General features: G+C 39.7%; 3 protein-coding genes and 2 pseudogenes across 3 annotated transcripts; all 5 read left to right on the forward strand.

Annotated features, from left to right (window-relative positions):
• Positions 1–9,303: 9,303 nt before the first annotated feature.
• On the forward strand, positions 9,304–10,239 carry LOC129553918 (olfactory receptor 51B2-like). The gene has a single exon (XM_055422601.2). It carries the CDS (start codon positions 9,304–9,306, stop codon positions 10,237–10,239), a length of 936 nt encoding a protein of 311 aa, XP_055278576.1.
• Positions 10,240–25,647: 15,408 nt separating this feature from the next.
• Positions 25,648–26,584, forward strand: LOC129553612 (olfactory receptor 51B4-like; annotated as a pseudogene).
• Positions 26,585–51,119: 24,535 nt separating this feature from the next.
• HBE1 (hemoglobin subunit epsilon 1) lies at positions 51,120–52,828 on the forward strand. Its single transcript, XM_055422602.2, has 3 exons — positions 51,120–51,313; positions 51,431–51,653; positions 52,700–52,828. The coding sequence occupies exons 1-3, from the start codon at positions 51,222–51,224 to the stop codon at positions 52,826–52,828; spliced, it is 444 nt and encodes a 147-aa protein (XP_055278577.1). The 5' UTR covers positions 51,120–51,221.
• A 5,812-nt stretch (positions 52,829–58,640) lies between these two features.
• Positions 58,641–61,631, forward strand: LOC129553920 (hemoglobin subunit epsilon-4). Its single transcript, XM_055422603.2, has 4 exons — positions 58,641–58,787; positions 60,111–60,328; positions 60,454–60,676; positions 61,484–61,631. Exons 1-4 carry the CDS (start codon positions 58,641–58,643, stop codon positions 61,610–61,612), a joined length of 717 nt encoding a protein of 238 aa, XP_055278578.2. The 3' UTR covers positions 61,613–61,631.
• Positions 61,632–65,891: 4,260 nt separating this feature from the next.
• LOC129553613 (hemoglobin subunit beta pseudogene) lies at positions 65,892–67,070 on the forward strand (annotated as a pseudogene).
• The last annotated feature ends 5,019 nt before the right edge of the window (positions 67,071–72,089 follow it).

Here is a 72,089-nt window from a genome sequence, read left to right on the forward strand (position 1 = left end):
CTTTCACTTTCATGAAGAGGCTCTTTGGTTCTTCTTCACTTTCTGCCATAAGGGCGGTGTCATCTGCATATGCGAGGTTATTGATATTTCTCCCGAAAATCTTGATTCCTGATGGTGCTTCATCCATCCAAGCATTTCTTATGATGTACTCTGCGTATAAGTTAAATAAGCAGGGTGACAATATGCAGCCTTGACATACTCTACTTTATGCAATTTTATCATATGTATAGATTCATATAAATGACACCACAGTCAAAATACAAAATTGTATCTTGTATCAAATAAATGCCACCATATCAAGATACAAAATTCATCCATCTTAACAATGAAACCAATTGGTGTCATTTCAGGGAAGCTCTGAAGAGCTCAATATCATAGTCCTTTATGTCTCAGAGCAGAGAAGAATGCAGCAAGAGCAAAGTGGTAGATAAGAAATGATTTATTAGCATGGGATGCTTGTGAGATTTACAAGTGGGCAGGTGAGAAAAGCCACACCCTGCGAACTTAGTAGGCTACAGTTTTAAAATCAATGAAAAAGGGGGTAGGGGAAGAACTTTTTTTCTTTCTTGAGTAGAGGTCAATGTTTCCATCATCAATTCCTCCCCCAGAATGGGCAGGGAAGTTTATTTGTCCCTTCCTATATGATTAGGCCAGGGTGTCATAAAACTTTGGAAAAATATTTTCAGGTCTCAATACAATGATGGTCTTTCACTTTGAGAAGTCACCTTCCCATAAATGATTGCTTTATGTCTGCACACAGAGCCTATTTTGGAGGTCTTTAACTTATTGAGCTGACTGGACAAGATGTGGGTCTCACGCCACCATTGTTTTATAGTTTGGGGGCATGTCTCATGCTTTTGTTGCATGGTTTTGTTGCTAAGAAAGCTTGATGGTTTCGTGGTTAAGCAAACTGCTTTCTCCAGTAATCATTAATTTACAGGAGTTTCCCATATTTTTCTACTTATAATCCCCTCAGATTAACTATTTAATCATATTTTATCTCTTCGTTCTGTCCCTGTCAACAAAGCTTACTCCTGTTACACCTTTATAAACATATCCATCTTTCTTTCCACTTTTCCCTCATCTGTAACCTCTGGTGACTACTAATCTGTGCTCCTTATCTAAAAATCTAGACATTTTTCCCAAAGTAGACATACAAATGGTCAAGAGATATATTCAAGGGTCCTCAGCATCTCTAATCATCAGAGAAATATAAACTCAAACTACAGTAAGATATTGCCTCACACCTGTTAGGGTGTCGGCTATTTAAAAAAAGAAAAAGACAAGAGATAAGGAACATTGGCAGGGATATCGAGAAAAGAGAACCCGTGTGTACTTTTGGTGGGATGTAAATTGGAGCAGTTACCATGGAGGTTTAAAAAATAAAAAATCGTTATGCCTATCCTTCTACCAATAGCATACAGTCTTAACTACTGTAGCTCTGTTGCAGGGAATGGCAACGGTGTGCCTCAGAGAATCCTGCCCCTCTGCTTGACTGTTAAAGTGCCTTTGTTCAGGGCCCTGTCCTCCTGTGGATGGCTGGAGGAAGAAATGAACAGGTCCCCTCTCTGAGGCTTGCCATTCTAGGAGATACTTGCAAGATTAATGGCCTATTTACTTTGCTTCCTCCTTCCTCTCCCCTCCATCTCTGTCCTATAAAAGAATCTGGCACCGAGGCCCCAGTGAGATGGTTACTTTGAGACTGTAACCTAACATCTTTGTGAGCTGGCTTTCCAGTCACATCCCTTCCCTCAACACCGCATTTCCAGGATTTATTGGCCTGTCATGTGGCGAGCAGAACGAACTTGGACTCAGTAAGAGCTATATGCTGCTGCTGCTTAATTTGGAATAGTCGTATTCTTCCCATTTTATTTTTTTAAACTATTTTAACTATTTAGATCCTTTTTTTCCCCATACAAATTTTAGAAAAAGCTTGTCTATGTCACTAAAAAGTTTTGTTGGGATTTTGACAGAAATTGCACTAAACCATTCATTCAGTTTAAGGAAAATTGACATCTTTCTACACTGAGTCTTGTGATCCATGAACATAGGTTGTCTCGCCATTTATTTAGGTCTTCTTTGATATTGTTCATCATGGACTTTATAATTTTTAACATCTACTCCTGTACATTATTAAATTAAATTTATACCTAAATATACATTCAATATTAAAGAGATTATGTAACTTGCTCATGTTTACATTGCTAGAGTACTAGTTTTCCAGAGCTGCCATAACAGTATTAGAGATTACATGGCTTAAATCAACAGACACTTATTTTCTCACAGATCTGGAAGCTAAAAATTCAGGTTCAAGCTGACAATAGTGTTGGTTTCTTCTGAAGCCTCTATCCTTGGCTTGTAGATGGCCATCTTCTCCCTGTGTCTCCATGTTTTTTTCCCCTGTGTATAGTGGTGTGTTTCTGTGTGCCCAAATTTCCTCTTCTTATAAGGACACATGAGATTGGATTACATACAACCCATTCTCACAGCTTCACTTTAACTTGATGACCTTAAAGGTATTTCTCCAAGTACAGTCACATTCTGAGGTACTGAGGTGAAGGACTCTAGTATATAATTTTTTTGCGGGGAGAGAGGGGTGGCACACTTTAGCCCTTAACAGTTACTAAAGAGTTGATGAATCTAGCAGAATTCATCTGCTCCTCTGATTTGCAATGCGTGTGTGTGTGTTAGTCATTCAGTCACATCACCTCTATGTGACCCCATGGACTGTAGCCCACCAGGCTCCTCTGTTCATGGGATTCTCCAGACAAGGATACTGGCGTGGGTTGCCATTCCCTTCTCCAGGGGATCTTCTTAACATTACTTTAATCTTAACAAAGCATGACAAGTTCCAAAACATTTCTTCAGGGTTGGGAAAATTTGTTCTTCTGGTAATATATATGTTTATTTTCTGCTAATGGTAAGAGGCAGGATGGTTTCTATAAGAGTTGGAGAAGAGAGAGTTCCTGATGGCCTGTGTGTCTGTGCGTGTGTGTGCTAAGTCACTTCAGTCATGTCGGACTCTTTGCAACCCTGTGAGCTGTAGCCTGCCAGGTTCCTCTAACCATGGAATTCTTCAGGCAAGAATAGTGGAGTGGGTTGCCATGCCTTTCTCCAGGGGTCTTCCCAATCCAGGGATAGAACCCATGTCTCTTACGTCTCTGCATTAGCAGGTTTCTTTATCACTAGCACCACCTGGTAAGCCCTGGTGGCACTAGTGGTTAGGATTCTGAGTTTTTACCTCCATGACCTGGGTTCAATCCCTGATGGGGGAACTGAGATCCTGCAAGCCACGTGGTGTGGCCGGAAGAGTTGAAAAGGAAACAACAGATTTTATCATGCTTAGAACTAAAGTGATAGAGTATGCTTTTCTGAGATACTGTGTTGTAATTATGCCCACTGAAGTTCTAGGAAAAGAAAAAAATTCCTGTGTAATAAATAAGAAAGGAATCCTGAGGACTGCTGATTCTGGGTTCACCATAGGTTCTAGGAGAAGCTGCTTGGCTTGTACCATATTGACTTTAGTCCACCTAACTTTCTACTCTCAAGCTATCTCTGAGATAAACCAATCAGAAAATATAATTAGCATTCAAAAGACAGGCCAAGAAGATGCTTCAATTTCCTCCTTAGAACAACTGGGAAAGTTGACTTTTAAAGTAGATGTGAAGGATAAATGGCCTCCCATTGGTGATGCCAGGGTCTCCTGGGGTCATAAAGACAACCTTTTGACTCCTCTCACATCAAACTGTCACCTGAGGCTGTATTAGCTTCATATTTGGAGAAAATACTTTGAGACCTTAATTATGTGTTCCATCTCCTTCACAAAGAGGTTAAGATAGAGGGGATATTTCTTAAGATCCTGATTGGCTGGAAAAGGAAGAACTCTAGGGAGATGCTTCCTTTATTAATAACCTCCCTGACTGGCTCATTTAATAGCCTTTGAGAAGCAGTCACAAAACTGAGTCTTCAGGCTGGAACCCCAAACCTTGCTCTTCATTCCTAAGAAGCTATGCACATGTGAGTAGGGAAATACCCAGGATATGCAAAAAGAGAGATCCCTCTCCAAACTTTCTAGAGAGATGACAAGGGGAGGAAGGGGAGGATAAATAGAGCCCAGAGTTCTCAAACAGTGCACAGATCTTAGATTGAAGTTGGTAACACTTGGGAAGAGCAGTGGGCATGAGTATCTTAAGACCTACCATGTCCAGTGATATAAATATGGTTGACCCTCCCATATGTCTCTATTCTTTCTAGGTGATGAATACAGTGGTACCTCTTATTCTACCAGACTTTTCAATGATACAGAGAAGGTTTATGGCTGTGAATGGCATTGCATGTGTGCTAAGTTGGTTCAGTCATGTCCAACTCTATGAGACCCCACTATAGCCCAATCAGCATCCCCTGTCCTTGGGATTCTCCAGGCAGGAATACTGGAGTAGGTTGCCATGCTCTCCTCCAGAGGATATTCCTGACCCAGGGATCAAACCAGCGTCTCTTACATCTCCTGCATTGTCAGGCAGTTTCTTTACAACTTAGCACCACCTGGAAAGCCCTATGAATGGTATTAGGTTACGTACATTTTGGGACACTCAACTAGAAATTCTTCCTGATTTTATCCTCAACTTTTGGATCCTCTTTCCCTTCTCTATGCTGTTTCCTCAGCTTTTATCTTTTCACTCAAGGTCCTTCTCACAAACCTAGAGAAGCTCCCAGACTAAGACATGTGAATTTACTACAGCATGAAGTACAATATGTATCTGCATGAAATTCTTGGGAATGGAGAAGAGGGAACTGAGTTGAAAGCTATTGGCAAAATAGAATTGATCCCTTCTACTTTGTGTATTCTTTTTTTTTTTTTATTTTTCTGCAGTGATACACTACTTGTGCTATACAGTCTTTAATAAGAGGGGTTTCTGAACAAAATTTCAGTGAGAGATGGGGTTAAAGAATATCACTGTGGAAGGGTCAGAGAAACGGAATGAAGCTGCATCGAGAACACAGATCAGCCATGTGGGATGATATTTGCATCCAGTGATTGAAGAATAAACATCACTTATTATATTTTAAATAAGCATTAAATTTTGGTTTGTCTCTCACTTCTGGGGACAGAATAGGGAGAATGAGAAGTGATTCTGTCAGTTTTCCATTCCTCAGGGTCAATCCAAAAGGGCTGAACCATACTCTTATTCCCAGTTGTCTGGCAACTCTTTACTGCTAGAAATTTGCAGCATGATCTCATCTATACGTGTAGAAGATAAGAAGATAGTTTTCTTTAGGAGCATCTTATGGGCGGTGGCTTACATTGGTAAAATAACTTCAAAAAAGCATGTTTGAATGAGACCATCTTTTTAATTTGAAAGGAAAAAAAAGCTTAAAAAAAAAACATTGTAGTATGTGACAGGCAAAAATGTAGAAAATGCATTTGCTCAAATTCAGTCATATTTACTGATGACACTTGACCTTTTCACAAGTAACTGTATACCTCCCTCAGACTATCCCTTTTGAGTGTAAAATTTCTACCAGTCTTCCATTAGCTCAAGTTAGAAATCTGGAGTATTCTCATTTCATTTTCCCGTCATTCTCATTTCCAAAAGGCATCTTGGTACTTTCTCAAAAGTTCATGCTTATCTAATTTTTTTTCCATTACCACTGCTGCTCTCCTCGTCAGTCATTACCTCTCATTTAAATTATTTCAATAGCTTTCTCCTTCCTTTTATCTTTCCTGATAGTCCATTCTGCACTTAGCAGCCCAAGTGATCATTCAAATGCAGACCATAATATGTCATTGATTCTCCTCCACTGAGATTTTTAAAACTCTTCACTGTCTTCTAATTGCATTTGTAGTTAAAATTCCTAATAGTGTCTCGAGGACCTATGAAACCTGACCACTGCCTGGGCTTCTGATATTCCCCATTATGCCTCTTCTGTTTGCTCACCAAACTCCAGGCATGCTAATTTTCCTATTTTCCTCTATCAATGAAGCGGTCTTCCTCTAAGATCTTCATACGTCCAGCTCTTCCTTGTCATGCAGGTCTCAGCTCAATGTTAGCTCCTCAGAGATGCAGTCTCAGGTCACACAAACTACTAGACTAACCTGGAACCTGGATGCAATACAATTTCAAACAATCTATTGAATAATACTGTTTTATTCTAAAATTGCTCTTATATGTATCTAAATTTTTCTCATTTAGTTTTTGAATTTATTTTTAATTAAAGATAACTGCTTTACAATATGGTGGTTTTTGCCATATACCAGCATGAATCAGCCATAGATATACATGTGTCCCCTCTGTCTTGAACCTCCCTTCCACATCCCGTCTCACTTAGTTTTAAGTTTTATTATTTATAAAATCAGGTCCTTTATCTTGTTACCATTTGTTTTCAGTGCTTAAAATGCCATGTCTATCATAATTGGGTGTTTAAAAACTGCTGGGTGTATAATGTATATAAATACATGTGTATACATATATATGCATGCATGTAGATATGCACATTTATATATGTATTATTGATGTATATGTACACATATACACATATATCTCACATGTTATGTACTTTGCTAGGTATTGAGCATGGCAAATAAAACGAGAAGCCCATAGGCTAGTGGCAGTAGAAATGTCAAAGACTTCTTAAAGGACATGCATCTTCCTCCATTAACAGGAAATGTTCTCCTTAAGCAACAATGAGTCTCATTTAATATTGGGTAAAATGCATTCAGAAGCCTATGGTTAGATATGAAAAGAAGAAAATCAAGATTTTTTTCATTTTAATACAAATGGAGAATTTGCAAGGAGAGAAATCAAGTCCTGGGGAGTTATTTTAGAGGGCTGACAGAAAAATAATGGGGATAGAGAAAAAAGCTACATGAAAATAAGAGAATATAAAAAATTTCAAATACAAGGAGAAACTCTATCATGAGTCAGATCCATCCCTGGCCTAAGCATTTATTCCAGTCTGAGGATCTATCTTCACCTAAATTTGAATCAGTTTGGGCCACAATAGTGGTAGTGAGTATCCTGTACTGTCTGGGTGAGGCTGATAATTACTTAAGGTAATTCTTTTTGTTCTCCAAAAACTAATGCATGAAATGGGAGGAAAAGTGTCTCTTCTCCACATCAACCTGCTCTTTAGCAAACATGGTGGTGGCACAGTTTCTTTTCTTATACATTTTTCTCTTAGACTCTTGATACTTTTACTGAGAAATCATACATATACAGGACAGTGTGGGTTAAGGAAGCCCTACCGCGGAGAGTCGGACACGACTGAGCGACTGAACTGAACTGAACTGAACTGTGAAGATAATTGAATTTTAAGTAGTGGATTGTAATGACATTAGAGGTGAGTTCCTTGAAATTCCTCAAGGATATATTATTCTGGGAAAGTAGCATAATTAATAAAAATGGGTATAAGTTATAGTATGCATGAGAAATTCCCTGGGGAGCTTGTGGACATGCAGATGACCAGGTTAGGTTCTAAGGATCTGATTACTTAGGTAAGTGATGGTTCCTGGAATATGCAGTTAAGAACTCAAAAAATATAGATTGTCTTACGAATATATTCTCAAAAACAATGGCTTATATTGATGTCATTTTTACCTTTAAGAAAGAATTCTGAGAAGATACCTTTGGAGTGATACCTTGAAAGCAGAGCTGCATTTCTATGGCAATAACTGAGGGAAAAAAAGAACATTTCCCCTGGAGAAACCCCACATGTGGCCCAATAGCAGCTTCAATTCCTTCCTGTTGACTGGTTTTCCAGACTTGGAGGCAGCTCACCACTGGATTTCTACACCCTTCCTTTTTTTCTACCTCTCTGTCCTTTTTGGTGATGGCATCCTCCTCCTTTTCATTAAGGAAGATCATAATCTTTACGAGCCTATGTATTACTTTTTGGCCATGCTGGCAGCCACAGATCTGGAGCTGACCTTGACTCGTTGCTGGGAGTCCTCTGGCTGGATCACAGGGAGATTGGAAACGTAGCCTGCTTTCCTCAGGCCTACTTGATCCACTCACTTTCCTTTGTGAAATCCGGAGTTTTGCTTGCTATGGCCTAATGATCATTTTATTGCCATCCATAACCCCTTTAGATATACCTCTATACTCACTAATAGTCTAATGGTGAAGATTGGGCTGGGAGTTCTGATGAGGCAGTTTGTCTGCAAAGTGGGGCATCCACTACCCTGGATGGTCAACAACTACAGCACAGATTTTTTTATTAAGACAAATATGTCAAGGTGAGTTTGAAGTTTCTAATGGGGTGTCCATGGACATGCTTTAGAAAAACTTAATTCCTTTAGTCTAAAGGTGACATGTCTGCTCTCGTCCATTTACTGCATAGACTGCTTATGGCTTTTGTTTAGAATTCCATAAACCAATAACACTCAATTTCAAAATGAAACAAACATTTTCTAACAAAAACTGTCACTATCATTATTGTGATAGAGACTTTATGTTTCTATCACAAGCTTAAATGTGCTTTAAGCTTAAATGTATTGAAAAGTCAAGCTTAAAAGTATTAAAAAATTTACAATCAGGCAAAAAGAAAATCTAATGAAATAATATTATTATCCATTTTTATATATCTATCTTTGTTTTTTGTTTGCTTTTGGGTGGCCCATGCTGCATGGCATGTGGGACTTCGGTTCTTCAATCAAGGATTGAACTGCACCCTCACAACGTGGATTCTTAACCACTGGGCCACCAGGAAAGTACTCTATCTTCCTTTGTGTTGCTGTTATTCCTTCAAACATTTTCCAGCATATACATAAGAGTGGGGCCTTGTGCTTTTTTGTTTGCTTGTTTGTTTCAATTATGAACATTTTAGCCATTAACCTAATATTATACATTACTTAAGAAAAGGCCATTATTTCTTTCCTTGGTACAGTCTATGCATCTCTATTATTCTTCTAAAAGAAGAAGAAGTGAAGTGAAGTCGCTCAGTTGTGTCCGACTCTTTGCAGCCCCATGGACTGTAGCCCACCAGGTTCCTCTATCCATGAAATTTTCTAGGCAAGAGTACTGGAGTGTGTTGCCATTTCCTTCTCCAGGGGATCTTCCCAACCCAGGGATCGAATCCGGGTCTCCCACACTGCGGGCAAACGCTTTACTGTCTGAGTCACCAGGGAATCCCCTTCTAAAAGAAAATAGTTGCAAAACCACACATATACAAATTAATTCTCTTAACTACAAAGGGTATAATTGAAGCTGTTGTGATATATTCCCACAAGGAGATATTGCAAATTGAAAACTTTGGATTTCTGCATAAAAGGTTTCCAGAAGGCAGCTCTACACCCGTGAACATGCCATGTGGCCCAACACTAGTGCTGTCCCCTTCTTGCTGACTGGCTTCCCAGGTCTGGAGGCAGCTCATCACTGGATCTCCATCCCCTTCTTCGCAGTCTATATCTCTGTGGTTCTTGGCAATGGCACTCTCCTTTATTTCATTAAAGATGACCGGAGTCTCCATGAACCCATGTACTATTTCCTTGCCATGCTGGCAGCCACAGATCTGATGGTGACATTAACCACAATGCCAACTGTAATGGGTCTCTTATGGGGCAATCACAGAGAAATAAGCCCTGGAGCCTGCTTTCTGCAGGCCTACTTCATTCACTCCCTTTCCATTGTAGAGTCTGGTATCTTGCTTGCCATGGCCTATGACCGTTTTATTGCCATCTGTACCCCTCTGAGGTACAGCTCTATCCTTACCGATAATCAAGTGATGAAGATAGGTCTTGGAGTACTAATGAGAGGCTTTTTATCCCTTTTGCCTCCAATTCTGCCACTCTGTTGGTTCCCATATTGCCATTCCCATGTTCTTTCCCATGCCTTTTGCCTCCACCAAGATGTCATGAAACTTGCCTGTGCTGATATTACATTTAATCGTGTGTACCCAATTATTCTGGTTGCTTTGACTTTCTTCCTAGATGCTCTAATGATCTTTATCTCTTATATCCTAATTCTTAAGACAGTGATGGGCATTGCCTCTGGGGAGGAGCAAGCTAAGGCTCTCAACACCTGTGTATCCCATATCAGCTGTGTCCTAGTCTTTTATATCACTGTTATTGGTCTGACTTTCATCCACAGGTTTGGGACACATGCACCACAAGTGGTACATGTTACCATGAGCTATATCTACTTTCTCTTTCCTCCATTCATGAACCCCCTTATATACAGCATCAAGACCAAGCAGATTCAGAGAAACATTTTTCGCCTGTTTTCTGTGCACAGTAGGGCTTGAACTTTTATTTCAGAATTTTGAAACCTCCAGGATGTCTAGGCCTTTTATCAGAGTAAGATAGGCTTCAATTATTACATAAAGATACCAGCTAAGTTGAGCAGGAGTGCAATATAGATAGGTAATTTCTGCATGTGTGCCCAGTCGTGTCTGACTCTGCAAGCCCATGGACTGTAGCCCACCAGGCTCCTCTGTTCATGAGATTTCCCAGGCAAAAATACTGGAATGGGTTGCTATTTACTACTCCAAGGGATCTTCCCAACCCAGAGATCGAATCCTTGTCTCCTATATTGGCAGGTGGATTCTTTACTACTGAGCCACCTGGGAATCCATATATAATTTCTAGGTAGGTAGAATTTGGAGATAGGTAAATATCAATAACCTCAGATATGCAGATGACACCACTCTTATGGCAGAAAGTGAAGAGGAACTCAAAGGCCTCTTGATGAAAGTGAAAGAGGAGAGTGAAAAGTTTGGCCTGAAGCTCAACATTCAGAAAACGAAGATCATGGCATCTGGTCCCATCACTTCATGGGAAATAGATGGGGAAACAGTGGAAACAGTGTCAGACTTTATTTTTTTGGGCTCCAAAATCACTTCGGATGCTGATTGCAGCCATGAAATTAAAAGACGCTTGCTCTTTGGAAGGAAAGTTATGACCAGCCTAGATAGCATATTAAAAAGCAGAGACATTACTTTGCCAACAAAGGTCCGTCTAGTCAAGGCTATGGTTTTTCCCGTGGTCATGTATGGATGTGAGAGTTGGACTGTGAAGAAAGCTGATTGCCGAAGAATCGATGCTTTTGAACTGTGGTGTTGGAGAAGACTCTTGAGAGTCCCTTATACTGCAAGGAGATCCAACCAGTCCATTCTAAAAGAGATCAATCCTGGGTGTTCATTGGAAGGACTTATGCTAAAGCTGAAACTCCAATACTTTGGCCACCTCATGCGACGAGTTGACTCACTGGAAAAGACTCTGATGCTGGGAGGGATTGGGGGTAGGAGGAGATGGGGACGGCAGAGAATGAGATGGCTGGATGGCATCACCGACTCGATGGACATGAGTTTGAGTGAACTCCGGGAGTTGGTGATGGACAGGGAGGCCTGGCGTGCTGTGGTTCATGGGGTCGCAAAGAGTCGGACACGATGAGCGACTGAACTGAACTGAACTGAATATATCTAAATGTAACAAATACTTTAATAACCAGGAAATATAGGGAAATTCAGATTCCATATTCTTAACAAGTGTTAAGTAACAGTTTAGAAAAAGTTAAGCTAGATGCCCAGTCCGGGACAACCACAGCCTACTATAAAGAAAGCTGGACGTCACAGTTTCATTTGAGGGCTATACAAAGATGAATTAGAGCATGTGGATTGAGAACGATGAAACTCTATCTCAAAAGTACTATATTTCAATGAAGGATTTGCTTTCCAAGTGATAGAGTGTCATTTACAAAGCTTTATGCCAGAGTATCTCTGAACTCATGAATTAGTTCATTTCATGAATGGTTTCTTTTTTCTGGTGTTCTCTCTAAATGTGGAATATATGAGAGAAACATTTATGATATGTCTGATATATGAATTCTAGTTTGATATAGTTTTGTCTATTCAATTTACTCTTTATTGCTATAAATCACAAACAATTTTAATTTTCTGCAACCATTTGCACCTCTCACTTTAATCTTGTCTGATAGTATTCTTTTTTGCTGAACTTTATTATTTTCTGATTGATTCGTAAGAGTCCATTTTATATTATCTGTAATGTTTTATGTATAAGTATTTTTACAGTTTTTTGTTTGCCTTCTATATAAATATTTTAAAAATTGATATACAAATAATTTTATTATTTGCTTTATCTATTGAAATAATTGAGGCCACACTGACAAAGTCCTATTTTCAGATTTATTTGTATCTTTTCTTATATCCTTGCATAACTTTTTTTCACATATTTTGTTTTATAATATATTTTTGTTTGGAGGAAGATAAGGGATTTAAATCAGTCCTTTTCCTGTGCCTGTTTTCATGGAAGTAGCAATAATATTCAATCATTTATTTGGCTGATTTTTAAGGTGCTAGTATGGGACAAGCACTTTGCTAAGCAAAAATGACATGATGGCAACAAACAGACAAAAACCTTTCCCTCTTTGAATTTTTAAACAGAGACTCAAAAATTTAAATAAAATCAAATTTAAATTCAAGCTAAATTAATAACAAATTTAATATATTAATAACTATTATTCAAAATTAATAATAAAATAAATAGGAGAACCTGATTTCAGGTTGCTAGTCTCAAAACATTCTGGCTTGAGATAAAGGTAAGTTACCTTGAGAAAAGAGTCCCATTAGCTGAGATCTGAAAAAATTACAAACTAGCTGGTGGAAATAAGAGTAAGGATATTCTAAGAAGAGAATTAGTACATGTGTAGACCTCCAGTCTATCTATTACAGAACCACCTATATAGAAAAAATGGCCACCTGGGGAGAGGGATTACCTTGAGGAGAAGCTGAAGACAGAAGAGGAGACCAGATCACAAAGACCCTTCTGGCCATGGCAGAGGGTTCAATTTCGACCCAAAGATTCATGGAAAGCTATTGAAGGAAGTAATATGACTTCACTGAGGTGTTTAAAAATCTTCATTTCAACATTATTGATGAAATAAGTTTGATGGAGATGGAGACAAACAGAAGAAACAATCAGAGGATGTTAAGAGTAGTTTTTAAAGAGGTAATAGCAGCTCAGTTTAAGAAAATAGAGATGGGAGGTAATGGATTAACATGAGATAAATATAGGCTCTAAATTGAATGAAATTTATAGGCTTTTAAAATTTTTTTTAGGAAAACAGAGGGAAAAAGGTTAGGAAGGAAGCAAAGATAACCCTGAGTTTCTGTTTTACACTATTTGAAGAATGGAAGTAGCAACTGAAAAGCAATTATTGGTTATTATTTTTGTTAATTTATAAATAAGAAAAATAGTACTATAATATTTGTACAGTATATATATGACTATATTTAATACTTTCTCTCAAGAAAGAAGAATACATATATATAATATATGTGCATTTGTGTGTGTTTGCACACATGTAAAACAGTGATAAACATTTTAATGTCTTATCCTATAAATAATTTCTGATCTCAAAACTTTCACAACTTTCACAATAAATTTAATGAAATAGAACGAATGTAATGAATTATTTTTATTGTGGTTTATATATATTTTGCATGTTCTATTATGCATATTATGGAAAATTTGCCATTTTAAGTGTACAATTCCATGAAATTAATTCACAATATTCAACTATCATCCTTATTTCCAAAACGTTTTCATTATCCCAAGCAGACACGCTGTACGCATTAATCCATAAGCCCCTATTCTACCCTTCTTCCAAGGTCTTTGTTACTTCTAATCTAATTTATATCTCTATGACTGCCTATTGTACATATTTTATAAAGTGAAATCTTACAATAGACTTCTGTATCTGGCTTATTTCACTTAGCATAACATTTTCAAGTTTCCTATCACAACATCTTTTCTTATGTGGCTGAATAATATTCTGCTGTATGTATACATTACATTAAAAATCTATACACATTATTTTATTTCCAGGATTTTTATTTATTTTTGGCAGCTGGTTAGCCAGATCACCTACCCTCTACCTCAATGTGGCTTGGTGCACCAAACTCCCTAGTTGTCAGTACAGTTCCCAGATGCATGCCCAGAGTTCCCGGCCACTTGGGAAGAGTACAGGCCTCTCTGCCACTCCCTGGCTAGAAAAACACTCATGGCCCTCTATCTCCCAGAACACAGGCCTCAGTTTCTGTTTTTCCCATGTGGTGACAAAGCTGACATCAAGAGAAAGAAAATAAATTTAACTTGTAGTATAGTATCCTCTGGGTAGAGACTTTATTGAAACGGAAACCCTCTTCCAAGTATTAGTCTAAGCAATCAGTAGTCTGGGTACATTATAGAATCAGGTGGACTTATTGTAATTAAACATCAATAACACTTTTCAAAGTAGTCTATCAATCAAGATAGAGAAGTATAAGCTTTATAATAGGTGGTTGAAAAAATCTTTTCTTAATCCTCACAAATCAATAAAAGAATTCAAGGAAAATAGACACATCTCTCTTCTGTAACACAATGGTGTCATGTTACACATTTCTTTCTGCAACGTGGTTGAAATAAAAGTGGGAGATACACAAGTGATAAACAAGAACAGGACATATAATTCGACATACTTGAGTGAGGGACTGAATCTAAAATAATTAATCTTCTTATAAATAAAAGTAAAAGATGCACGACTACAAACCCAGTTGCTTGATAGCATGATTCTGCATTCATTCACTCAGCTAGAACTTAATGAGCACCAACCACAGCTAAGCTTTTTGCTATGAAATGAAAATGCAATTCCTTTAAAAGTCTTTCAGAAGTTTTATTATGAGTGCAATGTGAATTAACTTGATAACAAAGTTATTAAAAAGCTACAATCCCTTAACTATAATTCTGAAATCAAAGGTTCTGCAAAACTATTTGTGAAGTATAATTTTACTGACAAAAATCTGACACTGTCTAAGATCACACTGTAGCAAAATCTGATCTGAACATATAAGTTAGTCTTTCTTCATTACCTTAATATAAACAGATGATAGTTTATAAGGTATTACAGGTTGCAACCTGCTAGGGGTGTCATGCTGGAGAAGGCAATGACAAGCCACTCCAGTACTCTTGCCTAGAAAATCCCATGGATGGAGGAGCCTGGTAGGCTGCAGTCTGTGGGGTCGCTAAGGGTCGGACACGACCGAGCAACTTCACTTTCACTTTTCACTTTCACACACTGGAGAAGGAAATGGCAACCCACTCCAGTGTTCTTGCCTGGAGAATCCCAGGGACGGGGGAGCCTGGTGGGCTTCCGTCTATGGGGTCACACAGAGTCGGACACCACTGAAGTGACTTAGCAGCAGCAGCAGCAGCAGGGGTGTCATGCATAATATAGAATGCACATTTGATGACTATTTTGCTTTAATTTGGGGCCACGCTGTGCAGCATGTGGGATTTTAGTTCTCTTACCAGGGACTAAACTCACGCCTCCTGCAGTGGAAGCAAGGAGTCTTAGCCACTGGACCACCAGGGAAGTCACTTTATGACTTTTTTTAAATCTGAAAGACTGGATTCTGGAATGCAGCTTGAGACAAGGGTTTTGAATATGTATTTGCAGACCTGCACAATCATTGTCTGCTAAAACATAAATTAAGCATATGGTTCAGTGGGTATGTGCAGAATGAGGCTGATCTGATAACATCCAGATTATTATGGAGCAGGACAATAATAAAAGAATCAGAACTGGGAAACATTATATGAAAAAAATTAGCATAGTACTGGATGTTCAGCTATCAAGAAAGATGTCTCGGAAATATTAATGCAGATGTTTTTACAAGATTTAGAGGTGGGAAATGAATGTGATTGTTTAAATTTGATCATTTGACTTCAGAAATCAGGACTAGGGATAAGAGAGATCGTTCAGAGAAGTAGATTTATATTTCAAAGTATAATTATATCACATATATAATAGAGTCAAAAATGGAAGGAATTACTTCAGGAGGTAGGGAGTTTTCAATCCATAGAAACAACAAATAGATGTCTGATGAAATTTTATTAATAGATTTGGTGGTCTTCCCTTGTGGCTCAGCTGGTAAAGAATTTGCCTGCAATGTGGGAGACCTGGATTCAATCCCTGGGTTGGGAAGATCCCCTGAGAAGGGAAAGGCTACCTACTCCAGTATTCTGGCCTGGAAAATTCCACGGACTGTATAGTCTATGGGGTTGCAAAGAGTCGGACACAACTGAGTGACTTTCACTTTCCCTTTGAAAATTTGGTAAAGAGTTGGATCTGATGGTCTCTTCATATTGCTGTTCCTAAAAATATTGTGGTGTGTCAAAATATAATTCAAGAACAGTTAAAAAAAAAAGGAAATTGAATAGTTTTTTCCAAGGTCAACAGTTTTGAAGAATCCGTGACTTATCTTCCTGTTCTATGACACATGGAACTCTTGAGAGTGACTTGGATAGGCTTGCTTCATCTGATGGTAAAGACACTGCTTCACTTAGAGATTCTCCATACAGAGAAGAAAAGGAGGGCACAGGGGGCAACTTCAGCAGGCCAGATCCTTTTCAGATGGGAGAGGGAAGAAAGGATCATTTGGTATTCCCAAATGGCCTATGTTGGAATTGAACTAGAATAACTCCCTTGGGAGTTGTTTTTTAACAAATAAATGCATCAGGACTCTGAACACATGGTAAGGATTCAGGAACAAACCAATCTGCAGATCATGCTCAGGAACCACAAAGAAATAGCTGTGGCCTGGGTAAGGAAATGGATACAGATGCACCAAAAATGCGTTAAGAGTAACTCCTCGGCATGGCTGTTAAGGAGGAGAAAGCATTTTAATCTTATTTTTTTAGCAAAATGAATAATTTAGGAAATAGGATACTATATGGGAAGGCAAACTTGAGCAGGAGAATTAGCATTTATATTCAGTGGATATTGGTTTAGATCATGAGTTCAGGGGTCAGATAAACCTGAGTTTGAGTTCTTAAATACCACCTATTAATTGTGAGATTGTTGACAAATTGTGTAACCTACTGAAGGCTCAATTTTCTCATCTGTAGAATATAAATATATTTTCACTCTCTCATTAAGTATTCATCTTTCATTTTGCAATCATTCTGAATGTATTTCTAACATTTTATTGAACATGTCAAGATCACCAAAGCCTATTGCCCCCCAAATGGATATTTTCCATTTTTATCCTACTTGGAAATTCTATGACATTTTTCATTATTAAACTATCAGTTCAGTTCAGTTCAGTCGCTCAGTCGTGTCCGACTCTCCGCGACCCCATGAATCACAGCACGCCAGGCCTCCCTGTCCATCACCAACTCCCGAGTTCACTCAAACTCATGTCCACAGAGTCGGCGATGCCTTCAAGCCATCTCATTCTCGGTCTTCCCCCTCTCCTCCCGCCCCCAACCTTTCCCAGCATCAGAGTCTTTTCCAGTGAGTCAACTCGTCGCATGAGGTGGCCAAAGTATTGCAGTTTCAGCTGTAGCATCAATCCCTCCAATGAACATCCAGGATTGATCTCCTTTAGAATGGACTGGTTGGATCTCCTTGCAGTATAAGGGACTCTCAAGAGTCTTCTCCAACACCACAGTTCAAAAGCATCGATTCTTTGGCGATCAGCCTTCTTCACAGTCCAACTCTCACATCCATACATGACCACGGGAAAAACCATTGCCTTGACTAGACGGACCTTGGTTGGCAAAGTAATGTCTCTGCTTTTTAATATACTATCAAGGTTGGTCATAACTTTCCTTCCAAGGAGCAAGCGTCTTTTAATTTCATGGCTGCAATCAGCATCTGCAGTGATTTTGGAGCCCCCAAAAATAAAGTCTGACACTGTTTCCCCATCTATTTCCCATGAAGTGATGGGACCAGATGCCATGATCTTTGTTTTCTGAATGTTGAGCTTCAAGCCAACCTTTTCACTCTCCTCTTTCACTTTCATCAAGAGGCTTTTGAGTTCCTCTTCACTTTCTGCCATAAGGGTGGTGTTATCTGCATATCTGAGGTTATTGATATTTCTCCCAGCAATCTTAATTCCAGCCTGTGCTTCTTCCAGCCCAGCGTTCCTCATGATGTACTCTGCATATAAGTTAAATAAGCAAGGTGACAATATACAACCTTGACGGACACCTTTTCCTATTTGGAACCAGTCTGTTGTTCCATGTCCAGTTCTAACTGTTGCTTCCTGACCTGCATACAGGTTTCTCAAGAGGCAGGTCAGGTGGTCTGGGATTCCCATCTCTTTCAGAATGTTCCACAGTTTATTGTGATCCACACAGTCAAAGGCTTTGGCATAGTCAATGGAGCAGAAATAGATGTTTTTCTGGAACTCTCTTGCTTTCTCCATGATCCAGCGGATGTTGGCAATTTGATCTCTGGTGCCTCTGCCTTTTCTAAAACCTGCTTGAACATCTGGGAGTTCATGGTTTACATACTGCTGAAGCCTGGCTTGAAGAATTTTGAGCATGAGTTTACTAGCGTGTGAGATGAGTGCAATTGTCCGGTAGTTTGAGCATTCTTTGGCATTGCCTTTCTTTGGGATTGGAATGAAGACTGACCTCTTCCAGTCCTGTGGCCACTGCTGAGTTCTCCAAATCTGCTGGCATATTGAGTGCAACACTTTCACAGCATCATCTTTCAAGACTTGAAATAGCTCAACTGGAATTCCATCACCTCCACTAGCTTTGTTCGTAGTGATGCTTTCTAAGGCCCACTTGACTTCACATTCCAAGATGTCTGGCTCTAGGTCAGTGATCATGTTATCGTGACTATCTTGGTCGTGAAGATCTTTTTTGTACAGTTCTTCTGTGTATTCCTGCCACCTCTTCTTAATATCTTCTGCTTCTGTTAGGTCCATACCATTTCTGTCCTTTATCGAGCCCATCTTTGCATGAAATGTTCCCTTGGAATCTCTAATTTTCTTGAAGAGGTCTCTTGTTTTTCCTATTCTGTTGTTTTCCTCTATTTCTTTGCATTGATCACTGAGGAAGTCTTTCTTATCTCTCCTTGCTATTCTTTGGAACTCTGCATTCAGATGCTTATATCTTTCCTTTTCTCCTTTGCTTTTCGCTTCTCTTCTTTTCACAGCTATTTGTAAGGCCTCCTCAGACAGCCATTTCGCTCTTTTGCATTTCTTTTCCATGGGGATGGTCTTGGTCCCTGTCTCCTGTACAATGTCACGAACCTCCGTCCAGAGTTCATCAGGCACTCTATCAATCAGATCTAGTCCCTTAAATCTATTTCTCACTTCCACTGTATAATCATAAGGAATTTGATTGAGGTCATATCTGAATGGTCTAGTGGTTTTCCCTACTTTCTTCAATTTAAGTCTGAATTTCGCAATAAGGAGTTCATGATCTGAGCCACAGTCAGCTCCGGGTCTTGTTTTCGCTAACTGTACACAGCTTCTCCATCTTTGGTTGCAAAGAATATAATCAATCTGATTTCGGTGTTGACCATCTGGTGATGTCCATGTGTAGAGTTTTCTCTTGTGTTGTTGGAAGAGGGTGTTAAACTATAGCACTGCCTAATTCTATAAAATTTATTTTCCATTTGCTTTTTAAGTTACAGATCATCTTTACTATCCTCTTATATTTCTGCCTATTTCTTTGTCCATTTTCTTTAAGATATGTCCTTCTATCCTAAAATGAATGTTTCCCTGGGTTCACAAATTTTCTCTACATCTATTTTCCATCATAATTTATACCTAAGACAAAATTTAAACTTTCACTTAAAAGCTGAGATCTTTCAGATAGTTGCCTCCAACCCATCTTCTCATTATTAGTTGAGATTATCTATCTAAATATATAGATATCTAGATATAACTTTTTTTAAACAAAGGAGTATAGATTCTTAGGCACTATCTAAGTGTGAAGGAAATGGAGTCAGGAGATGCTGACTATATGGGGTGCTTTCAGATTACACAGAAGTAAAGAGAAGATTTTTCCATTTCTTCAGCATAATTCTAATGCGCTCTCTTCTTTCTCTTCATTTTTCAACTTCTTATGTCTGTACTACAGGTTTCTAGAACAGTTCTCTAGTCTCAAGCCAGCACAGCAAGCTGAGTAAACTCTAAATGATTTATCTGAGTTACTCTTAGAAACTACTAAGGACTCAGGGGTAGCTATTTTCAGAGAATCAGACCAATGAAGACTCTGAGGAGGCAGTGCACGCATGCCAGGTTGCTTCAGTCATGTCTGACTCTTTGTGACCCTATGGGCTCTGTCTGTGGGATTCTTCAGGCAAGAATACTGGACTGGGTTGCCATGCCCTTCTCCAAGGGATCTTCCCAACCCAGGGATCAAACCTGAGTCTCTTATGTCTCCTGCAGTGGCAGTGGATTATTTACCATTAGAGCCACTGAGAAGGGAGAGGAGATAGTAAATTCTAGTCATCTCTGCATTTTTGATGGACCCTCAAGCTTGCCTGATGGTGATGGCACAGTCCACTGAAGTTACTACTATTCTCACACATTGCAAATAAGAGACACCCTAAACTGGGCAGCTATTCCCTCTGGCATATTGGGAATATGAGGACAGTTTCTGGAAGTGCCATTTGCCATAATTAAATGCCAGTGTGGCTGCTGCTAAAGACTGCAGGTAATGAACAGAGTACAATTTTAATTTAGTCTATCAAAGATAATACATTTTATTGGTTATTCCCAAAGCAATCCCCATTCAGTTTGCATACCTGAATCACTTCAAATTCCAAAATCCAAAACCTTCAGTTCAGATATTACAAGTCTGTGTCATTTAAACAAATTTGGATTTTTCTCCTGCTTCCTTTCTCTGGACCATTTACTGGGTGACAATCGGTCCTAATAGGTCATCTGTACATATCCCAAACAGCAAACTTTTGCATTTATCCATTCTCTTTTTTTTTCATTTCATGAGTTTTATTATTTTAGAAATACAATGTTGAAAGATTAAGGGGTTGGTGTAGGTAGGAATGATGATTTATGATGATTTACAAATCAGGTAAAAAGGCATTGACAAGGGAGCCCCACATGGGTCATAGTTCAGTAGATCAACTTAGTGGCAATCTCATCAGCATCCACATCAACAAAGTACATGCCACTTCAGTGTCCAGACTGATCTTTTTGTCATTGACAGTATTCCCTGAAGCAATGGTCATTTCCACAGAACAATCACATTTCCTCTGTCCATCTCCACTCACCATCCACTGCTCTTTATTAGATACATCCAGTTCAGTTCAGTTCAGTTCAGTCACTCAGTCGTGTCCAATTCTCCACGACCCCATGAATCACAGCACGCCAGGGCATCCTGTCCATCACCAACTCCCGGAGTTCACTCAAACTCATGTCCACAGAGTCAGTGATGCCATCCAGCCATCTCATTCTCTGTCATCCCCTTCTCCTCCTGCCCCGAACCATTCCCAGCATCAGAGTCTTTTCCAGTGAGTCAACTCGTCGCACGAGGTGGCCGAAGTATTGCAGTTTCAGCTTTAGCATCAGTCCTTCCAATGAACACCCAGGAATGATCTCCTTTAGAACGGACTGGTTGGATCTCCTTGCAGTACAAGGGACTCTCAAGAGTCTTTTCCAACACCACAGCTCAAAAGCATCAATTCTTCGGCGATCAGCTTTCTTCACAGTCCAACTCTCACCTCCATACATGACCACAGGAAAAACCATAGCCTTGACTAGATGGACCTTTGTTGGCAAAGTAATGTCTCTGCTTTTTAATATACTATCAAGGTTGGTCATAACTTTCCTTCCAAGGAGTAAGTGTCTTTTAATTTCATGGCTGCAATCAGCATCTGCAGTGATTTTGGAGCCCCAAAAATAAAGTCTGACACTGTTTCCACTGTTTTTCCATCTATTTCCCATGAAGTGATGGGACCAGATGCCATGATCTTCGTTTTCTGAATGTTGAGCTTCAAGCCAACCTTTTCACTCTCCTCTTTCACTTTCATCAAGAGGCTTTTGAGTTCCTCTTCACTTTCTGCCATAAGAGTAGTGTCATCTGCATATCTGAGGTTATTGATATTTCTCCCAGCAATCTTGATTCCAGCCTGTGCTTCTTCCAGCCCAGCATTCCTCATGATGTACTCTGCATATAAGGTAAATAAGCAAGGTGACAATATACAGCCTTGACGTACTCCTTTTCCTATTTGGAACCAGTCTGTTGTTCCATGTCCAGTTCTGACTGTTGCTTCCTGACCTGCATACAGGTTTCTCAAGAGGCAGGTCAGGTGGTCTGGTATTCCCACCTGGAATGGGTGAATTTAACTCAGATGACCATTATATCTACTGTGGGCAGGAATGGAGTAGCCATCATGGTCAACAAAAGAGTCCGAAATGCAGTACTTGCATGCAAAACGACAGGATGATTTCTGTTCGTTTCCAAGGCAAACCATTCAATATTACAGTAATCCAGGCCTATGCCCCAACCAGTAAAGCTGAAGAAACCGAAGTTGAATGGTTCTATGAAGACCTACAAGACCTTTTAGAACTAACACCCAAAAAGATGTCCTTTTCATTATAGGGGACTGGAATGCAAAAGGAGGAAGTCAAGAAACACCTGGAGTAACAGGCAAATTTGGCCTTGGATCATGGAATGAAGCAGGGCAAAGGCTAATAGAGTTTTGCCAAGAGAACACACTGGTCATAGCAAACACCCTCTTCCAACAACACAAGAGAAGACTCTACACACGGACATCACCAGATGGTCAACACCAAAATCAGATTGATTACATTCTTTGCAGCCAAAGATGGAGAAGCTCTATACAATTAGCAAAAACAAGACCAGGAGCTGACTGTGGCTCAGATCATGAACTCCTTATTGCCAAATTCAGACTTAAATTGAAGAAAGTAGGGAAAACCACTAGACCATTCAGATATGACCTATATCAAATCCCTTATGATTATACAGTGGAAGTGAAAATAGATTTAAGGGACTAGATCTGATAGATAGAGTGCCTGATGAACTCTGGACGGAGGTTCGTAACATTGTACAGGAGACAGGGACCAAGACCATCCCCATGGAAAAGAAATGCAAAAAAACAAAATTAGATACATTACTATATGCAGAATCCTCAAAAATCTATTCTTATTTTTATATTTTTATGAAATGGAAGTGGTACAAAGATTGTTGTCATTTTATTCTTTCTGAATTCCTCTTCAGAGATATCAGTAGTGATGTTTATAAGAGAAAACAATAATTAACAAGACTCTGGGTAGGTTAGGTGAAAGAGGAGAGTGAAAAAGTTGGCTTAAAGCTCAACATTCAGAAAACGAAGATCATGGCATCCGGTTTCATCACTTCATGGCAAATAGATGGGGAAACAGCGGAAACAGTGTCTGACTTTACTTTTCTGGGCTCCAAAATCACTGCAGATGGTGATTGCAGCCATGAAATTAAAAGACGTTTACTTCTTGGAAGGAAAGTTGTGACCAACCTAGACAGCATATTAAAAAGCAGAGACATTACTTTGGCAACAAAGGTCTGTCTAGTCAAGGCTATGATTTTTCCAATGGTCATGTATGGATGTGAGAGTTGGACTATAAAGAAAGCTGAGCACAGAAGAATTGATGCTTTTGAACTGTGGTGTTGTAGAAGACTCTTGAGAGTCCCTTGTACTGCAAGGAGATCCAACCAGTCCATCTTAAAGGAGATCAGTCCTGGGTGTTCATTGGAAGGACTGATGTTGAAGCTGAAACTCCAATACTTTGGCCACCTGATGTGAGTAGCTGACTCATTGGAAAAGACCCTGATGCTGGGAAAGATTGAAAGCAGGAGGAGAAGGGGACGACAGAGAATGAGATGGTTGGATGGCATCACCAACTCAATGGACATGGGTTTGGCTGGACTCTGGGAGTTGGTGATGGACAGGGAGGCCTGGCGTGCTGCGGTTCATGGGGTCACAAAGTCAGACACGACTGAGTGACTGAACTGAACTGAACTGGGTAGGTAACCAGGAGGAAGTGATACTTAGGGATTTTGGGAAGGTCATGTACGCACTGAGATATTTAAAATGGATAACCAACAAAGACCTATTGTACATCTGCTCAATGTTTATGTGCCAGCCTGGATTGGAGGAGGGCTTGGGGGAGAATGAACACACATATATTTATGGCTGATTCCATTCTCTGTTTGCCTGAAACTGCTACAACATTGTGCTAATCAGCTATAATCTAATACAAAGTGCTTTTGGTGTTAAAAAAAAAAAGACTCTGGGTACATATAGATTCAATTGAATTTGGAAGAAACTAATGTTTCTCTTATGTTAAGTGTTACTTGCTCAATCATATCTGACTCTTTGCAACTCCATGGACTACAGCCCACCAGGCTCCTCTGTCCATGGAGTTTTCCATGCAAGAGTACTGGAATGGGTTTCCATTCTATTCTCTAGACTATCTTCCCGACTCAGGGATCAAACCCAGGTCTCCTGCGTTGCAGACAAATTCTTTACCCATTTGAGCCACTAGGTTATTGCAATCAGCTTCCTGTGAAATTCCTTGGTTATAGACAAACAAAGCTAACTTGATTTGATAAGAGTGTAATTATAAATATGTCCTATTTCAAAATTTCTATGGAAGCCTATTCTTAATTTTTTCTGGTTATGAGCTTTCTAGATTCATAAATACAAGAAGTTCTATATGATGCCTCTGTTAGCAATATAGCAGCCATCTTTTTCACTCTGGGAGCCTTATCTTTTACATAGAGATGGCTGTGTACAATTTATGCATTTGGTAAGAATTTCTGATATTGCTTTTGTCATTCAGATACTCATGCCTTTTTAAGCTCTATGACTCAGTATAAGTATTAGGCTTCCGGCTTCTGAAAATTTGTTCCAGGAGTTGTCTTCCTCAAAATGTTTCCTGTGAGAGCTCTCAACTACCATCTCTTTTCCTGTTTTAAAATTTGTGTCTTGGTGTTTCAGGCCTCAGGTTTTCTGCAGTACAGAAAATGTCCTGAGCCCCGTGTCTATGGAGTGGGGCTCCATATACCTTGTTAAAATGAGTTTACCAACTCTTCCAATGGGGGCTCAAGTGGTAAAGAACCCACCTGCCAATGCAGAAGAGGAGATGTGGGTTCAATTCCCAGCTGGGGAAGATCCCCTGGAGAAGGGAATGGCAATAAGCTCCAGTATTCTTGCCTGGAGAATCCCATGGACAGAGAAGTTTGGGAGGCTACAGTCCATAGGGTGCCAAGGAGTTGGACACGACTGAAGTGACTTAACATGCATGCCTGCATGCCCACTTATTCTGACTTCTTTAGACTTTCACAAGTCATCTCCTTATTCAAATTCCTCTTGAGATATCACTATTGATATTTCTCAAATATTTCTTGGTGATGGACTCAATTCTATGGATTAATCATTTTCTTCAGTGATTAATCCGTGACACAAATATCTGACTGGTTTCAACAGAGAAAATCTTAATGGGCTCATATTGGAAAAATACCTAGATGTGAAAGGTTATATGAAGAGGAATAAAGGAGTGAAGGCTATGGAATAGAGCCACAGATTCATTTGGGTAAGTAGGCATAAAGGCTAGAAACATAGATGTGTGATTGATAGACTAAAAGTTGGATGTTGCAGAGTAAATTGTTGAGATTATTAACTTGGTTAGTATTATGCTTGTTTAATATTCCAGGAAAAGGCTTTGTAGATAGAGATTTATAATTAAGACTGAGACAATACACAAATCCTTGTACATTTAAGGAAAAAAATGGCTTGATAATATGCTGTAGGAAGATGGAGAGAAAGAACAAATACTGCATAATAAGATTGCCTTGAAAAAGGCACTTCACCTGCAAAACCTACCATGTGGTCCAACAACAGCGCAGCTCCCTTCTTGCTGACTGGTTTCCTGGGCTTAAAAGCAGTTCACCACTGGATCTCTCTTCCTTTTTTTATCATATACCTCTCCATCCTTTCTGGCAATGACACGCTGCTTTCCTTATTTGGAATGAACACAGTCTTCATGAGCCCATGTACTACTTCCTGACTATGCTGGCAGGTACAGATCTTGGGACGATGCTAACTACAGTGCCCACAGTCCTGGGTGTCCTGTTGCTGGATCAGAAGGAAATTGCCCAGAGTGCTTGTTTCACTCAATCCGACTTCATTCACACACTGGCTACTATAGAATCAGGTATCTTGCCTGCCAGGGCCTATGACTGTTTCATTGCCTTCCGTAGCTCTCTGAGGTACAGCTCCATTCTTACCATTTCCTGGGTGATGAAAATAAGACTGAGGGTATTAATTAGAGACTTTGTGTCCATTATACCCCCAATTCTGCCACTCTATTGGTTCCCATAGTGCCATTCCCATGTTCTTTCTCATGCCATTTGCCTCCACCAAGATGTTATGAAACTCGCCTGTGCTGATGTTACATTTAATCCTGTGTACCCAGTTATTCTGGTTTCTTTGACTTTCTTCCTAGATGCTCTGATGATTCTCATCTCTTATATCCTAGTCTTTAAGACAGTGATGGGCATGCCTCTGAAGAGGAGCGAGCTAAGTCTTTCAAAACATGTGTCTCCCATATCGGCTGTGTCCTGGTCTTTTACATCACTGTGATTGGCCTGACTTTCATCCACACGTTTGGGATGCATGTGCCACATGTGGTCCACGTTACCATGAGCTATATCTACTTTCTCTTTCCTCCATTCATGAATCCCCTTATATACAGCACCAAGACCAAACAGATTCAGAGAAGCATTGTTCATCTGTTTTCTGTGATCTGTAGGCTTGCTTGAGCCTTGTTTCAGGACCTCGAGCTCTCTAGGATACTTTGGCTTTTCTCATTATTGGAAGAGAAACTTGGTTTTATGCTCACTTGTTCTTTTCCAAGATAGATGAGATTTAAATTATTACATACAGCTGTATGCTGACTTGAGCAGGTTATATATACTACTTATTTAGTGTTTGACTATAGAGTCTATATTAGAATAAATATATAAAATATTCTACTAATGAATATAATGTCAGTAATCTTGGGGAAAGGGATATAGGAAATAGTGAGATGGGACATTCTAGATTATGTATGTAAAAGAATAATAAGTATCAAGATAAATTGATGAAGAGGGAGACAGAGGATGAGATGGTTGGATAGCATCAATAATTCAATGAACATGAACTTGGGCAAATTGCAAGAGATGGTGAGGGACAGGGAAGCTTGGTCTTCTGCAGTCCATGGTGTAATGAGAGTTGGGCACAGCCTGGTGACTGAACAACAGCATAGCCTGGTTCAGACTTGGTTGGTCTGAAAAATATATGTGCAATTGGAGGTACATTTTGTGTGCTCTATAAAATAGAATTATAATGATATCATCTTCTCTTATCTATGTTTTGATCCTTTCTTAGAAATGAGGTTTTATAAGTAAGGAAAACAAGCAAATGCATACAGCTCTAGAAACGTACTCCTGAAACTACAGTTTCCCTTAGCAAATCCATATGCTTTATTTTATTAAAGGGAAATTGATACAATTAAAAATTCAATAGCAACCAGCCAATTTCCTATCAGCTAGTTTTGAAGTCAGATCCCCTAGCACACCTTTCCTTTTTCCCAGTAAACATCAATATACTAATTATCTTCTTTCCAGTTTTCTAACTTGCTTCCTGATATTTCACCTCCTGTTTCCATCTCTCCTCACTTCCTTCTGACAGAGAAGAACTCAGACCACTTTTACTTTATGAAATTTTTCTGCTAATGAAGACAGAAAACCTGGCACTAGTAATGCTCTGCACTGATTGAATAGGTTTTTCCTTCAACTTTCTTCAAAATCTTTGTCTTTATGCTGTTCCTTTTGGTTGAAATAGTCAACAAAAATACTAAATCTTTCATCAAGTTGGAAAGAAACATGTAAAGTGGGCGAGGGATAAATGAGGAGTTGGGATTAAAACATACACAGTACTATATATAAAATAGGTAACCAATAAGGACCTACTATATAGCACAGGGAACTATACTCAGTATCTTGTAATAACCTATTATAGAAAAAAATCTAAAAAATATATATCTGGATTACCTTGCTATACACCTGAAACTAACACAACATTGTAAATCAACTATACTTCAATAAAAATTAAACAAAGAAATAGAACCTATAGTCTGTTGCTAATGTTATGTTATGCTAATTAACATTCATCTGCTGTTGTTTCTGTGCTAGTATATGGATCTAGGCAAGTCCTGAGCATGCAATCTGAAAAGTTAGTGCGCATTGCTCTCTGAGGATTGTCGTTATTTGTATTTCTAAGTTGGTTCTTCTACTTGGACCTCCTCCCCACATCCTATTTTCTGATGAGATCTTATATACAAAGCCCAGGATATACCAAGTCCAGTGTAGGTTCTCTCTGCCTCACCTCAGAGACTCTCCATACTGATGGCCTATCCAGGCAGTGAGCTCTCTAAGAGTATTCCAGCAACTTCAACATGGAGAAACTTCATCTGTCATTTTCTCTCAGCCTGAAATCTCCCAGATCCAAATCTTAAGTGTTAGGTCCTCCTATCTTGGTACCTTTCTTACTCACACACCTTATGGAAATCACAAGTACCTTGGTGTCTCTATATTACATGAATAATTTTCTTCCTTTCTTATTTTCTGTCCATCTTATATATACTCCTCCATGAGCATCTTCCCCAACCACTTCCTTTATCTGACTTCTTACTGATTTCCCTTATAGACTTCAGTAGCATTGACTCCTCTGATAGCCCATCCAAGCCTCTTAGCATGATTATCAAATGTTATCACTGTTGAACAGCTGGATTCAAAAATATTGTTAACAGATAGGGAAGGGAAAAAAACTAGCAAAGTGAATTGTAATAGGGATAAGCATAGGTACTGCATTTAAGATTAAGATTCACATCTGTAACTTATAAGTGGAAAATACAGGTATTTTTAAGGTTGTTTGAAAAGGTTAGGTATAAATCTAAATACTAACATGATATCAGGATGTACTGGTATTAATAGGATAAAGTCAATTATGTGGTCAGATCTTCCTGTTGCTATTTAATGTCCTGAGAGCTTCAAACTTTTATCTAATTAAGCAGCATGAAAATTGAATTACTTTTCTTTATAATTCCCAATACACAGATGAAGAGAAGGAGACTTAGGTGGGCTACTTAAGTTGTTGTTTTTCAGTTGCTAAGTTATATCCAACTCTTTGCAACCCCATGGACTGCAGCACACCAGGCTTCCCTGTCCTTCACTATCTCCCAGAGTTTGCTCAGATTCACGTTCACTGAATCAATGATGCCATCCAGCCACCTCATCCTCTGTCATCCCCTTCTCCTCCTGCCTTCAATCTTTCCCACCATCAGGGCCTTTTCCAATGAATCAGTTGTTAGCAACAGGTGGCCAACCAACTATTGGAGCTTCAGCTTCAGCATCAGTCTTTCCAATAAATATTCGTGGTTGATTCCCTTAGGTTAAGTATTTTATCCCAAATCATACATGGTGAAACTTAATAAGACACAAATATACAAAGAGAGTTTGTGGTGCAAGTGAAGGGAGTGTTTCTATCTCTGGGGTTCTGGGCAGATGACACTAAGTAGAATATTCAATCCATTTATCACACTTTAAAAAGGACCTTACATATCTGCTGAAGTCTTGGGTGAGGGTTGCATGACTCAAGGTTCAGTTCAGTCCAGTCCAGTTCAGTCGCTCAGTCGTGTCCGACTCTCCGCGACCCCATGAATCACAACATGCCAGGCCTCCCTGTCCATCACCAACTCCCGGAGTTCACTCAAACTCATGTCCACAGAGTCGGTGATGCCATCCAGCCATCTCATTCTCCGTCGTCCCCTTCTCCTCCCGCCCCCAACCTTTCCCAGCATCAGAGTCTTTTCCAGTGAGTCAACTGGTCGTATCATATCCTAAATATGTATGAGAGGGTGAACCTATAAAGGAGAAGAAGCTTGGTAAGGCAAAGTTTGTGAGAGTATATGTAGGACTCACATGATGCTTGTCTGTGTGAAGAGGCTATATTTATGAATAGTGTGTTTGTGAAAGTGTGCCTGTTCGCTCCTAAATCTCCTGGTGTGCCTAGAGGTTATCAACTACTTTCAGCACACAGATGTCTATTCCTCTGTAATATCTTTATGCCTGGGTATCTCTCCTTCCCTGAGTCTCAGTGGAAAGTTTGTATCATAGTGTATATCTAATAAATGCCTGAGGGATCATTTAAAATTTATCCATTCACCAAAACTCATTAAGTGTCTAAACCGCCTCAGATCCTGCAGTATGTACTGGGTTAACAAAGGTGAATAAAATACAATCCCTAATTGAAAGGGCTGTGTAGCCGAATTAGGGAGAAATACATGAAATACAGAATCAAAATATGTTGAATGAGAATATAAGAAATGCAGCCTATTTATCAAAACTTCTGGGATCACAGAAAAGAGGGTTAGCTCACAATGCTAGGGGTAGATAAGAAAGAGTTAATTAATATGAAGCAACTTTAAAAGAGAAAATGTATCAGAAATTCCCTTTCTATATCTCCTCATCATGTTGTCATAATGGAACAGATGAATACAACAAATACATTTTAAAAGGCAATATTTATACTGGTTAGACGTTTTAGCCTAAACCTGTTTTTGAGCACTGAAAATGTACCCATTAACCTGATAGTAAATATAAATTGAAGTTGACATTCTATACATATGAAAGAATTGTAGAGGGGAAAGCAAAATAAGAGTGACGAAGAGCTAATCATAGATAGAAACAGAAGATTAGAACTGAAATTTATGTAAAGAAAATAAGATGGGTAGTAACATATCTGTAGAGTGGCATTTTGAGCAAAACTATATTCCATATTCTGAGTTTCTTTATAAAAAAATAATTAAAATTTATTGTGGGAAGATACAAGAAGGCACATATATAGGAAAGATGTTTCAATAATCAGAGCTGTACACAAATGGAATAGACTATCTCAAAGATTGCCCAGTGCTATAAATATCTGAAAAAAGGAACACATTTATTTGCTAGCATGTTAAATATCCAGGTAAAATGTAGATGACTGTACAAAGCCTCTAAATGTTCTTTGAACTTTGAGATTCTGTAATTGTTCATTACTTAACTTGCAGCATTTTTATATATTAGCATATGGTGTACCCCAATCAGAAATCTCTGTACATTACTGGGAATTTCTCTTTAGTGACTTTGTTCTTTCTGGAACAAAGAAGATTTTGAGATAATGCTAAATGCTAGTGACCAGTACTGCAGAGACAGTGCAGGGTCCTGAAATCTATGTTCTTTCTATCTGATCCATCAGCCCTTGTGATTAAGCTGGCTGTGTGAGGGGTTTGGATAAAGGAATATGAAGGTAATAGTGTGTTCCTGGAAAAATCGGGGGTGTCATCACATTACTTTTCCCCATACTTCTCTCCTCCCGTTGGGAGGAATAAAAAGATTCTGAGGTAGAGAGTTCAAATGCTGTGCCTCTGCTTGGAGGTGAGCACCCAGGAGAACTACCTAATAATCAGTATCTGCCCATGACATAAGCAATAAATAAACACGGATTTATGAGAAACTGCCCAAAATTAGTGAGGCAAATCATGTGTTGAATATTGTGCATTTGTATTTGTTTCTGCCTTATTTCTTTGCTTTTACTCCAATCCTACTTTTTATTACAATGCCATTTAAAGTTCTCACTTAGGATAAAGTGACCATCACTTCCAGACCTCCAAAAATGAAGAAGATTTTCTTAGTTTCTTAGTTTTTCCCCACATTTGTCCATTTTCTCAAGTTCAACTAAATTGATCATCATTCATGGAATGTAAGGGACCATGGAGCTTTATCTAAATCCATTGTTGCATTCTTATGCATCTGAGATTTCAACTAGGCCCAGATTTCTGAGTGACTTTAAGGCAAAGGCCTGTGTGGTTCCTTCACCAGTCACACCCACAGTGATGAACACAAGAAGTTCCTATTTCAGTCTCACAGGCATACCTAGCCCTCTCTGCCAGCATCTCTGTCACACTCTGTTAGCTCTGCATGTCCCAGTGGGCGGTGCTGCGGTTCTGGCCAACATCAGGAAAGAACCCTTTTTTGGTGAGCCTATGTTCCTCTCCTTGTGAGATAAATGAATCTGGTCATTATCGTCACCTGAGAAAACTTTATCTGGATCAAGAAGCTGGAATCAAGATTACTTGGAGAAAGATCAGCAATATGCAGACAATACCACTCTAATGGCAGAAAATGATGAACTAAAGAGGATGAAAGAGGAGAGTGAAAAAGCTAGCTTAAAACTCAACATTCAAAAAGCTAATATCAGGGCATGCAGTCCCATCACTTCATGGCAAATAGAAGTGGGAAAAGTAGAAGCGGTGACAGATTTTATTTTCTCCAAAATTATTGTGGATGGTGACTGCAGCCATGAGGTTAAAAGATTCTTGCCCCTTGAGAGGAAAGTTATGATACACCTAGACAGTGTATTAAAAAGCAGAGACATCTATGCCAACAAAGGTCCATATAGTCAAAGCTATGATTTTTCCAGTGGTCATGCAGGGATGTGAGAGTTGGACCGTAAAGAATGTTGAACGTTGAAGAATTGATGCTTTTGAGTCTGATGCTGGAGAAGACTCCTGAGAGTCCCTGGTACTGCAAGGAGATCAAACTAGTCAGTCCTAAAGGAAATCAGCCCTGAATATTCACTGGAAGGATTGATGCTGAAGCTGAAGCTCCAATACTTTGGCCACTTGATGAGAAGAGTCAACTCATTGGAAAAGACCCTGATTCTGGAAAAGATTGAAAGCAAAAGCATAAGAGGGTTGAAGAAGATGAGAGGGTTGGATAGTATCACCAATTCAATGGACACGAATTTGAGCAAACTCTGGGAGATAGTGAAGGACAGGTAAGCCTGGTGTGCTTTAGTCCATGGGGTCATAAAGAGTAGGACATGCCTTAGTGACTGAAAAACAACTTAGCCTTCACCATCCTCCCCACAATGTGTTTTAATGCCTCAGAGTTTATCTTCTAAGCCTAAGTCTAATATTTCTCCATCCTTAGATTACTCTTTATGGGATCGTTTTACTACCTTTTACAAGTCCTTTGACTATCACGTGGTTGTCTGCTACTCCCTGCCTTATGCCTCCATCTCCTTACCAAGGTCTTTTGCACTGTTAGCATCACAATCAGCTGTTGTTATGCTCTTTTCCACTATCCTAGATCAAATGGCTTTTTGTTTCTTGCTCCCATCAATTCTCACCTCTTGGTTGCGTGACATGATCTACATAGCCTGTCTTTGTGCCTGGACTAAAAATTGGTGCAGATTTATGCTAGAGTTGCTCATCGTAATATGGGGTCCATTGTCAACTATTCTTCTCTATGCACTAATTTGGAGAAGACTCATTTCACACTTTCTGGAAAATATTTGTAAGCTTTCTAGTTCACTCTGCTTAACTGTTTCAGCTTAAACCTGTAAGCATGAGGTTACCGTTTCTCCGATTTAATGTTTCACAGCCGATGACCATCAGTGTAACCAGAGTGATCACATGAAAGACTGAGAATGTCAGTGGTAATCATAATGATAAAAAAGACAGACTATATATTTTTATCTTATCAGGGTGTTAGTATTCTCTGATACATATCTGAGAGATTTGTTTAGAAGAGTAGGCTGCTGCTGTTGCTATGGACATCAGAGGGAAGGACACACTGATGTAGTTACCAGCTTACGATGGGTGGAGCCTCCTATGAAGGGAGTGTTGCAGAGGTCTCTTGAATGAAGGTAGGTGCCCCACCTTGCAGAGACAAGGTATTTGAGTGCCTCTTTCAGCTTCCTTTTCCCCAGTAATGTCCCCTGAGGAAATGGCTACACCCTCTTTCCCATTTCTAATAGTAAAGCAAAGGATAGTAAAATATCAACTTACATTTTCAGAATGTCATAGACCTTCAAATGATTTTAGATATTAATCTGTGTTTATTTAATCCCAGATTTCAAAAAGAAAGTATTACCTTCAATTTAACATAATAGGAAGAACTTTCAAGAGTAAATCTCTTTCCTCACCCCTCTATTCCTCTTTCTCTGTCTCTCTCCCTCTCTCCTACCCCCATCCCCATGAATCAGAAATACATTCTGGAAGGATTCACACCAGACTGCTAAGGCTAGTTTCCTGTAGGAAGAGGAATGAGATTAGGACTGTAGGATAAGAACTATCAATTTTCAGTTTATGAGAGTTTGTATTGTTGGACTATTCTATAAATAAAATTATTTTCTAGCTATATAATGCTTAAATATTTTCTTACATATTCTGATTTATAATTTACTCACTTGGAAAAGGGGGATAAATGATTTCTGCGTAGTGTATTAATGAGTGAGAGAAATATTTCATGTAAAACTCAAATCATTAAAATAATATACTCAGTTATGTCTGACTCTTTGCAATCTCGTGGACTGTAGCCTGCCAGGCTCCTTTGTCCATGGAATTCTCCAGGCAAGAATACTAGAGTGTGTAGCCATGCCCTTCTCAAGGGGATCCTCTTGACCCAGGGAACAAACCTTTGTCTTCCACATTGTATGCAGGTTCTTTACCATTTTAGCCTCTAGTGAAACCCAAATAATATGCTAAAGGTGCTTAAAATATATATATTAAAAAATAAAATTCATAAGGGTCTTACTTTATGCTTAGGAACTATAGTAAGTATACAGATACATTAGAAATTAAGATCTAATTTGTATAATAGGGTCTCCCAAATAGACCCTATTATAGTCTATTTGGGAGACCCTATTATACAAATTTCATACTGAAGATTTCTGGACTTATACAAGTTAATTACATTTCTCAGTGCCATATATATGTTTCAAAGGCTGAACTCAAACTGTGGTTTGTCTAATTTTCAAAAATGACGTCCTACATATGACACAATTATTCTCTTTTGAAAATTATCCAGAGGAAATTAAAACACAAAGACCCGGTTTACACAACATCTTAAATAAGCAACTGACAGAGACTTGCAGGTTAGTCTGGAGACCACGTGGGGGCAGCAGAGTGGTACTTCCACTTAAGTTCAACCCAGACACACACACACACACACACACACACACACACACACACACACACACACACACACACACACACACACACACACACACACGGACCTGAGCATTTTCATACTATCTGCAAGCTTTTTGCTTAGATTTATGAATGAATGAATATTATAGATAGATAGGTGGTGAATAGATGAACAGATAGATGAATTAAATCTTCCCTTCATGATTGTCTCTTTACCCTTTTTGAAAAAGCCAGGTCTCATATTTACCCGACCAGAGAGATATCATGATATGATCCCTAAGGTGGTTTTCCAAGGGCAAGTCTTATCCATTGCACTCTGGATGCAATGTGGGAAACTCAACTGCATAATTTGTGGTACTGGGGACAGGGATGAGGGGAGGGACAGAAAGACTAGGTCTCAGATCTGAGATATCTGGCCTTGCTTAATTCATTAGTGCCTAGGTTTAATTCTAATGTCAAAGGAAGCCTAAATATATATATATATATTAATTTGATTTGCTGTATGACTCAGGGAACTCAAACAAGGGCTCTGTGACAGACTGAAGGGTGGGATGGGGAGGGAGATGGGAGGAAGCTCTGGGTTGATTCTTGTTGATGTATGACAGAAAAACCACAATATTCTGCAAAGCAATTACCCTTCAATTAAAAAAAAAATTCTGACTGACAACACATTTCAGCAGCATGTTAATAATGTTAATAGGGAAGGAATGACTGGTATGAGATCACTTATATGTGAAATATAAAAAATAATACAAATGAGTGCATATGCAAGAAAGAAGCAGACTCACAGATACAGAAAGCAAACCTGTGGTTACCAAAGGGAAGAGGGAAGGGAGGGACGAATTAAGGAAATGGGATTATGAGATAACCATGTTAGCAAAAACTTCCTTTGGGTTTTTCCGTTAGAGGTTATAGACAAGCAACAAGGTACATATAGTACAGCATAGGGAAATACAGCCATTCTCTTGTAATAATTTTGAATAGAATATAACCTGTAACAATACTGAATCACTATGCAGTACACCTGAAAGTGATATAATACTGCAAATCAATTAGAGTTCAATAAAAAAGAGAAAATAAGGAATGAGCACTAATATCTCCTCTTTCCCTGCATCTGAGACCCCAGGTTCTCAGCACTTTCAGTCTCACCTACTGTGTCAGCTGCGGAAATAGACAGGAGTGTCATGCTAGGTGGACAAAGATTGTGAACCCCCAAAGTCACCATCTCAGAATCCTCAAGCCTCCCCTCACCGAGAAGGTAGGCCAGAGTCATTCTCTGCTGACTTCAGGGAACAGAACAAGGACTTGCTTGGACTTTTTGCATGAGAAAAAAGTATTATCTCAGGGCACTGGTTTAGGGGACCACTAATTCTTTGCAGAGATTTCTACCTGAGGGCAGTTACATAGAAACTACAGGGGCTCAGATTACTCATTCTAGTCCAGTGCCACCTGTCAGAAAACTCAAAGTCTTATTCTTTAAGTCTTTTCGATTTGTTGTTATTATTCAGCCACTCTGTCATGTTTGACTCTTTGTGACCCCATGGACTGGCAGCATGCCAGGCTTCTCTGTTCCTCACAATCTCCCAGAGCTTGCTCAAACTCATGTCCATTGAGTTGGTGATGCCTTCCAACCATCTGATCCTCTGTCATCCTCTTCTCCTGCCTTCAATCTTTCCTACTATCAATATCTTTTCTAATGGTTTGGCTCTTTGCATCAGGTGGCCAAAGTATTGGAGTTTCAGGTTCAGCATCAGTCCTTCCAATGAATATTCAGGACTGATTTCCTCTAGGATTGACTGGTTTGATCTCCTTGCTGTCCAGGGGACTCTCAAGAGTCTTCTCCAACACCACAATTCAAAAGGATCAATACTTCAGTGCTCATCCTTCTTTATGGTCCAAATCTCACAGCCATACATGACTACTGGAAAAACCATAGCCTTGACTAGACGGACCTTTGTTTGCAAAGTAATGTCTCTGCTTTTTAATATGCTGTCTAGGTTTGTCATAGCTGTTCTTCCAAGAAGCAAGCCTCTTTAAATTTCATGACTGCAGTCACTTTCGGCAGTGACTTTGGAGACCAAGAAAATAAAATCTGTCTTTTTCATTATTAAAAATTAAATTCTGACCTTCATCCTAACTCTGCCCTAGTCACTTTTGTTGGGTTGTAAAGTGTTAGTTGCATCTGACTCTTTGTGACCTCATGGTCTGTAGCCTGCCAGGCTCCTCTGTCCATGGACTGTTCCAGGCAAGAATACTGGAGAGGTAGCCATTCCCTTCTCCAGGGGATCTTCCCAACCCAGGGATCAAACATGGGTCTCCTGCATTGAAGGCAGATTCTTTACCATCTGAGTCACCAGGGAAAATTAACTATGCATTGTCTGTATTTACTCTCCTACAGTCAGGATCAGCATGTTGTCATTGAAATACCCTGCAATGCCTTTCCTGGATTTTCTATGATGTGTCAGGCATACAACTAGATGTTATATATTAATTATCACATAAATGTGTTAGTTTAATAATATTTATATTATTGATAAAACCTGAGGCCTAGTTTTTATTTTCACACTTTGTATGGCATTCTCTTTGGTTTACCACAATGTATTGTAACATTTTTCTGAGAATAACAAATTAAAGCTATTGTGAATATATACAAGCACAAGAAAGTTGTTGTGAAATTAAATCTATTGTCAATTTATAGGGGAAAAATGTATGCACTTTTCCCATTAAGTCATTGAAGAAAGAGAAGCGAGAAAAAAAAAATTGAAAAAGTAAATTTTTCAATGATGTCTTTACTATTATGCAAAGACAAGCATGTGGGCCTGGGAAGAGAGATATGGTCCGTGTCAGGTGTGGGCTGAGACAAGGGTTTGTATGGGGTTGCATATAGTGCAAAGACCTCTCTGTCATTTGAGAGCAGAGAGCTCTTTACGGCTGAAGCACACAAAAAGGGATGCAGGCTATACACAGACCTCTAAGCATCCTTCCTTTTCTTAGAGAGAGAAGTGCCATAACTGAGTTTGTGGACTATAAGCCCTTTCTCCTCTCTACCCCTCAGCATCCAGGTCTGAATGATAGGCTTGTCCTGTCCCAGACTAGGCTGACTCATGTCAAGGCCCAGTCATGGGAGGGGCCCTGCCAGGGCTAAGATAACATTATCTGTAGGACCAGGACCCAGGAGGCAGCCTTTCCCTCCCAGCCCCTGAGCAGGGTTTGCCTATTTCTGTATTCAAATGACATATTTATTTTTAAAGAACTAACCAGGATCCCACCCAGCCTGGCTGTAACTGTGGAAACTACCCTAAGGTATTTTAAGGTGAAGTCGCTCAGTCATGTCCCACTCTTTGCAACCCCACAGGCTGTAGCCTACCAGGCTCTTCCATCCATGGGATTTTCCAGGCAAGAGTACTGGAGTGGGTTGCCATTTCCTTCTCCAGAGGATCTTCCCGACCCAGGGATTGAACCCAGGTCTCCCGCATTGTAGGCAGACACTTTACCGTCTGAGCCACCAGGGAAGTCTAAGATATTTTAGGTTCCATCTATTCCTTCTCTCAGAAAGAGCACAGTTTAAGGCCAAAGGGCTCAGGGAAAGTGCCCTGGAGAGCAAGTCAGGAGATTTGAGTCTTATGCTGGGTGTTTTCATGACAAATTACATCACATTGAGAAAGTCCTCATCTTTCCCTGAGCTTCAGATTTCTCTTTTGGATGTGACTGAAGTGACTTAGTGCACAGTGCAGATAAAATGGTTGTTCTACCAACAGAGAATTTCTGCTGGTTAAATTCGTAAGTTCCCTCAACACTTTAACCAGGAGTGTTATTGAACCCTGTACTTCTCAACCAGCAAGACTTCCTGAGGTCCTCTCATTCAGCAGGAAGTTCTCCTAGCAGGTCCACTGGTACTACTGTGTGTGTGCTGGCTCCTGAGTGGAGAAGAGAGCCTGCTCTTCTCCCCTCTCTGCTCACACCTCTAGGAAAGAGCTTGACATCCTCCCCACTCAGCTGCCTCCACTACCTCACTTCAGAGATTGAACCTTTTACTTCAAGGAAGTCTTAGGGGGTACAGAGCCATGGTTAAGAGCACGGACTATGGAGTCAGATAGTCTGAGTGGCTGAACTCAGCACCAGTTACTGGTTGTGTGACCCAATGCTCTCACCTGTAAAATGAGATTTTAACATCCTCATAAGATTGTTCTGACATTGAGAGAGTAAATATGTGCAAAGTTTGTGGCTTATATATGCTAAGTGCTCTAGAGGTTTTGCCATTTTTATTGAGCCAACCACTATTTAATGCTGCAATTTATACCAGTGCATTTTTAGCAGTAATATTAAGATCACTGGCATTTATTGAAAGCTTACTAACATGCCAGACATTTCAGCAAGGATTTTGTGTAACTTACATCGTTTAACTTATTTCCCTGAGTATACTAAGAGAGGAAGAAGAGTACACTAAAAAGAAGAGTATACTAAGTAGAAAAAGGGTGGTGGCCACGATTATTGTCCTCATTTAAGTAGTTGGCTTTGTGAAGTCAAGGACTGTGACTCTCTGGGTCACCGGTATGTCACCATGTTGCAATGCATGCAATTTTGGTTTAACAAATATATTCCAATATGGGAAGGTTATCTTCTGAAACAGGGATCTGAATATTATTATGTGACACAGGATTAAAGAATTTTCATTTGCATTGGAACTTTGCAAATATTATGTTGTTTAACAAAAACACGGGCTCAGTGGAAAAGCCATGAGTGCCTCCCTGTGAGAGAAAGTGCTTCACCGTGACTGTACGAAACAGGGTAAGCTGAAGGTTGTCCTTGATGAATCCTTAGAGTCACATAGCTCTATGAAGGTCTGCGCTGTGACATTTGATCCTCTTCTTCCCTATCATACACACAGTGATGGACACACATGCCAGAAGGCTCTCCCCTCACTTCTTCATTGGATGAATCAAATTATCAAGTGGATGTGATGAGTTGAGGAAAACAGGAAACCAGAGCAAAAAAAGAGTTCCAAGTGAAAACCACAATATTTTCTTCCCATTCAGGGGTCCAGCTGGTGGGAAGTTAGGACTCTGTGAAGGCTGGCCTAAGATCAGGAGCCCCATAGGATATGCACAGGAAAGAGACCAGTACCCACAGGGAGTAGGTTTTCTTAGTGTGACAAGGATCCTTTGCTCCAAACCTCCAGAGCCCCTCTCTTCAGTCTGTCCTATCAAAATGTCCTTCCCTCCAGTCTGAAGGTATTTTCCCCAGTCTGAGTCCCATTTCCTTGAAGCAGTTCCCTACGAGCCCAGCATCCAGAGACTGGTCCTCAGCTCCCTACTCTCAGTTCCTTGAGAATCCCCTGCCTGGGGTTCCCTCCTGGGTTCCTGCTGTTGGCTTTCATCCTCTCTCCTCCCCTTGAATGCTGCTGAGATGATCCAATTGATGAGCATGGCTCCCGCAAGAAATACTTCACTTATTAATGGCTTATCCCCCAAAACCCATTCTAAACATCTGAAATCACTATAAGTAAAAGAGAATGAAGAAGAATGTGGGGAATAAGGATATGGGGAGTGAGTAGGAGAGTTCTGGAGAAGATGGACAGGATTAATGGATGATAAAATCTACTATTTATTGAGAACTTCCATATTCTTAGCGTCCGCCTGCAGTATGGGAGACCCGGGTTCGATCCCTGGGTTGGGAAGATCTCCTGGAGAAGGAAATGGCAACCCACTCCAGTATTCCTGCCTGGAGAATCCCAGGGACAGAGGAGCCTGGTAGGCTATAGTCCATGGGGTCGCAAAGAGTTGGACACGACTGAGTGACATCACTTCATTTCACTTCCATATTCTAAGGGCTTCCCTGGTGGCTCAGATGGTAAAGAGTCTGCATGCCGTGTGGGAGACCCAGGTTCAATCCCTGGATCAGGAAGATATCCTGGAGAGGGAAATGGAAACCCACTCCAGTATTCTTTCCTGGAAAATCCCATGGACTGAGGAACCTGGCAGGCTACAGTCCATGAGGTCTCAAAGAGTTGGACATGACTGAGCGAGTTCACTTTCCTTTCCTTTTTTCTATACTCTAAGCTCTAATTAAATAAGCTTCTACTTCAGAGTGCATTATATTTTCTTCAAACCCCACATAAACTCTATAAAATTGGATAAGATCATCATACCTATTTTGAGATGAGGGGATGAAGACTAAGCTCAGAGGAGTCAAGGCATGTTGCCTAAGGTCAGACACGTAAGAGACATCACTAGTTCTTGGACCCAAATCAGACTTTGCATCCACAACTCACAAGCCCTTTGCTGCACTGCTGAGGAGCATGAGATGTGTAGGCCTAGGAGAGCAGAGGAAGGGCTCTGGATGCAGGAGGCAGGCCTGGAGAAGTCTGGGACTGTATCTCTGCAAGCAGCATTTCTTTGGGCTTGAACTTCAGTGAACTTTGACTCAGCAAACCCGAGGTCTTCACAGGGACTCTGGGAGCTGGGGTGCAAGATGTGTCTATCAGAGGTCACAGAGAGGGCAGGGCCAAGACTAGTTGCTGGCTATCAGAGCCCAGAAGGGCTACAGGTCTGTTGGGTCAGATAGGTGGTCAGGTCAGGTTGGCGGCTCCGGGTGGAGTCGCGAAGCTCAGGGCAGATAGACTGTGAGAACAGAAGTGAGCAGGGGAAAGGGGAGCGAGGCCCAGCACAGCAGCGTTTTACTTCTTACCACCACGTGAGACACCCGAGCCAAACTAGGGGGTCTTGGCTGCTCTGAACACAGTCCTGGCATCTAAAAATAAGGATAATAATTATATCTATCTTATGGGGTTATTGAAGACACACTGTCAGAACCAATAACAGCCGTTCAGGCTAGAGCTATGGGCTCACTAGGGACCAGATGTTTCAAAGCAACAGGCAAGTTCTAGAACATAACACCAACCACTCTTAAAGATGTGCAGACTGTCTCAAAGCCCAGTACATCATTGAACAATGGCCTGAGATGCTGTGTAAGCAGAGCCTTGCCCTCTCCCAATCAGGCCATCTTCCCAGGTACTGTGGTCAAAGTCCAGAGTTTATCTTTTGGGCTGAAACACCTGAAGGCATAGGTGCAGATGAAGGCAGCTGACCCCAACTTTGCTCTTTAAGAAAATCTCACTTCACATGGAGCATGCATAACCCTAGATCCTGAAGCATAAGAGGTCCACTAAGAATCTGACCAGAAGTTGAACAGGAAACAGGATGATTAAGGAACTAGAGACCATAGGAAAGACACTTGGAGAAACAGAAAAGATTTAGACTAGGGGAAAATTAAAAGAAGATCGGAGTTAACACTTCCTGAAATCTTTCTGCATGTCAGGTACCATTCTAAGTATTTAAAAAATCTCCTTTAATATGGTAGTTCTAAGAAGTATGTACCCTGAAATATGTTGTCATTGTTCAGTTGCTAAGTCGTGTCAGACTCTTCACAACCCTGTAATTCATGTTAATTATAAGTGATATTTCTTGAGTTTTTCATATATGCTAAGTTATAATTTAAGTTCACTATATGAATTAGCTTAGTTTATCCTCTACCAACATTCAGAAGTCTATTAGTGTTTCTCAGCTGATGAGGAAACCAAGGCACAGGAAATGTAAGAAAATGTCTTGAATAAGTAGCCAATTTTTAATGTGAACCCAGGTGTTCTGGGCTCACCTATTGTCTATACAAAATTGTCTTTTTTAAAGTGTGGGTGACTTGAAGGTCAAAGAGATGAAATAATCTGTCCAAGCTCACAGAGCTGGTAAGTAGTGAGGTTAAGATACAGGCTCAGTTCTCTTGTTGCTAAAGACTCTGGTCTTTCTACAACAAAACATCAACATGGACATCCACTGTGGACCCAAGAAATAGAAGCAGGTTAAACTGTCCTTATTCCCTACCTTTTTACCATGGTGATTGAAGATAAGGGTTCAAGCCATCTTTGCAGACCGTACCTTCTCTACATGGATGTATCTCTCTGTAAGAAAGTTTGAAAGAGAAAGAAGAAAAAGAATTGGAGACAAGTTCAGGTTGAAAAAAGACTAGCTTGGACTACATGGATTGTTGGATTGTAGATTAAGTCCATATTGGCCCGAATGATCTCTTGACCCCTTGGCCAAACAGCAAGTTTTGTTAAGGAAGAGAGTGTATTAAAGTCAATGAACCTAAAAGATAGGCATATCTATTTATTTAGATCTTTGTGACATCTTAATTAGCGCCAAGCACTGAGGACACTAAACCACAACAGGACCGTTGCTGTGGTGATGAGTTAAGAGTACAAAAAATGAGAAGGTCTGCAAGTTCCCTGAAACTCCCTTTGCAGAGCTTTGACAATGAGTCCTCACAAATGTTACCAGGGCAGGGCCCTGTTTTATATTTTAACTTCTCCAAGGTCAGTTTGGGCCTTATGCTGTCTTTATTGGGGGAGTAAATAATGTACCAAAAGATCTTACAGGATTGAAGAAATGTAAGGTGAGCCTTGAGAGATGAATGGGTTTCTCTTAATAGAGAATGCCCATTCTCCATCATCCTTCACGCAAGCTATGTAGCACTAGCTACCATTCAGTATTGTTTAGTCACTAAATTGTGTCCCACTTTTTGCAACCCCATGGACTGTATCCTGCCAGGCTCCTCTGTCCATGGAATTATCCAAGCAAGAATACTGGAGTGGGTTGTCATTTCCTTCTCCAGGAGATCTTCCTGACCCAGGGATTAAACACATTTCTTGCATTGGCAGGCATTACCGCTGAGCCACCAAGGAAGCCACAATACTGTGAGGTAGAATAATTGAGCCTTAGAGAGGAACCCCTTGGTCACAGAAAGAGACTTCATCACTCACCACAATAAACTCTCCCTTCCTCTTTTTTCCTACATCAGAGGTTTCATAAGCCTATTGAGATCAGGAAAATCAGGTAAAGGTATATAGGTTGTCAGGATCTTCAGTGAATACAAGCACATTCCTGATCAAATAAGGATGATGATGCTTTAGTCAAATGTTACCTTGAGGAATTGGGAGCAGTCCAGTGATCCCAATGGTACCTACTCCTTATACAACCTTGGGCAAGGTTCTTAATGTCTCCATGTGTCTAAAATATAGGATGATAATATGACTTATAAGATAAATCATGAGAATTAATTTATTGTGTAAAGAGATAGGGACACAATACATGATAAGTGTTATCCACTGTTATTATAACAAGTATTTATGTATAGCTGTTACAGTCACACCATACATCAAAGGATGATTGGAGATGTAGATATTTTAAGTCATTTATTATTTTTTGAACTTTTCTTTTAAAAATAAAAATAATACATGTGTTAAGTATACAACATGATGATTTGATATATATCATATATATATATATATATATATGTGATGGTGGTGGTGATCGTTTAGTTGACTCTTGAGACACCATGGACTATAATACACCCAGCTCTGCTGTCCATGGGATTTCCCAGGCAAGAATACTGGAGTGGGTTGTCATTTCTTACTCCAGCAGATCTTTCCAACCATGGGATCTAACCCATTCCTCCAGCATTGGGGGCAGATTCTTTTACCACTGAGCCACCAGGGAAGCCCATACTTATACATAGCAAAATGATTACAACAGCCAAGTTAATTAACTATTATTCTGCTTGCAGAGAAGAAAATTAGAGTGTCATAATTTTCCCCTCCCACATATATCTCTATTAGGTATGTAAAATATTGTATATATTATAATTAACTACTGTTTCTGACTCGGACACCAGGACAGCAAGATACATGTCTTATTTATGATGCAAGCACTGACATTAGTTTCTGCCACATAGCAGCTGCTCTGAAAACATTTACTGGAAGACTCTCCTTCTTACAAGCCCTGGCCCCTCTATCCCCTTCAGCCATCTCACCTCCAATTAAATAAACTCCAATATCCCTTTAATTCATAATTCATTTTTGTCTAAACCTCCACTGCTGCCTTCCCATAGGCATTCATGATCAGGGCCACCCCCAGATCTGAGTTAATGCCCTGCTCCCTATCTACTTGGTCAGCTCAGCCTTAGGGACAAGGGTCTGCCCCTGCCCCCAACACAGCCATGCTGAGTCATGCTGAGTCATGCTGAGGCTTAGGGTGTGTGGCCAGATGTTCTCAGCCCTGGGTGTTGACTGCTATCTGTGTTCCCAGCAGGAGGCTTATAGGACAGATGACAAAAAAGGAGAAGTACACTGCCTGACTGTAACTCCACCCGAGCCAGCATCAGGAGGAAAGAGGGATACTGAGGCAGAATGTGACATATCCTGGAATATGTTCCCTGTGTATTTAAAATGTATTTCCGGTTGTCCCATAGATGGCCATTGAATGATCAGTCATTGTTCATCAAATATTCATCTTGTAGGTAGTCTCCCACAACCAGAAGAAAAAAAAGAGAAAACAAAAATAGAAAGAAAAACTTATAAGTACATGTATATGGACTTTTGATTTACAAAATAAATCAAATGTGATCAGAGTACTTTAAAGCATGAAACCTTTTCTAGTGATGTCCTGATTCTTTCTCATGTACTGTATAACCCAGGACAGAGCCCTTATAAACCATTGCCTCCAGTATATAAAGATGTGGCAGGGCTGGATGACTAAATAATTTTTCTCACCTTTTAAAATTTTCTTAAATTTTTCTTGTAGTTGTGCTAGGATCTTCTTTGCTGCCTGGGGTTTTTCTCTAGTTGCAGTGAGTGGGGCTACTCTTCATTGCAGTGTGTGGGCTTCTCATTGCAGTGTCCTCTCTTGTTGGGGGAGCACATACTCTAGGTACCCGGGTTTCAGTAGCAGCAGCGTGCAGGCTCAGTAGTAGCAGTGTGTGTGTGGGCTTCAGTAGTTGTGGTGCAGGATCAGTAGCTGCGGAGCACAGGCTTAGTTACTTTCCAGCATGTGCAATCTTCCCAGCCAGGGATCAAACCTGTGACCCCTGCATTGGAAGATGAATTCTTATCCACTGTACCACCAGGGGAGTCCTAGGTCTCACGTTTTTAAGATTCCAAATACTTCACATCCACTTTGCAGAGTTCTGTGGTTATGAACTGAGCTATGAGGATGAAAGAGAGGGGCATGAAACAGGAAAAGAAAAGCATTGTTCACCATTTTGGGGCACCCCTGACATCTACTGACAAAGGGCCTGTGACATACTGGGCAGATCTGACGGGATGACACTAGGGAACGCTCGGCTTAAGGAACCATCTCAGGCCCATCTTGGCGCTACTGCTGTCATGGGAAAATGTCTTACATTCTAGGCCTCTGATCAAGACCCAAGAGTTGCTGTCACTCTCCGTGCCACTTTGGCTAAAATTTGGATGTGTGAACATGCTCCAGAGATATTTTCTGATTTTCCTGCCTACCCATCCACCATCTTCATTGTATTTATTTAATTTTGGCTGCCCTAGTCCTTCATTGCTGAATGTAGTCTTTCTCTCCGAGCGGCAAGCAAGGGCTCCTTTCCAATTGTGATGCTTAGGCTTCTCATTGTGATTTCTCTTGCTGTGGAGCACAGGCTCTAGGGTATATAGGCTTCAGCAATGCAGTGCATAGGCTCAGCATTGTGGCCCACAGGCTTAATTGCTCAGTGGCATGAATCCTTCTGGACTTATCAGGGATAAAACCTGTATCCCCTACATTGGCAGGTGTTTTCTTAACCACAGGACCACCAGGGAAGTACCACTATCCACATTTTAAAGTAAGAATTTAGAGGCAGTTAGTGTGATGAACAAAGGAATTGAAAAAACTCAACATAAATACTCTCCTTGTCCAGCTTTCACATCCTCCCATGGATACTCACATTCAGAAATTAGCATGTTCCTGACAGTGGCTTCCCAATATGGCAGCCAAAGCACACTAGTAAAAATGCAAATTGTGTATGGTAATCTTTTTGACCAAAGTTCCTTGATAGTTTCCTGCATCACTCATAATAAAGCCAGATTCCAGCTCTTTACCTTCAAAGTTCATTGCATAGACAAGTGTGCAATAACTTGCTGATTCTGGATTTCCATTCCCTCTTCCTAGTGAAGTTTCCTCTTGCTTAAGTAACATACACAGGCATCCCTGGCTATGCCTTAGTCACAGTGGTCCCAGAGGTCCATCAAACCATCGATGCCTATGCTGTCAGTCACCAACATAAAGGAATCCCTCTAGGAATGAGCCCAGCTGGGATTTAGAGTCAGCCTCAATCTTTGTGGGAGCTGATGCAGAGGCCCTGTGTTTACAAAGCAGGAGTGTTGCCTGGCTAGTAGTTGTGCCCATTCTCTCCTTCATCGCAATTATTAACGTAACAAAAGATATACATTGGCTTGCTGTCTGGCAGCCACTAGAATTTCCAGCTACTATTGGAACCCGATTTGTTCTAGGCTAATACATCACTTAATCGGAACTTTGATCCTATGTATTTCTACCATAAAAGATAAATTCATATTATAATGAAAGCAGCCTAATTTATAGCCTCTCTAATCAAGAATATTAAGCAGCTTATTTGTATCTTCAGTGGTTTAAAAACCATGTTCATAATTTTCAAATTTTAAAATTGAAAAAAAAAAACACATTTGTGATGAAGAGTATCTTCTGCAGTATTCTTTTTCTCGGCTAATACTATGAAAAATATAATGGAATCAAATATCTATTTTTATCTATTAAAATTTATAATTTATATGATACTAATAGCACCTAAAGATAATACATTATTTGACTTATAGGATTAGTATATTTGTCATAGTTAACTAGAAAGTTTTAATAAAATATTTTACTTTTCCTTGATAAAAAGCAGCCTTTTATATTTCTTAGCATCCTGCAGAGAGTTCACCAAATTACAAGTGCTACAAAATCCCTAAGAGGTAAGAGCTAGTCTTTATCAAATTTTGATATTTCTTTTAAAAAGTCTTTTTTATTTAAATACCTTTAGAAATAGCACTTTATTTTATTAATTTTAATTTATAGGCAATAAATGAATAATCTTAGATTTTTTCTGACCATTTAATCTTATATCACTTATCTCTCTAAACTTTGGGTTTTTCACACGGGAGAAAGAGATAATTATCATGGTATTTCATAGGAGAAATAAGTAAAATATTTCAAAATGGGCAGCTGATGTAATTGAGTTTGAATGAACAAGCACTTAAGTAAAAGTGAAACTCTATTCAGGCTACCTGACTTCAGAATCAGAATTCATAAACCTTGTACTAAGCTACAGACATGCTGTCTTTCAACCCTATAACATTTCCTAGAACTTTTTTCAACAACGTTTAGTAATAAGAAGGCAAGAGATGGGCCAGATCCCTGGAGGGAAGCCAGGTCTGTTCCCCAAGGCTGTTTCTAGAAAAGGATATACCTGAAGTGGGTATGAGGAAGAAGGAGAAGGCCCGACTCTACATTCTGAAATTAAGAGAAGACTTGTGTCCACACTCTGGAAGGAGAATGAGAATACTGTCTACTTCAGGTGAGATTTGTTTCCCCAGCTCTTGGTTTATGGGACCTGGTTCTTACTCCCTGGGCTTTTGACAATATCTGATCCTCATATCCAGTTTAAGGAAAGAGTCACTTTTCTCATACTATCTATAGAAATTTGCCTTGGAAACCAAGAGCACTAAGTCTACTGATTAATATATCAAACATAATTCCAAAAGATACAGGCACCCCTATGTTTGAAGTAGCATTATTTACGATAGACAAGACATGTAAGCAATCTAAATGTCCATCAGCAGGTTAATGGATAAAGAAGACAGGTGCATATGTGTGTGTTTATGTGTGTGTATATGTATGTGCTGTTGTTTAGTAACTAAGTTGTCCGACTCTTGCAACACTATGGACTGTAGCCTGTCAGGCTCCTCTGTCCATGGGCTTTCCCAGGCAAGAACACTGGAGTGGGTAGCCATCTACTTGTCTAGGGGATCTTTCCAACTCACCCATTTCTCCTGCACTGGCAGGTGGATTCTTTATTACTGAGCCACCAGGGAAACCCCCAAAAGATGATACAAATGAACTTATATGCAAAACAGTAACAGACCCACAAATATAATAAACTTATGGTTATTAAAGGGGAAAGGTGAGGGAGGGATAAATTAGAAGGTTGGGATTAGAATAAACACACTGCTATATATTGAATAGATAAACTTACCGTATAGCACAGGGAACTATACTCAATATTTTGTAATAGATTACAAGGGAAAACAATCTGAAAATATATATTACATATAAATGTTAAGTTCTTTACATATGAATGAATTCAATTCTGAGAGCATGTTATAAGTCAAACTTGTTCCTATATCCAACAAAGTTAGCTAGGTACACAACTAATGAGGCTTCCCTGATGGCTCAAACAGTAAAGAATCCACCTGCAATGCAGGAGATGCAAGAGGCATGGGCTCAATCCGTGGGTTAGAAAGATCCCCTGGAAAAGGAAATGGCAACCCAATCCAGTATTCTTGCCTGGAAAAATCTCAGGGACAGATGAACCTAGCAGGTTGCAGTTCTTAGGGTCGCAGAGTTGGACATGACTGAGCATGCACTCAGTCAACTAACAAAATCAACTAACATAAGCAGCCATATAGTACTGTACTGTAATGTGTTTGCAATACTTTTTACACAAGTAACACATAAAAAGCAAATACAAAAAATAAAGAAAACATTTTAAATCCTGAAGCATAACTATCTAGAAAACCACAGTAGTACAGCACGACAGCTGGCATACAGGGGCTGACGAGTGAACAGGCAAGAAGAGTTACCGACTGGAGGAGGGAGAGGAGGTGGGAGGTGGCAGAGCTGAAGGACCATCAGCAGTAGGAGACGGAGAGCAAGCTGCAATTTCACTCACCCCTGAAGTTGATGGAATACATGGTCACATCTTTAAAAGTTTGCAACTTGAAGGTTCATATATAGGGGGCTTATTGTATAACTGAATCGATTTGCTGAACACCTGAAACTAAATATACAACTATTGAAACTAAATATAGAAATATAGAACTTGTTGAACACCTGCAAACCAAATACAAGAAAAAAAAAAAAAAAGCTCTTATTCACACAAGGGCTATTCTTCACAGTGTAGGCAGATGTTTTTGTCCTTTCATTGGTCTTCTACATTAGTGATAAAATATCTGCTCTCTTGACCTCGAATTGTGTCATCCTAGGTTATACACTAGCCCAGGGAGACTTTCTTATTTTTCTTAAGGGGTGGGGGAAGCTAAGAAATATTTGTGAAGGTCACAGCCCAGGAAAACTGATCCACTAAAGGTTGATTTTTTAATTAGACAATTATATGCTGCTTTGCCTCCACCATTCCTTACCGTAATATCAACTCCCGTATAATAATGACGGATTGAAGCTGAAAAAGTGGCATACTCTATTTCATGATGATGTGTTCTTAGGGGAGCCTACAGACAACAGGGAAATCAAAATTAAAAACAAAATGAGGGAACTAGATAAATTTGAAGTCTCCATCATTGATGGCTTCAACAAACATTAAACATACTCCAAATCCTAGCTTCTCATATCAATTCATGTATTCCTCAGTGTGATCACAAGTCAAGGTTTTAAATAATTTCAGACTTCTTAGCTGCCTCACTGGTATAAATAAGCAGAGAAAATCAAGAAGAACACTCAGGGCAATATCTCCAGAGTAGACAGTTTCCTTTGTGGTCACAGAGAAATGGACAGAGTTCCCATGAAGCATAGGATGTAAGCTTATTCTACCTGTTCTTTCTATGAAATAACCTTTGGACATTTAAATTTGGGATTCAGCTCTTAGTTCTATTGTAGATCCCTTGCATTTCCATTCAGCTTCATGAAGTAACCATAAATGTCTGTTTTGTTTGGTTTTCTTCTCCTTTGGAAAACTAAAATCCAGAGCTTGGCTATAATTCACTCCTCAAGAGAGCTAGAACTGATTGAGTTTCTTGTCTACAACATTTTTTTTTTTTATCTTCAGCATGTTTTTGTCTTTGTCACCATCTCACCATCCTTAACCAATACTAAAACGGTTTGAATAGAACTCCTTCCTTGTCTGGTGCTTAGCTACACTCTATGGATCATTCTGAGAGAAGGAGAATGGGAGAGATGGATGTCATTGTGGAGGATGACATAGGAAAAGCAGAGGGCGAAAATGGGGAATGAGTGGAAAATAATGTTGAGGATGGAGGAGGACCTAACAAAGGAAGGATGTCTCAGGAACCAACACGTTATCATACACTCAATATACATCTTCCTTGCTGACCATCAGTTGACCTGACTCCACCCTTGAGGGACACAGCCTAACCTTGACCAATGACTTCAAAGGACAAGGGGGAGCAAGGGGGCAGAAGTTCAGCAGTAAAGAATAAAAGGCCACAGCATCCAGCAGCAGCACAGTCTTGCTTCTGATGCTTCTGTGATCACCTGTAAGCTCCACGACTTGACATCATGGTGCATTTTACTGCCGAGGAGAAGGCTGCTATTACTGGCCTGTGGGGCAAAGTGAATGTGGAAGAGGCTGGAGGCGAGGCTCTGGGCAGGTAGGAAGTGGACTTCATGGGGGAGGATGGTGAATATGAGCCTGGCAAATTGACCAGCAAATTCTTCAAAAAATTTCGAGTCGTTGATTTTCCATCTGCTGTGTTTCCATCTCATAGGCTCTTGGTCGTCTACCCCTGGACCCAGAGATTCTTTGACAGCTTTGGCAACCTCTCCTCTACCTCTGCCATAATGGGAAACCCCAAGGTCAAGGCTCATGGCAAGAAGGTGTTGACCTCCTTTGGAGAAGCTATTAAGAACTTGGACAACCTCAAAGGTGCCTTCGCTAAGCTGAGTGAGCTGCACTGTGACAAGTTGCATGTGGATCCTGAGAACTTCAGGGTGAGTTCAGGAAGCGTTCATGTGTCCCCTTTTGCTTTGCACTTTGGGATAACAATGGATGTTGAGTCTTTTATTGGAAAGACTAGCAAAGACCTCAAAACCATAGATATAACTAGGTGTTAGGAGGACAGACTTCCAGTGGTATACCGAGACCACCTTGATTCAGAACTAGTGACCATAAAGAGCCAGGAACAGCCTTACAGTGCATGAATGCTAAGCTGATTCAGTCGTGTCAGACTCTTTGTGACCCCATGGCTATAACCCACCAGGCTCCTCTGTCCATGGGATTCTCCAGGCAAGATTACAGGAAGGTGTTGCCATTTCTTTTTCAAGGGGATCTTCCCTACCCAGGGATCAAATCTGTATCTCTTATATATCCTGTATTGGCAGGCAGGTTCTTTATCACTAGTTCCACGATGAGCAGATTTAAGTTTTCTTAAAAATTTTCTGGAACTTGTGTCAAAACTGGATGCATTTACCCCAGAGAATATCAAAGAATAGAATATTCGTTCAAGGAGAAATGAAATCTGGCTTTTGATAGATGAAGTCCAAACTCAAGGAAGGAGAAATAGCCTATGTGATTCCTGATGACTGAAGTTTAGGAAGATATTTGGGAGAATAATTTTTAGCCAGATCATCTCAAAGAAAAATAGATCAATTCTCTATTAAATTACCCATCAGTATTGTGACTAAGTGGAGGCTTATTGCTGCATTGGTTGAGGCTTTACTAAGCTCATTCCAACGACCCATGCAGCCCTGAAATCCTATGAATATAAAAATTAGAGGGAGTGAGAGAGGCAAATAAAAATAGTGAAATAGGAGAGGGGCAGGGAATATAGGTAGCAAATGTTGAATGGAGGGCTCATAGAATTTAAATTAAATTGAAGGACAAGCTCATCTGAGTTTATTGTATATGTATAACCCAGGGAAAAGTTTAAGAGGTGGATTTGGGACTGGGTGTAGGTACAATGCCATTATTATCTGCAACTCTTTTAGCAAACTTCTACTTGGCATACCTAATTGTCATTCTGTCTCTCACCCAACAGCTCCTGGGCAATGTGATTGTGATTATTCTGGCTACTCACTTTGGCAGAGAATTCACCCCTGACGTTCAGGCTGCCTGGCAGAAGCTGGTGTCTGGTGTTGCCACTGCTCTGGCCCACAAATACCACTGAATCCTCTTTTCAATTCACCATTTTGTGTCCCCAGTGCCTTCCTTCTGCCGATGGGGACTGGGGTCTGGCCTTGAGAGCCCAGCTTCTGTTTAATAAAGTACATTCAGTTCAGTGATCAAAAATTAACATTGCATCTTCTCCATCATTTCATCTTGTGCTAAAGGAAAACGGTTCATTAGCTGAAGGATGGGGAGAGACATAGGAAGAAGTAACAGTCCTTTGAGAAGCTTTGGGAAATTCATCAGTGGAAGACAGACATTTTGGTAGGATTTTGGATTATTGAGAGAAAATTAAGGTGGAGAAAGAAGTTTCCTGGGGTTGGAAATGTTTATTTTAGTGGTTGGGGACTGACTGTCACAGGGCAGTGTGGCAAAAACTTACTGTAACAGGAAGGCAGATGTAGGAAGTGGTGTCTGACAGAAATCAAGATAGATTTATGGTACATGGCAGAGAGTTTGCAGAAAAAAATAAAAGCTTTGTAGGGATTCATCATCTAGACTTGGGTTACTTTTTCAGTTTGTTCTAATGTACATTTTGAGTCAACCAAGTTATCATATATCTTATGAGACTGAATTGGAGATAAGAAGATCAGTTGAAGGATGACTGAGAATTTTCAAAAAATCTCCATGAACCAACAATAGCTCATCCTTTTCTAAAGGATTCCACTGTCTCCTTACAAAGCCAAGGCTAAGACACTTGAAATCATTCTGGATCATATTCTGATTGACTGTAATGTGTACTAAAGTAAAATTAGAGTTAGGATAGCATATAAATTCGGATGAACAGGGAGATGACCAAGACTTCATGTAGGAGAGAAGATACTAACTAAGTCTCATAGTCTAAAATTAGCCAGCCAGAACTTGGTAGCGTTCATGAAAGTGGCTCTCTGAAAGTGGAAGAGAGAGTAAGACATAGGTAGAGGATTAGGAAAGACTAGATAATATAAATCTTTGACCATAAAAATAAAAGTTATTACTTTGACAGTAGTAAGAGTAAGCAATAAGTATTCTTAGAACTTTAAATGACTCAAGGAGTAGGATTTGGAGGGGGCAAGTAATCTGCTTATTTCACCCAAAATGAATTGAAAATTGCAGAGACTAGACATGGATGCTAATTGAGGAGAATAGACATAATGGATTCAATCCAAGAATAGCAGTGTGTTTATTTGTGTCTGACTTTTTGTGACTATATGGACTATAGCCCACCAGGCTCTTCTATCCATGGGCTATTCCTGGCAAGAATCCTGGAGCTGGTTGCCATTTCCTCTCCAGGGGATCTTCCTGACCCAGTGATAGAACTTGCATCTCCTGCCTGGCAGGCAGATTCTTTACCACTAAACCTCCGGGAAGCCCTGAAAGAAGATCAAGGAGGTCTGCAAAAAGTGAAGGATGAAGAAGGGGAGAGTGAAGAGGACATATTTTCTGGTTGGTTGTGGTGGATGAGAAGGAAGGAGGTTGCAGCAGATGAGAAACTCACATCCTGGCTTTAACAAGAAGAGGCCTTCAATGACCTGGGGCCTTCATGTAAGAGGAGCTCTAACATAATTATTCTTTAGGGTGTCACTGCCAGATTTCTCAGAGAATCATGAGCTCCAGGCTTTGAGTCAAACTGTCCTCTTGAGGATTGGCAAATTTAACTCTATGGGGCATTCATTTCATTGCTCCCACACATTAATTGCAATATGTCCTGTGAATTATCTTCTAATTAGGCCTTTTGTTTTCACAATGGGCATAAAAGACCAGTGATTACATTGCTGTAGACTGTCAACACACTGGTCTCTCTGTGCTCCATTGCCTATTTATTGATTTGAATGCATTGGATCTTAGTAATGAATGGGAGATCTTTGTTGCATCATTTGAGCTCAGTAATTACATCTCGTGGGTTTAGTTGCCCTGCAGCATGTGAGATCCTAGTTTCCCAACTAGAGATTGAACCCATGTCCCCTGCATCGTAAGGAGGATTCCTATACATGGGACCACAAAGGAAGTCCACCATTGCCTTTTATTATGCCCCTAACAGAGTAAAGAGAGGCTCTGTGTGGCACCAAGAGCTTTTCACTCAGTCGGTAAACAAATGAGAGCAAAGCACTGTTTTTAATCTATCAATCTCTTTTTCATCCTTCTTGCCTCTCAACTATTACTCTGACCCTGAATATCAAAGGGTCAGGGATGGTGATGATGAAGGAGCAAGCAGAAGCTACATTCTTCCTCCCTTAATGATATAGGTTTAGATCTAAATTTTGCCAGTTCAGGACAATTTACCTGAAAGCAAAATAATAATTTACACACATTCACATATGTGTATATTCAGGTCTAAAGGGCTCAAATCTTTAGTAGATGAAAAGATGTCTAATTATTACCATAAAAACCAGCTGAGAAAAATAATGTGATAAAACAATTATCTGGGAATATTAATCTAAGAGTCAGAGGGTTTATTTAGAGAGTGTCATAACCAGGTTTAAAATATTTCTTATTCCCTATCCCTGAAGAGAAGTTCTAAGTTATTAGGCTTTTGCTTTCTCCAAAACAATATTTTCTGCCAGTCTCACTTTACCATTTATGTATCAACCACACCAACCCATCACTCATATCTCTAGCATACCAGACGTTTGTTTTACCTTCCTTAGAGATGTGGATCCACTGTCTTAACTTTCAGGACCTCTATCCCAACACTCTCCACTACAGATTCCTTCTTTTCATTCTGGGCTGCCTCAACAATGATCTTCTTAGAGAAACTTATTTCGGATGGAATTGTGTCCCTCTCTCATTATGTCCAGATATTAATTTCTTTCATAGCAAATGATAATAGCTGAAATTATTTGTTGATGGGTTTCCTTATTCATTTTCTGTATCTTCCACTCCAAAATTAGATAAAGAGGAAAGCTTTCTTCTTTATCTTAAATCTCCAGTACATAGAACAATCATAATACAGAGTCATTCAACAAATAGTTATTGAATGAACATTCGAGAACCCATGGGAATGAAAGTTTGAAAAAAGCATTATAGTTAATTTTACTTAATGTAAGAAACATGGTTTTGATCAGCTGTCCTGAGATGAAATGTGTACAATCAAGGACCGTTGCCTGGCCTTTCCCCAGTGTTGTCATTTGTACTAATGGGGAACCAGCTCTAAACCTAAGAACCTGCTGCTTTGTTTTGAATTTGAGCATCCTGCTAGCTCTACGATTTGAGATGCATCACTTAATACTTTAAGTTCTCATTCAGTGATCATGCTTATCAAAGTCTATTTTGTGAGAATTAAATACATTAATATATCTCACATCTTTAGTTCACAACTTGGAACATAAGCTTTCTTTTTCTCTTTCTCCAAAAATAATTAACTTTATCTATAACTTCTATCTTTTAGAGGCAGTATTTATGTTATCTATAAGCTCTATCTATCTGCATTATATGTGTATATGTATTCATAAATGTATGTGATTTGTGTTCCAAATAATAATGCTTTTTTAAAAAATTTAGCTATAAGAATAGTTATCATTACTGAAACTGATTGAGCTTTGGTGCAAATAAAAGATCATTTTGTGAGGAAATGCAAAATAAATTCAAAGCCTGAATTTGAGGAATCGGCAAGACAGGTCTAGAGGAAAGAGAAGAGATGAGTCCAGAAACAGAGAGGTTATAAGGAAACAAGGATGGATGTAGGAGGTGAAACATTTGGAAATATTGAGGTTGAAAGGAAAGAAGCTCCAGAGAACTGAACTAAGACCAAGATGTAATACATTAGGGACTAAAAACTGCTTTCTGAAGTCTAGAGGGGTTGGTTTGGACTCTATTGACTTTTAAAAGAAGCCTATATAGAGATGAGGATAGTGTCTACTGGAAAGTATAACTGTATGAAAGGAACTTTGCCTTTACTTGTTATTTTTCACTTTTCCTCTCCAGGAGGCAGAAAAAATATTGCCAAGGATAAATGTCTATGCATCATATGCAGGCTCTGTATAACAAAAGAAGCTAGAGTTCACAAATATATTGCTAAGTCTATTTATACATTAGGGCTTCCCTGGTAGATCAGACAGTAAAGAATCTGTCTGCAATGCAGGATACCTGGGTTCAATCCCTGGATTGGGAAAATACTCTGGAGAAGGGCATGGCAACCACTCCAGTATTCTTGCCTGGAGAATCCCTATGGACAGAGGAGACTGGGGGACTGAAGTCCATGGGGTCACAAAGATTCGGACAGGACTGAGCACCTAACCACACAGCACATTCATACATTGGTTGAGCATTTGTAGAGAATTGTTTCTAGACAGCCATTTCAAGCTGAAATCCTATAAATTCATAAGTGGGATAAGTGTCTCTGAGGGAGGGAAACAGCTAGAACACGTGGGTTGGAGTGAGTACAATAAAAAGCTATGAGTGCTTATTTTTAAGCCCAAAAATATGAAGTGTGTGCTGCTAGGAAGATAGGAGGAGGGAAATCATGGGCAAGTTCCTAGTCTAGCAAGGGGAACAAACTAACTGTGCTTAGAGACAAGGCAATGCCCCAGGCTTTGTGGGAAGTTGATATCACTCGGGTCTAAGTGGGAGCAGAGAGGCCAGCCTGGAACTCACTCTCTGCTCACTGTACACATCTCTTATCTCTCCCCACCTCCACAGCTCCTGGAAATGGTGTTAGTGATTGTCTAGACAAACCATTTTGACACAGAATTAAGCCCCAGTGCAGGCTGCCTGAAAGACGATGGTGACGGGACTGGTGAACACACTGGCCCACAAGATTCACTGAGGGTCCTGTGCAGTAGTAGTGTCACCAAGGAACAGCTTTATTGTTCTAATAATAATAACAACAATAATAGTAGCTGTAGCAGTAATGCTGTACTAAAAGTTCTCTGTAATTGCCCTCAGGTCTGCTTTCTCACGTGCTTTTAAATATGTTAAAACCTTAGGGATTCTATGTTGAACTGTGTTTGAGGGGGTGAGGGGGGCTCACCATTCAATTATTTCATGAAGTAGAGATTTCTGCAGGAAAATTAAAAACAGAGCACCAAAGGGATACGGTTGGGACATACACTTGGGAGAATCACATACTTGTGAGTTATTCCAGTTAAAGATATGGGAGTGTTCTGGCAGGAGGGGAAGGGTATTAGGGGACAAGAACTCCATAGGACCAGATGAATAAGTGAGTCTTAAGTGGATCTGTAAAAAAGACTTCAGTAAAGACAAAGGTTCTGGATGGAGGAGGAGTACCAAAGTGGAGATTCTTTACAGGAAAATTAGCCCAGGTCTTAAGATGGCAATGTCCAGGTAAGGATGTCATTTCATTCTAAAAACACATTTTCTAAAAGCCAGACCTTGTGAAGAGAGATTCGGATGGGAGGGGTTGGAGGTCAGAGCAGGGGATACCTCTTTTCAAAGTCAACTTCAAAGCACATGTGCTTTACTAAAGAACTGTTTGGGTAAAGTGAAGAGAGCTGCCTAGGAAGGTTTTTTTTTTTTTTTTCAGGATTTTTTTTTTTCTTTTAAATATTTATTTGTATTTATTTATTTGGCTGTACCAGGTCTTAGTGGCAGGAGGCAAGATCTTCGATCTTCTTTGCAGCACATAGGATCTTTAAATATGGCATGTAGGATCTAGTTCCCTGACCAGGGATGGAACCTGGGGACCCTGCATTGGGAGCCTGGAATCTTAGTTGCTGGACCACCAGGGAGGGAATGTTAAATTGATTGTTGCTATAAGGAGACATATGTGCACAGAACTTTGTAAACTGCTCAGAGAGAGGGACTGTTTAAAAAGTGTGAGAGAAAATCAGGAGTTAGAGGTAACTTCCAGAATCATTGCCTGCTTTGCTGAAAAAATGGGCAGTTATTCCCTAACATTCAGAGCTGCAGAAGCCTCTGAGTCTGGGGCCTTGCAGGGGGCACATGCTCTGCTGAAGATGGGTGTCAGGGCTAGAGATAGAAAGTACCCAGAGCCACCTCTGCAGGCCAGACCCCAGCTGAGTGTGAGTGAGAGTCCTGGCTGAGGCCATAGTTTCCTCTTATTTCTTTCATGTCTCTGACCTCTTTTCTTGAAGCAAATCCTTTTGACATCAATCCAAACTATTTTCCTTATATCTCTGTACCAAAGTGCTCACATAAATCAGTGCTCACAGATTATCCACTCTGTCGTGGTAAACCAGCTTCCAGAAAGAGAAATTTTCATCCATATTTCACATTTAAGTCTTTTCAGGCTGAATTGATAAAAGTGTCTCACTATATCAAATAGAAAAGGTTTATTTTCTAATAGTAGAAATTTGGCTATTAATATAATATGTTGGGTTGAACTCTAAATTTTAGAGTCCCTCTGTAAATACACATGAAAATTATTTTTATTATATGTACATATATTTGTAAGAGAGATCTCAGGGTGAAACAAACCACCTTTCTAGAGGTCAAAATGTGGGAGCAACAAATTCTGAGATAAAATGAATCACTCCCTCTTCCGCTATAAATGTGCCTTTTCCAATCTTGTAAATGCTTATTTGGATGCTTGAGAACAAAGTACCTTAGATCACAGTGGCAGTGCAGAGTACTGTCAGTGAAGGTTGCCTCTGACTAATCAGATATGAAGAAAAGACACACTCAGCCAGGAATGTGGACCCAGCACATGAGACAACTCAGTTCATCCAGCTCCAGTGACAAGGAGAATTCTAGTACTCTCTTCATTAAACACAGAAGTACCCCTTCCCCAACATTCAATAATGTATTCTCTAATATGAATGCATAGATACATGTACTGGCCAGAGACACTTTCCATATAATCAGAGCGAAAACAATTATTCAGACAAGTACACATATTACTGATAGAACTCAGTAACAAAGGGGTGATGTTCAATTCTTCTCTAAATTAATGAGTTCTTACTTATCATGTTTCTAAGTTGATGCTGGATTGGGATCATTTTTACTTGGTTATGAGAACTATAAAAGTATGAACCCCATATAAGCTTTCGAAGCATTGGTAACCCAAGAAGAGCTGTGGCTTCTTCTATTAATATACCCTGGCTGAACAGAGAACAGTGTCTTGTAAACACCTGACACAATGCTCAACAGAGTTCTAAATGTTGCTCTTCCTAACTCTAGCTGTGCTTCATGGTCAGCCTACTGGTCACTTCAGGAAGGGTGGTGGGGAGCTTGAGATAGGAATTGCACAGTAGAGGGTGGGGGGGCGACAGCAGAGTACCCCTGATAGAGCCACCAACACTATCAGAGACACAAATGTCCATCTTGCTGACCCACCCTTGCCCAAGTCCCACCCCTGGTGGTGGCCCCCTACCTTTGACCAATAGTCTCATTTTACTGGGGGAAGGAAGGGCCTTGGGACAGGAGAGAGGAGGAATAAAAGGCCACGCAGTGAAGAAGCGGCACAGACTTGCTTCTGGCCCATTAGGATCACCAGTAAGCTCCCAGACACCATGGTGCATTTTACTCCCGAGGAGAAGGCTGCTGTGGCTGGTCTGTGGGCCAAAGTGAATGTGGAGGTGGTCGGCGGTGAGAGCCTGGCAAGGTGAGCACTGGACACAGGCAGGAGAGGGTGTAGAAAGGCAGAAAGTGTTCCAGAAAAGAGGGAATGGTTAGGTTTCTTACCTACTCTGACTTCTCATGTGTTCTGTGACTATGATCATCCCATAGGCTCCTGATCGTCTACCCATGGACCCAGAGGTTCTTTGACAGTTTTGGTAACCTATACTCTGAGTCTGCAATAATGGGTAACCCCAAGGTCAAGGCCCACGGCAGGAAGGTGCTGAACTCCTTTGGAAATGCCATTAAGCACATGGATGACCTCAAGGGCACCTTTGCAGATCTAAGTGAGCTGCACTGTGACAAGTTGCATGTGGATCCCGAGAACTTCAGGGTGAGTCTGGGCATGTCTGTGCTTTGTTCTTTCATCCAGGTTTCTGTGCTGTGGTTATAATAGAGAACACTGACTTAAGTCTTATGCTATAGAAGTATTTTTTGGAGGTAGTATTTCAGAGAAAGTCTTGCTCTTGATAGGTTGTTCCAGAGGTCAAAGGTGAGACCAAGTAATTCCTCTATGACTAGTGGAGGTCACTGGTCATCTGATATTTCTGAAAAAAGAAAAAATGTTGTGAAGAACACAACATAACTAACTATATGTTTTGGAAAGAATATCTTGCCTTTGATAACTAAAATTTTCTATGAAAATTGATGAATACATTTATGATTTTTGAGTTTTGAATGAGGACTAAACAGGGCAAAATAAGAGCAACTTTTCAGTTTGTGCCTCCTCCTCTCGTCTCTAGCAATGATGAAATGTTTTTGTATACAAGGTGCTGGATTCCTTGTCAAATGGATGTCCAAACAATCTGAATGAATGTAATATCTGAAGACACAATATGCATATCTAGTGCCCTTTCAGCACTATAGTTTTACTTTTAAAATAAAGGAGAAAAGCAATCCATAGCAATGCTCTGGGGTTGCAAGTTGACAGAGAAAATAGGAGAAGGATATAACACAATGGGGTTTCAGACTTTGAGTCACTGAAGCCAATGTCAGGTCTATAATGATGCACTTTTGTGGGAAGATGGCCATGAATGCTGCTACACCTCTTATGAAGATGGAAACTGATGTTGTATCTATTTGCTGGAAAGGCGGCCTGAGACCTTCTGTTCATTATGTACTGTCTTCTTTTTATTCTCAGCTCCTTGGCAACATGATATTGATTGTATTGGCAACCCACTTCAGCAAGGAATTTACCCCGCAGATGCAGGCTGCCTGGCAGAAGCTGACAAACGCTGTGGCTAGTGCTCTGGCCCACAAGTACCACTAATTGCCTGGCCAACCTTGTTGGTACCTATCTGAGGGCCCAGTGTCCCAGCAGTTCATCTCCTGAACACAGAGGGAGAGAGCTCTGACTCTAGACATACCTTCAATATAATTCAAATGAAATAAAAGTCATGGTCTATAACAAATGTTCTTGTATTTTCTCTTTGTTTTTATCTTTTATAAGTTGATTCAGCAAAAAAAAAAAAAAAAAAAAAAACCCGCATTCCTATTAGAACTGGGAATATTGGAGATTGAGAGTTTGGGGAGGTTATAGAAGGAACCCTAATAAGATTCTATAAGAGTGACTTCAGTGGGTAGTTAATCTTAGGAGGGGAATGTAAACTCCTGAGATGGAGAAGGTCTTTAGAAAAAGGAAAGAAATGGAGTTACTCTAGAGACATGCAAAATGATTGTTAATAGTGAGCTGTTAGGACACAAAGTAGGGGAGCTGTATAGTCTGTTATTTGTACAAATGCAGGATAGAGCTCTTTTTGGACTAGTTTTATTTAATATAAAAGTCATATATTTTATAGTTATAAGTTCAGTGAAGATGGTACTTTTTAGGCACCCAGTCAAGGACTGTGCTCTTAGTTGTTTCCTTGCATCTTCAATGGTACTAATGTTATATTACTTGGGAGCTCTGTGTCCAGGAACACATTACTGATTCTATTAAACCTTTGGTAGAGATGAAGGCCATTGATTAGGAAAAATGATAAATTCACAATTCATCCTGTCAGGTCTAGTTGACAGAAGATAAATTGACCCTTTAAAAACAGTAGAGTAGAATAAAATTAGAAAATTTGCTAGAGAGACCAGAAAAATCAGGAAATAAAACTATTGTTGCATGCAAAAAGAACCAGAGAAATTTCTTGAACAGGAGAGTGACATAATGAATAGGATCGTAGGGAAATTGATCCATGTGTGTGTATAGACCTGGCAAGGCAGAATCTACCCTGAATCTGGGCTTAGGAATTGAAGGACTGATGCTAAAGCTGAAACTCCAATACTTTGGCCACCTCATGCGATGAGTTGACTCACTGGAAAAGACTCTGATGCTGGGAGGGATTGGGGGCAGGAGGAGACGGGGACGACAGAGAATGAGATGGCTGGATGGCATCACCGACTCGATGGACATGAGTTTGAGTGAACTCAGGGAGTTGGTGATGGACAGGGAGGCCTGGTGTGCTGTGATTCATGGGGTCGCAAAGAGTCAGACACGACTGAGCGACTGAACGGAACTGAACTGAAAGTACTCAACTTGACCTGAGCAAGGGAAGTAAGACTAAAAAATCAAATATTGGACCACTGTGGCAAAGATGCCTGAAGATTTGAAACACAGTGAAATGAGAGTGGAGAAGTCATGGATGACAGCCGTGTTCCCTATCTGGTGAATGAGCAGAGGAAATTTCTTGACAGAAGAAGGAAAAAACCTAGACGTCTCTTGCTTGGAGCTGGTAATGGGCATAGCCACCCTTGTAAAAATCTTTTCAAATTTCTGTACTCAAGCCACTGGCATAAAGTGAAAAGCCAAAGCCTTGGAATTAACAGAGAAGGTCAAAGTATTGCTCCATTGTCTTGAAACAGTTAATATTTTTTTAGAATTAATTTCCTTGTTTGTAAAGTGGGATAATTTTCTCTATCTTTGCCTCACAAATGATCCCTACCACCCTCACTTCTGAGGTTCCAAGGAGATGTTTGTAAAGTGTGTTGTCATTTTGCCAAGGTAGTGGGAGTGGTTTATCTGATGTTCTATGATCTAGTTTTCTGTGCCCTGTTTCACTGTATATTCTTGAATTGATTCCTTTGTTTCTGAGCTTCATATCTAGATGTCTAACTATTTAATATCCCATTTTGGATTGGTCAAAGGTGACTCAAATACAGTCTCTCCAAAACTGAACTCCTGATCATTTCCTAATTTATTTCTGCTAACTGAGCCTTCTTTATGTGTTCCCCATCTTAATGACTATGACATCATCAATTGCTGAAGTCTGAAAATAAAGATGGTGTTTCTTCTGTTGGAGTTCTCCAGGCAGGAATACTGGAGTGAGTTGCCATTCCCTTCTCCAGATCTTCCTGACTCAGGGATCGAACCTCTGCCTCACATTGTAGGAAGATTCTTTCGTATCTGAGCCACTAGGGAAGCCCCATAACATCTTAATGATTATGACATCATCAGTTGCTCAAGCCTGGAAACAGAGATGACAATTCTACTTTCCTTCCTACTACAGTATCATTCTATATGTCTCTCATTTATTCTATTCCTATATTCATTTATACACTTAAGGCACAATGATTTTTGAAAAATACAAATCAATCATGTCACTCCATTACTTGAATTTCTCAATAGTTCTACTTGACTTTCAGGTTAAAGGAAAAAAAATCTGTAACATAGTGTAAAGATCATTCATAGCATCTTCCTATCACAAAACATTTCCCTGTCATCTGAATCATAGTCACACTGTCTATCTTTCTATACATAAATCACATAATTTGAATTGCTGTCCCTGGTAATTTTTAAACAGCATTATGTTATGCAATGAATCTGTATTATAGCATGTGATGCAGATTCTTTTCATTGCTGTAAATATTTCATCATTTTACTGTACCATAATTTATCTGCTCCACTAAATTAGGAACATTAAAATTGCTACTGAATTGAGATTCTGATGCATATTGATGCTATAAGCCTTCCTATCCATATCTTTGGATGCACATAAACATGCTTTTCAATTGCCAGGTCATAGGTGTTGCACATCTTCTGCTTCTGTAAGTGAAAGTCACTCAGTCGTGTCCGACTCTTTGTGACCCCATGAACTACACAGTCCATTGAATTCTGTAGGCCAGAATACTGGAGTGGGTAGCCTTTCCCTTCTTCAGGGGATCTTACCAACCCAGGGATTAAACCCAGGTCTCCCACATTGTAGGCAGATTCTTTACCAGTTAAACTAACACAGAAGCCCAAGAATACTGGAGCGGGTAGCCTATCCCTTCTCCAGAGGATCTTCCTGACCCAGGAATTGAACTGGGGTCTCCTGCACTGCAGGAGGATTCTTTACCAGTTGAACTAACAGGGAAGCCCCTCTGATTCAGTAGACAAGGTCAAATATTTTCAAAATCAATTATACTGTTTTACATTATCATTAGCAAAGTATGAACATTTTTCTTTATATACAGCCTTGCAAAATGTCAGAATTGTCAAGCTCTCCTCTTCTTTGTATTCTTTTCCCTCTTCCTTGCCTTTCGTTACATTATTTTCCCTTCTCCTAACCCTTCTTCCGTCCTTCCTTCCTCGGTCCTCTCTTTCCTCTTTTCGTCCTTCCTTCCTTTCTTCCAGGTATGCTGGTATGTGTATATTTGTATATCATTATAGTATTATTTTGAATTGAGAATAATGAAATTTGATTTGAATCTTCATTCCTGGGTCCATTTTCACTTTTTTCCTGAGGATGCAGATGTGGAAATTTCTGCACTTGGTGTTTTCCCAGAAATCCTGTCAGACTTTATCAAGCTGAATAAGATAAATCTTGTTTGTAATTCCTCTACATTTTCTCTACAGTCATATCATAAGTATCAGATATTTTTATTTATTTCTCATTAAATTATTCCCATTATCATTCATGCTCCATAAACCTAGTTCAGTAGCTGCTAAATAATTTATTATTTTTCATTAACTTGATGGAGATTTAGTTCAATGAAGGGATGGGTGAAGAAAGATTTTTGTGGCTCAAAGTATTTATACAAGGAGAAAGAAAGTAAGTTAAATCTATGACAAAATATTTATCCATTTCAACCTCTTACAAATATTTCCAGGAACAAAGTGAAGCTCCATACAAAGTCAACTTGATAAAATATTTCCTTTCTAGGTCTTAATTTTCTGACTTATTAATTCAACTTTTGAAATTCATAGATAAACTATAATTCATAGGCTTGACTGTAAGATACATTACACAATATCAGACTAAAATATTTATGCGTAAATGAGACTGGGAATATATTTGTAGAGGCGATGGATGGATGAAGGAAATGAAACTAAGAGATAGGAAGAGGAAGAGTAGAGTTTCTGAGTCTAGACACACTGGATCAGCCAATCACAGATGAAGGGCACTGAGGAACAAGAGTGCATTGTACATTCCCCCAAATCAATGAACTTGTGTTATGCCCTGGGCTAATCTACTCTCAGAAGCAGAGAGGGCAGGAGGCTGGGTGGGGTTCACAAGGAAGACCAGGGCCCCTGATGCTTACACTTGCTTCTGACACAACTTGCAGCTGCACAAATACACATCATGGTGCATCTGACTCTTGAGGAGAAGTCTACTTGTCACTGCCCTATGGAGCAAGATAAGGGTGGAAGAAGTTGGTGTTGAAACCCTAGGCAGGCAGGTATTCAGCTTACAAGGCAGGCTGGAGGAGAGTGAATGTCAGCTGGGCAAGTGGGGACAGAGCCATCGCCTGAGATTCTGGCAGGCACTGACTCCCTCTGTCCTTATGCTGTTTTCACCCCCTAGGCTTCTGGTTGTCTAGCCCTGGAATCAGAAGTTCTTTGAGTCCTTTGGGAACTTGCCCTCTGCTGATGCTATTATGGGCAACGCTAAGGTGAAGGCCCATGACAAGAAGATGCTAGACACCTTTACTGAACACCTGAAGCAAGTCAACCACCTCAAGTGTGTCTTTGCTTTGCTGAGTGAGTTGCACTGTAAGAATCTGCATGTCAGTCCTGAGAACATCAGGGTGAGTCTATGGGACCCTTTTCTCTGTCTTTTTGTGTGTGTGGTCAAGTGCCAATTATGGGGAGAGAGTTAAGCAGCAGAATACAGTTCAGAATGGAGAAGAGGTCTTCTGGTTATATCACTATAGATTCCTCCGGACCATTTAGTTTCCTTTACCTTCTTTGTTCCCAGCCATCATTTCCTCTTACTCAATCTTGCTTTTTTCTGTTTGTGCTTTACAATATCTTCTTTTTATTTAAACATTTTGAGTGTTTAAAAACACTTTTATATTTTAAGTCACTAAAATGTTTACCTCATTCTTTCCCCTTACCTCTTCCTTTTAAAGCAAGGAAGACAAAATGATGTATTGCTTCCTGAAATGGTTCAAAGGAATAAAAAATGACAACAGGCTATGGACTAAGGCAGAAAGGCAGAAACATTTCTAAGAATAAGTTCAGGCTCATATGGGTGGCTTCACATCAGTAATAACATTTACACTTCAGTCATCTTTCTACTTTTATTCTAGGGGCACAGCTTTGGATGAGATTGAAATACTCTTTAGTCTGAATTGGCTGCCTCTGCTAACCATGTCCTTGTTTTTTTGTCCCTTCCACACAGCTCCTTGGCAAAATAATTACCTTGGCTCAAAACTTTGGCAAAGAATTCACCCTGGAGTTCCTGGCTGCTTATCAGAAGGTGGTGGCTGGTGTGGCTAATGCCCTCACCTACAAATGGGATCCTGGCCATTTCCTTTAAAAAAAAAAAAGAAAGAAAATTTATTGTTAATTGATTGATGATTGGTTTACAACATTGGTAGTCTTAACAAGACCTTATATACTTTTTCGATTAGTTACTAACAATAGAAAGATCTCATCAAATTCTCTCCCACAAAATACATTTTAACATAACAGGATTAGTCAGAAGGTTCTTAAGAAGGAGAACGGGGTCCTCAAGCAAGATGAATTGTTGTTATATAATCATTAGTACAAAGTTAAGGAAAAACATACCCTTGAGCAAGATGAATTGTTTGTTGTTTAATCATTAGCTCTGGGCTTAAAGAAAGTTAATCTTAAAGATTGTTGTCATAACAGCTCAGAGTTTAAGAAAAAATGTCTTATGTGATGAAGACAATGTAATGTAGAAAAAACATTTGTCCTTTTCTCCTCCTCGAGAGCCCCAGACCCCTTGAGCACCCTGGATTCCTTATCAATCTACCAAAGAATTGACTCTCCAATTGGAAGACCTGATTTCCCTAGATTCTTCTATTTTTTTTTAACAATTTAACTTTTTAAGTCATTTTTGAGTTGCAATATTGCTTCTGTTGTTTTCTATGTTCCTGTTTTCAGGCCACAAGGCATGTTGGATCTTAGCTCCCTGAGCAGAAATAGAACCCTCACCCTCTGCATTAGACTAAGCCTTAAACACTAGACTGTTAGGAAAGTGCCAGTATCTCCCCAGATTTTAACTTCTGAACTTGGGGAAATAATATTCACCCTCAATGGTATGTCTTCCACCTAATAAAGAACTTTCAGCACAATTTCCTGATTCAATTTACTCATCCCCCCCCCCCCCCCGCCCCAAAGATATGGGAAAGTTCCTAAGGATCTACAGATAGGGAGCCTTTGTGTCTAATACAGATACTTCCCTTCATACGCTCCATACTCCCCTTGCCTGCACATTGTAGGCAACGATACAGCATTACATCAGTTGTTCCCAATCTATTGTATAATCTCCCTCTCCCACTTGCCCCAAATCACCTCCACAATTAACCCCAACCTCCCATTTCAGGTAAAGCTCAGTGCTCACCTAACACTTGCTTGAATCTTTTGACCCTGGCCTCAGTGAAATTTCCAGTATTGCCTAAGGAAATCCTTCCAAACCCTCCCAATCCACATTTTTCACATTTCTTCCTGTCCAGCATACTCACCCTGTGTGCTGTATAAGGGTTTCTGCCTTTTGTACTATCCTACATGATTGCCATGTCTTATACAGCAAATCCACCATAGACAGAAAAGGTATGTTATTAAGTGAAATAATCAATGACTGAACAATTATTTCTTGTCTCAAAACTCTTGGGAGTAGAGGACGATCTGAAAAATAGGCTGTTGAACAGTGTTTCTCTGGTGTTAGTGCTACAGTATACAATGAGGAAGCACACAGGAAAGTAAATCACTGATTAGATATCTGCTTTCTGATTATAGGTAATACAGTATCTTTAGAAAAATTTTAACTTTTTATTTTATATTGGAGTATATCCAATTAAAACTGTTGTGATAGTTTCAAGTGTACAGCAAAGTGACTAAAACATATATATATATACATGTTTCCATTCTCCTCCAAACTTCCTCCCATCCAGGCCAGTAAATATAATTGATCAGACTTCCCTGTGCTATTCAGTAAGACCTTGTTGGTTATCCACTTTAAAGATAGCAGTGTGTACATGTCCATCCCAAACTCCCTAATTAACTATCCTTTGTGAAATTATTTTTGTCATATGCAAAATTGGAAGGACTTCTAGAACCTTCTAACTTGCATGCATTTCTTTAAATCTATATCATGCTCCTGTTGATTAAAATTAGACTTGACTACCTGAAACAGAATATGTTGCTTCCTTCTATAAAATGTATTCTTAGAATAATTCTATCTTACTGCCAGGTTATAGACAATGCATTACAGTTTACTTTTTCACAACTATATTTTGAATTATCTGAATGCAGATGAGCTTTTCAATATTTGTTTTTTCTCATGCCATTATACATAGTAGGCACCGAGAATCCTTTACACCCCAACATAGGTGTATGTTTTTAAAACACAGGTTTTTTAAAGTAGGCAATGATGTTTGAAAACCACAGGGTCACATCCCAGAATCAGAGACATCTCAGGAAAATTTGGGGAAGTTTTCTTTCACATTCTTGAGCACAGAAAAGTCATCATAAAATTAGACATTAGGAGGCAAAGAGATTTTCAAAAGATTTGAAAGAGCTTAAGGGAGACTATGAGTGTCACAATCTGAAAGGAATAAACAAAGTACCCTTCTTCCTTCCAAATGTTCATAAAAAACTAGAAAATATCTGAAGGACTTACTGTACTCTCTTTTGTTCCTTCACCTTTGGAACTGGCCAATGAATCTAGACAAGAAGTTGGGATGGAAAACCCCACTACTGGAGAATTCAAGAGAACATCACTGGGGCAGGACTTGGATAAAGTTCAAACAGTATTGTTGGTGTTCGTGTCTCCATGTTGGGAGGAAGGAGGAGGTCAAGGGATGGAAAGAGACTTGGCAGCTTGTTATATGTTTTCATTCCTTGTTAGAGCAGAATTTCAGTAAAAGTTTAAGAGTAAAATTAATTCCTTAGTATTTGATTTACCCAATAGTTGCTTCTAGTTCCTCACTGTCATGTTGCTTCATAGATCATGTTCAGTATGTGTGAATGCAGATGGGGCATGTGTGGAAGAAAGAAAGATGGAAAGAGACTAGAGGCAAGGAGAGAAGGACAGCGAGAGAGAGGGAGACACACAGAGTCAGAGAGAGAGAAAGGGAGTGAAGGGGTGGGGGGGGGAGAAAGGAGAGGAGAGGAGAGGGGACGAGAAGTAAGTGATATTGTGCATTGAGTTCTATCAGTTCAGTTCAGTTCAGTTCAGTCGCTCAGTCGTGTCCGACTCTTTGTGACCCCATGAATCACAGCACGCCAGGCCTCCCTGTCCATCACCAACTCCTGGAGTACACTCAAACTCATGTCCATCGAGTCGGTGATGCCATCCAGCCCTCTCATTCTCTGTCGTCCCCTTCTCCTCCCGCCCCCAATCCTTCCCAGCATCAGAGTCTTTTCCAGTGAGTCAACTCATCGCATGAGGTGGCCAAAGTATTGGAGTTTCAGCTTTAGCATCAGTCCTTCCAATGAACACCCAGGACTGATCACCTTTAGAATGGACTGGTTGGATTTCCTTGCAATCCAAGGGACTCTCAAGAGTCTTCTCCAACACCATAGTTCAAAAGCATCAATTCTTTGGCACTCAGTTTTCTTTATAGTCCAACTCTCTCATCCATGTATGACTACTGGAAAAACCATAGCCTTGACTAGACGGACATTTGTTGGCTAAGTAATGTCTTTGCTTTTTAATGTGCTATCTAGGTTGGTCATAACTTTCCTTCCAAGGAGTAAACATCTTTTAATTTCATGGCTGCAATCACCATCTACAGTGATTTTGGAGCCCCCCAAAATGAAGTCAGGCACTGTTTCCCCATCTATTTGCCATGAAGTGATGGGACTGGATGCCATGATCTTAGTTTTCTGAATGTTGAGATGTAGGTCAAATTTTGCACTTACCTCTCACTTTCATCCAGAGGCTCTTTAGTTCTTCTTCACTTTCTGCCATAAGGGTGGTGTCATCTGCATATCTGAGGTTATGGGTACTCGAATATTACTCAGGTATAAAAAGAAATGAAATATTGCCACTTGCAACAGCTTGTATGAACCTGTATGATATTATGCTTGGTGAAATGTCAGACAAAGAAAGACAAAATCCTGTATGTTGCAACTTACACGTGGAACACAAAAAACAAAAGAAACATATTAATATAACAAAGCAGAAACAAACTCAGGTATAGAGAACAAACTAATACTATCCATGGGGAGAGGGGAGGGTCAGGATAGGGGTAACAGATTAAGAAATACAAACTGCTGTGTATAAAATAGATTAGCAACAAGGATATATTGTGCAGAACAGAAAACATAGTCAATAATTTATTGCAACTTTAAATACGGCATAGTCCTTAAAAATACTGAATCACTATGTTGTACACCTGAAACTAATATAATATTATAGGTTAAATATTTAATAATAACTAATTCAAATCACATGAATTAGGGAAATCATCTCTGAAAACAAAAAATGATAGGGGAAATCTTTAAGTGCATGCTAATTTCTGTCAGTCAAGACAGCAAAACTGTAGCAAAATTGTAACAGAGAATTCCTGAAAAGACATATCCAGTTTCCCAGAAGAAGTTCTTTCACTCACATATGCCTGACCTCTGATATCAGGGGAGTGAAATAGGGTCTTTCAAAGAGTAAAACTATAAAACAATGATAAAGCTAATGGAGATTTAAATTTAATCAGTTGAAACTCAAAACCTAAAGGTGAAACTAAATGTAGTTTTTTGTTTGCTTTTTGTTTTTAACATTTAAAATATTTGAAAGATTTCTTTTCCCAGAAGTCAACATGTGGAAATTTTTTTCTAAGTATAGACCAATAGTTAGAGCCTCTCTGTGTGAGGGTTGCAGAAAAGAGTAAATATAAATTGAAAATGTTTAAATCCTATATTGTTTACCCCTATAATCTTTTGTGGGCATATAATTCTACCCTAACTTCCAGAGAGCAAGGCAAGAGCCAAAACTTTTCTACATGTCTGAAAATATCAGAATACATTTGTTCACAAGTACTTGATGGGGAATGGGCCAGATCAAAGGGGTGAGGAATCTTCATTTACCTAACAATGACAGAAAAAATATTTTGGTGGATGGAGTAACAAAAGCTGTACATTTATGAATTTCTTTGTAACAACTAGAAATGCAGAAGTCCTTTCCTTCTAGTTCACCTGAAAATATATTAGTTGGAGTTACAGAGACATAGAGCTGAAAGAATGAGAGATTTTTTAAAAACATGTTTGTCAGTGGTGGCAAAGGTGAGAGAGGTGATTCTAGACATCAAGGTGCCTGAATCAGGATAAGGTTCTAAGGAGAGAGATCATGGGAAGTAAATATACATGCTCCTTT

This window comes from Moschus berezovskii, chromosome 14, assembly GCF_049115385.1.
Source record: "Moschus berezovskii isolate FMDL1 chromosome 14, NW_MosBer_1.0, whole genome shotgun sequence".
NCBI classification, from domain to species: domain Eukaryota; kingdom Metazoa; phylum Chordata; class Mammalia; order Artiodactyla; family Moschidae; genus Moschus; species Moschus berezovskii.

Coding starts and splice junctions, on each gene's coding strand:
- LOC129553918 (XM_055422601.2), top strand. CDS start 9,304: ATGTGGCCCAACACTAGTGCTGTCCCCTTCTTGCTGACTGGCTTCCCA.
- HBE1 (XM_055422602.2), top strand. CDS start 51,222: ATGGTGCATTTTACTGCCGAGGAGAAGGCTGCTATTACTGGCCTGTGG. Junction 51,314..51,430: donor GGAGGCGAGGCTCTGGGCAG/GTAGGAAGTGGA, acceptor TCCATCTCATAG/GCTCTTGGTCGTCTACCCCT. Junction 51,654..52,699: donor TGGATCCTGAGAACTTCAGG/GTGAGTTCAGGA, acceptor CTCACCCAACAG/CTCCTGGGCAATGTGATTGT.
- LOC129553920 (XM_055422603.2), top strand. CDS start 58,641: ATGGGCAGTTATTCCCTAACATTCAGAGCTGCAGAAGCCTCTGAGTCT. Junction 58,788..60,110: donor AGGCCAGACCCCAGCTGAGT/GTGAGTGAGAGT, acceptor TTTGACCAATAG/TCTCATTTTACTGGGGGAAG. Junction 60,329..60,453: donor GGCGGTGAGAGCCTGGCAAG/GTGAGCACTGGA, acceptor ATCATCCCATAG/GCTCCTGATCGTCTACCCAT.